We start from the raw sequence: 72,089 nt of genomic DNA on the forward strand, positions 1-72,089 counted from the left end.
TCACTAAGATCAGCCTAGATTCAAGGGGAGGAAACATAGACCCACCCCTTGGTGAGAGGAATATCAAATGATTTTCAGATGTTTTAAAGCCACCATTCCCTCAGTCCTAAAAATGCTCAGTCCTTTCCAGCTACCTGTTTCTAATGCCCTCAGTATATTAAAAGTACATGAGATGTATATGAAATAAAGATGTTCTAGGCAAATGTATAACTCTTAATAGCAGTTTGGAGATTAAGCCCAAGTTTCTGTCTGGTCTCTTTCACTAGTCAACTGAGTCCCAAGTTCTCCTTGTGCCCCTTCAGTGCCAGTGCAGATTCCTACAACACCCTTTGTCCTAGATCCCCACCCTACATTGGCTATATCAAGAGTATCAGTCTATCAGCAAGAAGAAAAAAAGTCTCTCTCCAGAAGGTTTAGAGCATAAGACACCCTCAATTCCATTTGGTCTTCTTCCCCTTGAACGTCACCAGGGGCAGGATGCACTCTCATCCCCACCTACGGTGGCAGAGGGAAACCTAAACAATCTACAATTCTCATGCTTTTTCCTGTTCTCTCTCTTAGTTTATTTGTGTTGCTTTAACAAAATGCCATAGGCTAGGTACTTTATAAACAATAGAAATTTATTTCTCACAGTTCTGGAGGCTGGGAAGTCCAAGATCAAGGCATCAGCAGTTTTAGTATTTGGTGAGGGCCTGGTCTCTTTGCTTCCAAGATAGCACCTTGTTACTGCATTCTCCAGAGGGGATGAACGCAGTGTCCTCACATGGTAGAAAAGAAGGGAGGGCAAAAAGGGCCAAACTCAGTGTAAAACCCCTTTCATAAAGGCTTTAATCCCAGCCTTCATGACCTGATCATCTGCTAAAGGCCCCACATCTGATGCTATTGCCTTGGGGATTAAATTAAATTTCAGAGGACACATTCAAACCATAACAATATCTAACATCTAGAACATTACACAGCAGTACCTCGTGAAAAGACATAGTCTTTTTCTTCATTGGGTTTATGTTTAATTAGGGGACAAGAAATAAACAACCTCAACCCCACGTGGCTATTGCAAAAATGAGGTAACCCATGAGGAAATAAAGAGGAAGAAAACCTATATGTGATCAGAAGAGTCAGGGTAGACCTCAAAAAGCAGACAATGCAGAAACTACGACCTGTGGAAATTAATCAGGCAGGTTAGAGAAAAAGGCTCTCCAGCCAAGGAAGCAGCATGGACAAAGGCTCCAAGTCAAGCACAGACAAGGCATAATCAAAAAACCTCAAGCAATTAAATAATTCACTGTATCTGGGGCATAAAGACAGAAGGAAAAGGAGCAAGAACTGAGGCAAACAAGCAGGCAGGGGCATAAATACAAAGGACCTTGTAAGATTGACTTGAGATTTTATTGTATTCCATGAAATATTTATTCCAATATACTGAGTGGTAATTCAGAATTTTCCATAATCCATGGTAAAATAGGAAAAACAGGAAGCATTTTATATAACTAAATTAATTTTTTGAGAGTATATCTTCATATTTTCATGTTAATATTAGTCACTGCATTCTTGTCATTAATTCTCATGAGGCTTTGCCATTTTAAAAAAAATATTCTTACTTGATAGAATAAAAGTCCTGTGAGCCAAGAGCAACCCAAGAAATGTGTTTTGAGGTTTGCTCTGTGAAATCTAAATATTTGGACACATCAGCAAGAGGTCATGGGAAGACATTAAAGAATTTTGAGCAGCAAGTGTGATTAATGTTAAACTGGGAGAGGGTTGAAGAGGGAAAGTAAAGTTAGAGAAATGAGTAAGTTACCTCCACTGGATTCATTCAATAGATATTGAGCTGGTGTTAGGGATACAATGATGGACCAGCTAGGTAAGGTCTCTGCCTCATGGAGTTATCACTCAAGTCATGGAGACACAAAATGAACAAAGAAGGAGAGACAAACAGGTTGGGAGTCATGTAGAGGGCAGAATGTGGGAGAGAAAGATAGTGAAAGAAAGAACATCTGTAGATTAGCATAAGTTCTGTGAGGGAAATAAAAGTCTAATGATATAAGAAGTCACTGGGAAATGCCTCTTTGGATAGCATGGTCAAAAGGCCTCTCTAAGGAGAGAGCATTTGAATAGAGAACTATCAGATGAGAATGAGTCAGCACACAAAGACCAGAGGGAAGATCACTCCAGGCACAGGGTACAGCATTTATAAGGGCCCAGAGGTGAGAAAAGTTCTCAATGATCAGTTTTAATAGTTTGGAGAAGAGAGGATGAGGCAGTTTGAGCACTCCAAACTGCTTAAAGGTGAAAGGAGGAAAGGAACATGAAAAGGATGCAGGGAGGCTTTAATGTTACAGAAGACTGGTGTTGTTAATTTTATTAAATACCGCCCAAGGTATTGGGGTTGACAAAATATTGTCCTAGTTCTTCAGGAGATCATTGTCCAGTGCAAACCACTGCATAGAAATTAACCCTAGAGGGATAACCCACAGGAGGTTGGGGATTTACTTCCATCTATAGGCTAGAGATAAGGTCAGCTCCCATTTGACATCAATGGAAAGGAAAACCTCTGGATTGCACACCCAGGCTACCAATAGCAGAGAGTTATTTCTGGAGAAATAAGTCTACATTGATTTAAAGGAACAGATGTAAAGCAAGAACAGGATTTACCTCAGCAGATTCTATCCTCCCCCATAGGACCCACTCTCCCCATCACTTCTGTTTTCTTGATGATTCTTCAGGCTTGGCCTGCATCTGTAGTTACCTTCAGCAGCTATAGTTAACTTCAGCATCTATAGTTACCTTCAGCATCTATAGTTACCTTCAGCAGCTATAGTTACCTTGAGCTAAATAATTTCATATGTGTCATTTGGTTATATGTTATCTTGTTTATTCCTTGCAATAAATTTAGAAGACATCACTAGCCCCATTGTCTTTGTGTACTCCTTCTGATGGGCAGTATTTTTCTGATGTGTGCAGTTTGTCCCAGGAAGGGAAAACTTCTTCCTAGGTCACAGGGTTCATCTGTGCGGAGCAATGGGCCTTGGCTCCTGTGGAGACAAAGTAAACTGCTATAACACGGGTGGGCCAGGCCACAGGACACTTCAGGGCAGGCACCAGGATAAAAATGTCTTCTTCACAGGGTTGAGGTTAGGCAGTATGCTGAGTTTTTAAACCACATTTACATATAGATATTTTTAAATTGTTAAATGAATTCTTACTATATATTCTTAGGCAAGCAGCCTTTTTATGTCTATATTAATCTACATCACAATTTATAATAGCTAGAAAATATCCCAATATATGGATATAACAAGAAAAATGCCTAACTTAATCCCCTACTGTTGAGCATTTGTTTCTAATTTTTTACTGTTGTGCACAATGCTTCCATGAGCATGGTTTATATTAGGTACTCCTGATTAGACCCTAGTCTAATTTGGCCAAACCTAAAGAATCATCAAGAAAACAGAAGTGGGGCCAGGCACAGTGGCTCACACCTGTAATCTCAGCACTTTGGGAGGCTGAGGCGGGCAGATCACTTGAGGTCAGGAGTTCCAGACTAGCCTGGGCAACATGGAGAAACCCCATCTCTACAAAAAATAAAAAAATTAGCCAGGCATGGTGACGCATGCCTGTAATCCTACCTATTTGGGAGGCTGAGGCTGGAGAATCACTTGAACCCAGGAGGCAGAGGTTGCAGTGAGCCGAGATCACACCATTTCACTTCAGCCTGGGTGACAGAGAGACCCTGTGAAAGAAGGGCCAGGAAAGGAAGGGAAGGCAAGAGAAGGGAAGGGAAGGAAGGGGAAAAGAGAGGAAGGGAGGGGAAGGGAGGGGAGGGGAGGGAGAAGGAGGGGCAGGGAGGGGATGAAGGGGGAGGGAGGGGAGGGGAGGGGAGGGGGAAGGAAGGGGAGGGAGGGGGAGGGAGGGGAGGGAGGGGGGAGGGGAGGGGGAGGGGAGGAGAGTGGAGGAGAGGGGAGGAGAGGGGAGGGGAGGGGAGGGGGAGGGAGGGTGATGGAGGGAGGGTGGAGGGGAGGAGAGGGGGAGGGGAGGGGGAGGAGGAGGGAGGGGAGGGGGAGGGGAGGGAAGGGTGGGGAGGGAAGGGGAGCGGGAGGAAAGGGGAGGGGAGGGGGAGGGGGGAGGGGAGGGGAGGGGGAGGGGAAGGGAAGGGAAGGGGAGCGGGAGGGAAGGGGAGGGGGAGGGGGGAGGGGAGGGGAGGGGGAGGGGAAGGGAAGGGAAGGGAAGGGAAGGGAAGGGAAAGGAAGGGAAGGGAAGGGAAAGGAAGGGAAGGGAGAGAGATGGTGAGAGTGGGTCCTATTGGGGAGGATAGGATCCACTGAGGAAAATCCTATTCTTGCTTTACATCTGTTCCTTTAAATCAATGTAGACTTATTTCTCCAGAAACAACTCTCTGCTGTTGGTAGCCTGGGAGCACAGTCCATAGGCCTGCCTTTCCGTTGATGTCAATGGGAGCTGACCTTTTCTCTAGCCTACAGATGGAAGTAAATTCCCAACCAAGGGGCTCCTGTGGGTTAACCCTCTGGGGTTTCCAGCAGAATTGCCCTTAAAGTGAATCACCGGTGATCAAAGCAGACCAAAGTAACACATTATTTCTCTATAGAAGAGAAGGTGAAGTCCTGTCATTCTGAGGCTATTCTTGGTGGAGGGAAGAAATCATAAGAAACCAACCCAAATTGAGGGACATTCTATAAAATCTCACTAGCCCTCCGCAAAACTGTAGTATCATTATAAACAAGGAAAGACTGAGAAACTGCTGGAGACCAGAGGATACCAAGAAGACATGAAAAGTAAATGCAATGTGATCCCCTAGACTGGATCCCAGAACAGAAGAAAAGACATTCGTGGGAAAACTGGTTAAATCCAAATACAGTCTGGAGCCTGCTTAATAGTAATATACCAATGTTGGCTTCTTAATTATGACAAATGTTCCAATGCAATGTATTCTGTTTACATTATGGGAAACTGGATGAAAAGTATATGGGTACTCTCTGTACTCTCTTCCCAACTTTTCCATAAATCTAAAATTGTCACAAATTAAAACTTTGTTCTTAAAAAAGACAACTTTTCTGTTTGTTACCTTAGGGTAAAATTAGAATAGTTGAGTCAAAGGCTGTGCATAATTTGCAGGTTTTTGTTTCATTCTGTAAAATCACTAGGATGGTAATTTAACTTAATCCATTATTTTTGCTTAACTTCTGAAGTAAAAGCCCTACTGTATCTGCTTGTCATATGTAAGTCAACCATCTCCTTGGCAAATTACACAGGAATACACTCGCCAGTTAACTCCTGGCAGAACTCAGAGAGAATATTGATGAGAACTGCCAGAGAAACAGTACTCTGCCTACCCTTCTCAGACTAGCAGGTTCTCTACAGGCAAGAGAATTAAGAAGTGACTCGGCTGGGAGCGGTGGCTCACGCCTGTAATCCCAGCACTTTGGGAGGCCGAGACGGGCGGATCATGAGATCAGGAGATCGAGACCATCCTGGCTAACACGGGGAAACCCTGTCTCTACTAAAAATACAAAAAATTAGCCGGGCGTGGTGGCGGGCGCCTGTAGTCCCAGCTACTCAGGAGGCTGAGGCAAGAGAATGGCGGGAACCTGGGAGGCGGAGCTTGCAGTGAGCCGAGATGGCGCCACTGCACTCCAGCCTGGGCGACAGAACGAGACTCTGTCTCAAAAAAAAAAAAAAAAAAAGAATTAAGAAGTGACTCAAAAAACTCCCAGGAATCAAGGACAGAGCCAGAGGAAGCCATTTTTACATAGTCGTTTTTCTTATTGCAACTCTGCTTTCTGCGTTTTTCCAGCAGCCCTGCCTTTAAAGTGAATCACCAGTGATCAAAGGCAGACCAAAATAACGCATTGTTCCTCTAGAGAAGATAAGGTGAAGTCCTATCATTCTGAGGGTATTCTTAGGGAAGGAGAAAGAGAAAGAAGAGCAAGAGAGAAACCACATTGCCTACATTTTCTAAAAGCAAGGCCTGTAATTTTCCTCTTTTGAAAATCTTTTTAAAAAACACTTGCCTATTGAAACAAGCGTAAGTAATGCTGAGGCATGTATTAATAACTTTATCTGTTCTGTTTCTATCACCTCTTCCTACTGCAATGTGCAATGGATGATCTACAGTGTTTCTGGTCATGCTGTTAGTATATATAGAAAGGGACAAATTAACAGGTATGGAGCATCTGTGAGTGAGGCACTGTTCTAGGAACCTTCAAGATGGTGTCATCAAACTCTCACAGTAATGCAGGGTAAGAGTTTGGAAGGCTTCAAAAATTGTCATTATTTTTCCCCCACTCCACATATCCATGCCTTTTGTAGTGTGCCTTTGTGGCTCTTACCATCAAGTAGAATAGTCTATTTCTACACCCACTTGAATCTGGGCTAGCCTTGTGACGTGTTTTTAATAGAATGCAGCAGAAGTGACATTCTGCCAGTTCTGAGCCTAAACCTGTAGGAGGTCTAGCATACTTCCATGTAGCCACCATGAGAACAAGCCCAGGCCCTCTTTTTGGAGGATGAATGAGAGATGGGCTATAGATGAGCCATTGTGACTGAAGCCCAAACCTGTAAGACAGCCCAGGCAAGATTAGGAAACCAACCCCCAGTCAACCCTCGGTTGGCCATAAACACTTGAGTAAGCCATGCCCAAAACAGCTGAGCCAGAGCAGAACTATGAACTAACAAGTGTTTGTTATTTTAAGCCACTGACTTTGGGAGGTGGTTTGCTGTACAGCAATAGTTAATTGATACAAGATGATAGTCTTATTTCCTTTTAAGATAGGATGAAATTAAGGCATAGAGAGATGAAATAATTTATCCAAGGAGGCACAGCTAGTAAGTGGGGAAACTCAAGATTCAATCCAAGCACTAAATAAATCTAAGGTTTCTTCTTCCACTACAACCTCTGCCAGTAGAATGGAAACAAGAAGAAAAACTAACAAAACCAAATGTCATAGCTATTTAAATATGACAAAACTGAAATCACTTCCCCAGCTGTCTTCTGGATAGTATGTAATGTGTGTGCATCTGTATATGTTTGCAGAGAACAATCTATTCAATGGAGAGAATGAGGTAGGTTAGAGAGAGCTATTTTTTAACTTCAAAAACATAGTCTAAATCAAATGCATTCATCTTGGTGTAAATCTGTAATTGGTTCATGATGACAACTGGACTGTTTTTGACAAACTAATTTTCCTCTCTCTTAAAAGCAAGGCACTTGGGACAACCACTCAGCACTCCTTTTCTTTCTCCCTGTGAGGCTCTGTCTTGATCTTCCATCTTTTGTTTGGAGTCTCTCTTCAATCCTTTTCCCTTTGTCTCCTTTGCTTATTCTCTGACTCTCTCCATCTATCAAAACTTGTTTAATAACAGCTTAGTTAATCCCTGATGGCCTTATTTCCCCTGACTTCTGCATTTTTGGTAACTTATTTTCTGGTCTTGAATTTGTCTGTCCCTAGTTTATAACTTTCAAATTGCCTTCCTTTGAATGAGCAATAAAGTGAATTAGATCATGCCATTTCTCTGCCTAATACCCTTCAATATTTTCCCATTGTTCCTAGGGTCATCTGAACTCCTTAGCCTGGCCTGCAAGGTCCTGCATGATCCAGTCCTTTCTATTTTTCCTGCTTGGTCTCATTCTATGACCCTCTCTAGTTCCCCAACGTCTGTGCTCTAGCCAGACAAATTTCTTTCTTCATTTATTTTTTCTTTCCTTCTTTTTTTTTTTAATTTGAGTCACTGTTTCCCTCTGTCACCAGGCTGGAGTACAGTAGTACCATCATGACTCCCTGCAGCCTCGAGCTCCAGGGCTCAAGAAACCCTCCTGCCTCAGCCTCCATAGGTGCTGGGACTACGGGCATGAATCCACCCTACCCAGCTCTCGCGTTTGTTTCAGATATTTCAACCTCTGTTTCCAAGCCTTCCCACATGCTGTTTCCTCTCTGAGAATGCCTTTTATGTGCATGTGCATGCACGCACACACACACACACACACACAACAATTTTTGGCTGATTTTTTAAGTATTTAAAGAAATTTCCCTTCTGCTGAAAGCTTCCCTTGAATCTCCTAAATGATAATATGTTTATTATTATTATACTTTAAGTTTTAGGGTACAGGTGCACAACGTGTGCAGGTTTGTTACATATGTATACATGTGCCATGTTGGTGTGCTGCACCCATTAACTCATCATTTACATTAGGTATATCTCCTAATGCTATCCCTCCCCCATCCCCACTACCCCACGACAGGCCCCAGTGTGTGATGTTCCCCTTCCTGTGTCCAAGTGTTCTCACTGTTCAATTCCCACCTATGAGTGAGAACATGCGGTGTTTGGTTTTTTGTCCTTGTGATAGTTTGCTGAGAATGATGGTTTCCAGTTTCATCCATGTCCCTACAAAGGACAGGAACTCATCCTTTTTTATGGCTGCATAGTATTCCATGGTGTATATGTGCCACATTTTCTTAATCCAGTCTATCATTGTTGGACATTTGGGTTGGTTCCAAGTCTTTGCTATTGTGAATAGTGCTGCAATAAACATACGTGTGCATCTGTCTTTATAGCAGCATGATTTATAATCCTTTGGGTATATACCCAGTAATGGGATGGCTGGGTCAAATGGTATTTCTAGTTCTAGATCCCTGAGGAATTGCCACACTGACTTCCACAATGGTTGAACTAGCTTACAGTCCCACCAACAGTGTAAAAGTGTTCCTATTTCTCCACATCCTCTCCAGCACCTGTTGTTTCCTGACTTTTTAATGATCACCTTTCTAACTGGTGTGAGATGGTACCTCACTGTGGATTTGATTTGCATTTCTCTGATGGCCAGTGATGATGAGCATTTTTTCATGTGTCTGTTGGCTGCATAAATGTCTTCTTTTGAGAAGTATCTGTTCATATCCTTCACCCACTTGTTGATGGGGTTGTTTTCTTCCTGTAAATTTGTTTGGGTTCTTTGTAGATTCTGGATATTAGCCCTTTGTCAGATGGGTAGATTGCAAAAATTTTCTCCCATTCTGTAGGTTGCCTGTTCACTCCGATGGTAGCTTCTTTTGCTGTGCAGAAGCTCTTTAGTTTATTTAGATCCCATTTGTCAATTTTGGCTTTTGTTGCCATTGCTTTTGGTGTTTTAGACATGAAGTCCTTGCCCATGCCTATGTCCTGAATGGTATTGCCTAGGTTTTCTTCTAGGGTTTTTATGGTTTTAGGTCTGACATTTAAGTCTTTAATCCATCTTGAATTAATTTTTGTATAAGATGTAAGGAAGGGATCCAGTTTCAGCTTTCTACATATGGCTAGCCAGTTTTCCCAGCACCATTTATTAAATAGGGAATCCTTTCCCCATTTCTTCTTTTTGTCAGGTTTGTCAAAGATCAGATAGTTGTAGATGTCTGGCATTATTTCTGAGGGCTCTGTTCTGTTCCATTGGTCTATATCTCTGTTTTGGTACCAGTACCATGCTGTTTTGGTTACTGTAGCCTTGTAGTATAGTTTGAAGTCAGGTAGCATGATGCCTCCAGCTTTGTTCTTTTGGCTTAGGATTGACTTGGCAATGCGGGCTCTTTTTTGGTTCCATATGAACCTTAAAGTAGTTTTTTCCAATTCTGTGAAGAAAGTCATTGGTAGCTTGATGGGGATGGCATTGAATCCATAAATTACCTCGGGCAGTATGGCCATTTTCACGATATTGATTCTTCCTATCCATGAGCATGGAATGTTCTTCCATTTGTTTGTGTCCTGTTTTATTTCGTTGAGCAATGGATTGTAGTTCTCCTTGAAGAGGTCCTTCACATCCCTTGTAAGTTGTATTCCTAGGTATTTTATTCTCTTTGAAGCAATTGTGAATGGGAGTTCACTCATGATTTGGCTCTCTGTTTGTCTGTTATTGGTGTATAAGAATGCTTGTGATTTTTGCACATTGATTTTGTATCTTGAGACTTTGCTGAAGTTGCTTATCAGCTTAAGGAGATTTTGGGCTGAGACGATGGGGTTTTCTAGATATACAATCATGTCATCTGCAAACAGGGACAATTTGACTTCCTCTTTTCCTAATTGAATACCCTTTATTTCCTTCTCCTGCCTGATTGTCCTGGCTAGAACTTCCAACACTGTGTTGAATAGGAGTGGTGAGACAGGGCATCCCTGTCTTGTGCCAGTTTTCAAAGGGAATGCTTCCAGTTTTTGCCCATTCAGTATGATATTGGTTATGGGTTTGTCATAAATAGCTCTTATTATTTTGAGATACGTCCCATCAATACCTAATTTATTGAGAGTTTTTAGCCTGAAGGGCTGTTGAATTTTGTCAAAGGCCTTTTCTGCATCTCTTGAGATAATCATGTGGTTTTTGTCATTGGTTCTGTTTATATGCTGGATTACATTGATTGATTTGTGTATGTTGAACCAGCGTTGCATCCCAGGGATGAAGACCACTTGATCATGGTGGATAAACTTTTTGATGTGTTGCTGGATTTGGTTTGCCAGTATTTTATTGAGGATTTTTGCAACGATGTTCATCAGGGATATTGGTCTAAAATTCTCTTTTTTTGTTGTGTCTCTGCCTGGCTTTGGAATCAGGATGATGCTGGCCTCATAAAATGAGTTAGGGAGGATTCCCTCTTTTTCTATTGATTAGAATAGTTTCAGAAGGAATGGTACCAGATCCTCCGTGTACCTCTGGTAGAATTCGGCTGTGAATCCATCTGGTCCTGGACTTTTTTTGGTTGGTAAGCTATTAATTATTGCCTCAATTTCAGAGCCTCTTATTGGTCTATTCAGAGATTCAACTTCTTCCTGGTTTAGTCTTGGGAGGGTGTATGTATCGAGGAATTTATCCATTTCTTCTAGATTTTCTAGTTTATTTGCATAGAGGTGTTTATAGTATTCTCTGATGGTAGTTTGTATTTCTGTGGGATTGGTGGTGATATCCCCTTTATCATTTTTTATTGCATCTATTTGATTCTTGTCTTTTCTTCTTTATTAGTCTTGCTAGCGGTCTATCAATTTTGTTGATCTTTTCAAAAAACCAGCTCCTGGATTCATTGATTTTTTGAAGGGTTTTTTTGACTCTATCTCCTTCAGTTCTGCTCTGATCTTAGTTATTTCTTGCCTTCTGCTAGCTTTTGAATGTGTTTGCTTTTGCTTTTCTAGTTCTTTTAATTGTGAAGTTAGGGTGTCAATTTTAGATCTTTCCTGCTTTCCCTTGTGGGCATTTAGTGCTATAAATTTCGCTCTACACACTGCTTTAAATGTGTCCCAGAGATTCTGGTATGTTGTATCTTTGTTCTCGTTGGTTTCAAAGAACATCTTTATTTCTCCCTTCATTTCCTTATGTACCCAGTAGTCATTCAGGAGCAGGTTGTTCAGTTTCCATGTAGTTGAGCGGTTTGGAGTGAGTTTCTTAATCCTGAATTCTAGTTTGATTGCACTGTGGTCTGAGAGACAGTTTGTTATAATTTCTGTTCTTTTACATTTGCTGAGGAGTGCTTTACTTCCAACTATGTGGTCAATTTTGGAATAAGTGTGGTGTGGTGCTGAGAAGAATATATATTCTGTTGATTTGGGGTGGAGAGTTCTGTAGATGTCTATTAGGTCCGCTTGGTGCAGAGCTGAGTTCAATTCCTGGATATCCTTGTTAACTTTCTGTCTCATTGATCTGTCTAATATTGACAGTGGGGTGTTAAAGTCTCCCATTATTATTGTGTGGGAGTCTAAGTCTCTTTGTAGGTCTCTAAGGACTTGCTTTATGAATCTGGGTGCTCCTGTATTGGGGGCATATATATTTAGGATAGTTAGCTCTTCTTGTTGAATTGATCCCTTTACCATTATGTAATGCCCTTGTCTTTTTTTATCTTTGTCTGTTTAAAGTCTGTTTTATCAGAGACTAGCATTGCAAACCCTGACATTTTTTGTTTTCCATTTGCTTGGTAGATCTTCCTCCATCCCTTTATTTTGAGCCTATGTGTGTCTCTGCACATGAGATGGATTTCCTGAGTACAGAACACTGATGGGTCTTGACTCTTTATCCAGTTTGCCACTGGGTCTTTTAATTGGAGCATTTAGCCCATTTACATTTAAGGTTAATATTGTTATGTGTGAATTCGATCCTGTCATTATGATGCTAGCTGGTTATTTTGCTCATTAGTTGATGCAGTTTCTTCCTAGCCTCGATGGTCTTTACAATTTGGCATGTTTTTGCAGTGGCTGGTACCGGTTGTTCCTTTCCATGTTTAGTGCTTCCTTCAGGAGCTGTTGTAGGGCAGGCCTGGTGATGACAAAATCTCTCAGCATTTGCTTGTCTGTAAAGTATTTTATTTCTCCTTCACTTATGAAGCTTAGTTTGGCTGGATATGAAATTCTAGGTTGAAAATTCTTTTCTTTAAGAATGTTGAATATTGGCCCCCACTGTCTTCTGGCTTGTAGAGTTTCTGCTGAGAGATCAGCTGTTAGTCTGATGGACTTCCCTTTGTGGGTAACCCGACCTTTCTCTCTGGCTGCCCTTAACATTTTTTCCTTCATTTCAACTTTGGTGAATCTGACAATTATGTGTCTTGGAGTTGCTCTTCTCGAGGAGTATCTTTGTGGCATTCTCTGTATTTCCTGAATCTGAATGTTGGCCTGCCTTGCTAGGTTGGGGAAGTTTTCCTGCAGCATGTTTTCCAACTTGGTTCCATTCTCCCCAACACTTTCAGGTACACCAATCAGACGTAGATTTGGTCTTTTCACATAGTCCCATATTTCTTGGAGTCTTTGTTCATTTCTTTTTGTTCTTTTTTCTCTAAACTTCTCTTCTCACTTCGTTTCATTCATTTGATCTTCCATCACTGATACCCTTTCTTCCAGTTGACTGAATTGGCTACTGAAGCTTATGCATTCGTCACGTAGTTCTTGTGCCATGGTTTTCAGCTCCAGCAGGTCCTTTAAGGACTTCCCTGCATTGGTTATTCTAGTTAGTCATTCGTCTAATCTTTTTTCAAGGTTTTTAAATTCTTTGCCATGGGTTCGAACTTCCTCCTTTAGCTTGGAAAAGTTTGATTGTCTGAAGCCTTCTTCCCTCAACTCATCGAAGTCATTCTCCGTCCAGCTTTGTTCCATTGCTGGTGAGGAGCTGCGTTCCTTTGAAGGAGGAAAGGCGCTCTGATTTTTAGAATTTTCATTTTTTCTGCTCTGTTTTTTCCCCATCTTTGTGGTTTTATCTACCTTTGGTCTTTGATGATGGTGACGTACAAATGGGGTTTTGGTGTGGATGTCCTTTCTGTTTGTTAGTTTTCCTTCTATCAGTCAGGACCCTCAACTGCAGGTCTGTTGGAGTTTGCCGGAGGTCCACTCCAGACCCTGTTTTCCTGGGTGTCAGCAGCGGAGGCTGCAGAACAGCGAATATTGGTGAACAGCAAATGTTGCTGCCTGACCGTTCCTCTGGAAGTTTTGTCTCAGAGGGGTACCCGGCCATGTGAGGTGTCAGTTTGCCCCTACTGGGGGGTGCCTCCCAGTTAGGCTACTCGGGGGTCAGGGACCCACTTAATAATATGCTCTTGTTATATGCCTACCAGTAGTCTATACTTATGCTACTATAGCATTTACCACCTTGTATTGTATTTGCTGGCTTAATTGTCTGTATTCCTTAACTTACTACCTATTTCATCTGCCATTCTATACCCGAGGCTAGAATGGAGCTTTGTACACAGTAGACTCTCAATAAATATTTGTTGAATTAATAAATAATATGTTGTTATTCTTCTTGCATGCTTTAACCCCAAAACAAATTTTCATAATTCTTAGTACTAGTATACAAGAAAGCAAGTTGGAATATTTTTGGTTATAAGGAACAATGAATGCAGACTAGCTTAAACAATCAAGGATTGGTTGGCTTATGTAGCTAGAAGAATCCAGAGACAAGATAATTATCAAAGATGGTTTTATCCAGTAACTCTGGTTCTGTTTTCTCTGGCATACTGTGATATAGCTGCAACTGCTCAGGCTACACATCCACAGGTCCAAGGGGTGAGAGAAAACACTCCCATCCAAAAACCCTAAGCAAAAGTTCCAAGGTTTGTTCTGATTAGATCACTTAGGCCACATGGCCAGTAAAGAGCCAGTACAGGGACCAGGGTAATATAATATGCTGATGGCTTAAGCTTCCCACTCCCCAAATAATTGGGTTGTGCAGGGAAGTATGGCTTATTGAATACAATTTGGAATATCATTAAAAAGAGAGAGATGGGTGCTGGCTACAGCTAATAATGAGTCTGCATTTGTCACTACATATTTTTCCATGACTACATTCATAGTGATTTACAGGGCATATGTTGTATATCCATATATGCTGAGATGGTATGGGACATACCATCTTATTGGGCAAGATACTACCTCTGCCCAATAAGAACGTAAGTTCCAGATGGCATAACTCTTCTTCTACCCATCATTTCAGATGCAAACAGAAGTTTATTTGGGATTCTGGACGAGTGGAGAGGAGGAATTACTTGTATGGCTTTGCCCATTTGAGGATTCAACATCTTGGTAACACTCAGTTTTTATGTATATTTTTTAAATGCTGGAATTTTATGAAAATAACAGAAGACTTATTTGAGTATAACTGAACCCCCATTAGAAGATGAGATCTCTATATGTTTTACTATATCACTAACTGCAGTATAAAGAATATATACTCATAGTATCATGTTTGAGTTCCATTGCCTCTGCTATGATTTGACTGTCCTCTCCAAAACCCATGTTGAAATTTAATTACCAATGTAACAGTATTGGGAGATGGGGCCTTTAAGAGGTGATTAGGTCATGAGGGTGGAGCCTTCATAAAGGTGTTAATTTTTATGGAAGTGGATTAGTTATCCCAGGACTGAGTTTCTTTTATCAGGAACCCTCTCCTGGGATAACTAACCCACTTTGACCCCATTTCTCTCTCTGTCTCACATACTTCTTTGCCTTTCCACCATGTTATAATGCAGTAAAAAAGCCCTCACCAAATGCAGCCTCTGGATCTTGGACTTTCCAGCCTCCAGAACTGTCGGCCAAAGAAATTGCTGTTCTTTAAAAATAACTCAGTTTGTGGTCTTCTGTAATAGCAGAGGAAAATTGTCTAAGACAGCCTCCTTCCCAGAAACTGCAAAAATCCTAAGCAAAAGTTCCAGGCATGGAAGTAGGCATAACCAAGTGAATTTCCTTCAGTGTGGTCTGGCCTGGATATGCTATCTTCTTACATTATATGGGTTCTAATGAGCTTCTTCTCAGCATCATTCTGTGATGTAACAGTCCTCATAGCATGGCTGCCTTACCATGACTGGCAGAAAATTTTTATTCTCTTGATTAGTAACCACTCGAAGTTACATTTCTTAATGCAGAGGCTTTATTGACTATTTTTTAGAGCAGTTATTCAAACATGCTCTGCTAAATCCAAATGCTGTTGCTCATTGCCTTGGGAATGGCTTCTCTCTGTTTGACCTAGTTTTCCATTCCTATATTTCTCTAACTGGAAGTCACTTTATTTCATCTATTCTGCATCAGTGAAATAACATTTAACATTCCACTCTTTCAGGATAGAAAGGGTAGCTCTCAGATTTGTCCCGAATTTAAAAAGTTATCTGCCTTAGGCAGAAACATGACTCTTTCTAAACTGACCACAGAAACATCCTCTCTGCCTTTATTATCTCAGAGATTTTACTATTCAACCCCAGACTACCAATTTTTTTTTATTATTATACTTTAAGTTCTAGGGTACATGTGCACAAAATGCAGGTTTGTTACATATGTATACATGGGCCATGTTGGTGTGCTGCACCCATTAACTCCTCATTTACATTAGGTATATCTCCTAATGCTATCCCTCCCCCCTCCCCTCACCCAACGACAGGCCCTGGTGTGTGACGTTCTCCTTCCTGTGTCCAAGTGTTCTCATTGTTCAAGTCCCACCTATGAGTGAGAACATGTGGTGTTTGGTGTTTTGTCCCTGCAATAGTTTGCTGAGAATAATGGTTTCCAGCTTCATCCATGTCCCTACAAAGGACAGGAACTCATCCTCTTTTATGGCTGCATAGTATTCCATGGTGTATATGTGCCACATTTTCTTAATCCAGTCTATCATTGACGGACATTTGGGTTGGTTCCAAGTCTTTGATATTGTGAATAGTGCCACAATAAACATACGTTTGCATGTGTCTTTATAGCAGCATGATTTATAATCCTTTGGGTATATACCCAGTAATGGGATGGCTGGGTCAAATGGTATTTCTAGTTCTAGATCCTTGAGGAATCGCCACACTGTCTTCCACAATGGTTGAACCAGCTTACAGTCCCACCAACGGTGTAAAAGTGTTCCTATTTCTCCACATCCTCTCCAGCACCTGGAGTGACTTCATTTCCACCTTAGAAAACAGCACCTGTTGTTTCCTACCAATATTAGCAAGGTTTACAATTAAAGTCACCACAAGTAGGATAAAAAGGATATTGGTCAGGTCATTTAAGAGTGTGGTTCAGATTACAGGTTTGTAGGAAGAGATTCAATACATAATACCTTTGCTTCTTACAGATATCAAATCAACTAGACATCAAACCCCATTTGTGTTTGCTAAGTACTCTCTCATCCATAAAAAACATGGAACAGTAGTACACAGACACTACAATTCACAGCCTCTAATTAAAATTGCCACAAGTAGCAAGTTTATTTATTTGAGGTTCATTTATTCTTCCTGAATGCCTCCTTCGGGGAATCATAGAAGCACTGAATCAAAAATAAATGTTGAACATTGTCCTTCACTCAACAAATAGACACTGAGCACCTGTTATGTGTCAAGTACTCTGTTAGTCACTGAAGATATAAAGCCAAAAACAGATAGACTGATATTTTCATGGGTGGCAGACATGAAACAGCTCTAATAAAATATAGTGAAATTGTATAGAGAATTTGTAAGCTGCTATGGCAGTGGAAGTCTGGGGGAGTTAACAGGGTCTAGGGAAAAGGAAAAATTTCCTGTAGAGATCATATTTAGGCTCAGACATGAAGAGTCAGTAAGAGGCAGTCAGAAAAATGGGAGTAAGGGAGAAGGAAAGGGCAAAGGAAGGATTGTGTGCATAAAAATCCAGAAGTAGAGATGGTTGGGAGAGAGATGGAAGAGAGAGGCCTGAGGAAGATCGAGGTGAGTCTGGAGATGGAAACAGAGATTGGTTGTTGACTCAGTGGCATAAGTCCAGTGGGAATCATGAGAGGGAAGAGACAGGAGGGAGGCAGGTCATGGAAGAGTAGACTTCAAGGAGTCATTGGAGATTTTTAAAAGAGGACTGGCGTGACTTCATTTCCACCTTAGAAAACTCCCTCTAGCAGCTGGGTGGAGAATTGACTGATGATGAGCAAGACTGGAGGCAGGGATGGATAGTGATCTGGGTGAAAAATGATGGTGGCCTAAACCCATGTGGTGACAGTGAGGATGGATGAACTGGGTGATTTCAGATATTCACAAGGCAAAAATCCATGTGACTTGGGGATCACTTAGTGTTAATTCAAAAATACCTGGACAGTTCAAATGTATAGCATTATTTGACTATGGGTTTTACTTAACTGTAGCAAATGCTGTTGGTATCCTCCCTTCCCACCCCTCACCAAGCTTCCTCTGCCCAAGTCTGAGACCACCTGTGGACAGTTGGCATACAGAGATAACTGCCTACATTTGTGTCAGACAGCATCCTCTGGCCACCAGCATGGAGCAGGCCAAAATATAAGCAAGTCAATGCCACCAAGAGTGACTCTCAACCAAGGGTAAATGGAAATTGTGTATAAATATTCCAACTTCCTTGTCCTTTCATGGGACAATGCTAAGGTGTGTTCTAGATAGTCTCTCCGAGGCTCCTCATTGAGACTGAGCCCTTTGTGCACATAGTGATCACCCACTCATTAAAAAATCTCTATTGGATTTCTGACCCCTGGGTCTACTGCCCTGTCCCCAACTTCTGCTTCCTGGGATCAACTTCCAGATAAATCACTTAACAAAAATCCTTGACTTAGGGTCGACTTTAAGGGGAACCCAAATTGAGCTTTATATTGTTTTTACATTTATGAGCTGAAAGAGAATGTTTTAAAGACACATTTTAAAGCCTTTAAATTTCATACTCACTTAACTGATGAAATTTTACTCTCCCACTTCTTCAACAGTATAATTTAGTCTTCCACCTTATTAGTGTTGGATGATCAGTTTTTAGTTTTAAAAGTGAAAAGGTCTTAAAGTAGGGTTTTAAAGTGTGTCTAAAAATTTTATTCTTTAAAACCTCATTGTTCTGATGTTCTCTGCTATTATTACCAAACATAAGATCCCTAGAAAGCTGCCTGATTTCCTGATAAAAGTAATATAAATATTATCAAGTGGTCATTTGCAGGAAGTTGATATTTAAAGCAATACATTTTATTAAAACTGAAATTATCCCTCACTTCAATTACAAGTAACCAGAAACTTCATGTATTAGAATTTCCTCTCATCTTTCAATTTCACTCCCATTGATGTTCATACCTAACCATGGGAAGAAAGGGGCACAGTTTAGAATGAATACTAGAGAGACAGATGAGGTGAAAGAAGGGAAAAAGGAAACAAGGCCAGAGAAGTCAGTATTAGAGGAAAAACTGGAAAGTGCATGTATTAGCTTGCCAGGGATGCTGTAACAGAGTGCCGCAGGCTCGGGGGGCTTAAACAACGGAAAGATATTGCCTCAGTGTTCTGGAGGCTACAAGTCTGAAATCAGGGTGTCAGCAGAGTTGGTTCCCACTTGAGGACTGTGAGGGAAGAATCTGTTTCAGAACTCTTTCCCTGGTTTGTAGATGGCCATCTTCTCCCTGTGTCTTCACATCATCTTCACTCTGCATGCATGTGTCTGTGGCCAACTTTCCTCTTCTTAGAAGAAAGAACAGCAATCTTATTGGATTACAGCCCAGCATAAATACCTCATTTTAACTCAATTACCTATAACTAAATATAGTCACATTCTCACTAGGGGTTAGCACTTCAACATATGAGTTGTGGGAGGACACAATTGAGCCCACAACTTAAGAAGGACGAAATATTTCTAAGGGTGTGTTCTGAGCCCAGTAGGGTTTCCTTTAAAGCTTGGTGCTTTTAACAATCTCAATGCTGATAGTGTTTCTTCAGAGTGAATTAAGAACAAAATCCTCATTGCAAATGTTATTATGTACAGAGTAATATAATTATGGAAGCAATGAAACATATAATTAGGTCAGGTTTTTTTGGCTTTGCAATCTTTTCTGGCAAAGTTTTCTTTTTTTTTTTTTTAAATTAAATTTTAGGTTCAGGGTACATGTGAACCCTGTTCGGGTTTGTTACATAGGTGAACTCATGTCACAAGGGTTTGTTGTACAGATAATTTCATCACGTAGGTATGAAGCCCAGTACCCAATAGTTATCTTTCTGCTCCTCTCCCTCCTCCCACCCTCCACTCTCAAGTAGACCCCAGTATCTGCTGTTTCCTTCTTTGCGTTCATGAGTTCTCATCATTTAGCTCCCGCTTACAAGTGAGAACATGAGATATTTTGTTTTCTGTTCTTGTGTGTTATTTTGCTAAGTGTAATAACCTCAAGCTCCATTAATGTTCCCACAAAAGACATGATTTCATTCTTTTTATGGCTGCATAGTATTCCATGGTGTATATGTATCACATTTTCTTTATCTGTCATTGATGGGCATTTAGGTTGATTCCATGTCTTTGCTATTGTGAATAGTGCTGGAATGAACATTTGCATGCATGTGTCTTTATGATAGAATGATTTATATTCTTCTGGGCATATGCCCAGTAATGGGATTGCTGGGTCAAACAGTCGTTCTGCTTTTAGCTCTTTGAGGAATCACCATACTGCTTTCCACAATGGTTGAACTAATTTACACTCCCACCAACAGTATATAAGTGTTTCCTTTTTTCCACAACCTCAGCAGCATCTGTTATTTTTTGACTTTTTAATAGCAGCCATTCTGACTGGTGTGAGATGGTATCTCATTGTGGTTTTGATTTGCATTTCTCTAATAATTAGCCATATTCAGCTTTTTAATATACACTTGTTGGCCATATGTATGTCTTCTTTTGAACAGTGTCTGTTCATGTCCTCTGCCCACTTTTTAATGGGGTTGTTTGTTTCTTCTTGTAAATTTGAGTTGCTTATAGATGCTGGATATTAGACCTTTGTCAGATGCATAGTTTTCAAATATTTTCTCCCATTCTGTAGGTTGCCTGTTTACTCCATTGATAGCTTATTTTGCTGTACAGAAGCTTTTAAGTTAAATTAGACCCAACTTGTCAATTTTTGCTTTTTTGAAATTGCTTTTGGTGTCTTTGTCATGAAATCTTTGCTCGTTCCTATGACCAAGATGGTATTGCTTAGATTGTCTTCCAGGGTTTTTATAGTTTGGTGTTTTACCTGTAAGTCTTTAATCTATCTTGAGTTGATTTTTCTATATGGTGTAAGAAAGGGGTCCTTTCTGCATATGGCTAGCCAGTTATCCCAGCACCATTTGTTCAATAGGGAAGTCTTTCCTTGTCGCTTGTTTTTTGTCAGCTTTGTTGAAGATCAGATAGTGTAAGTGTGTGGCCTTATTTTTTGGCTCTTTATTCTGTTCCATTGGTCTATGTACCTGTTTTTGTACTAGTACCATGCTGTTTTGGTTACTGTAGCCCTGTAGTATAGTTTGAAGTTGGGTAACATGATGCCTCCAGCTTTTTTATTTTTGCTTAGGATTGCCTTGGGTATTCGGGCTCTTTTTTGTTCCATATGAATTTTAAAATAGTTTTTTCTGGTTCTGTAAAGAATGTCTTTGGTAGTTTGATAGGAATAGCACTGAATCTGTAAATTGCTTTGGTCAGTATGGCCATTTTAATAATATTGATTCTTCCCGTCCATGAGCATATCATGTTTTTCTATTTATTTGTATCTTTTCTGATTTATTTGAGCAGTGTTTTATAATTCTCATCATAGAAATCTTTCACCTCCCTGGTTAGCTGTATTCCTAGGTATTTTATTATTTTTGTGGCAATTGTGAATGGGATTGCATTTCTCTTTTGGCTCTCGGCTTGGCTGTTGTTTGTGTACAGGAATGCTATCAATTTTTGTACATTGATTTTGCATCCTGAAACTTGAAGTTGTTTATCAGCTGAAGGATCTTTTGGGCTGAGGCTAACTTTTCAGAACCAGCCAGATCTAACCATCCCCAACAATAATAGGGATTTAACAGAGCATGACAAAAAAAAAAAAAAAAAAAACCCCAAACGTGCCTTTAGGGTGTGGAAGAAGGTACATTTAGAACAGAGGAAGACTCACTTCTCTCCTCAGAACTATGAATGGGAATGAAATCTTCAGATACTGTTTTATTTTTATTTTAGAAAACAAAGGGTTTTCTAGATATAGAATCATGTTGTCTACAAACAGAGATAGTTTGACTTCCTCTCTTCCTATTTGGATTACCTTTATTTCTTTCTCTTGCCTGATGGCTCTGGCTAGGACTTCCAATTACATTGAATAGGAGTGGTGAGAGAGGGCATCCTTGTCTTGTGCTGGTTTTCAAGGGGAATGTGTCCAGCTTTTGCCCATTCAGTATAATGTTGTCTGTGAGTTGGTCATAGATGGCTCTTATTACTTTGAGGTATGTTCCTTCATTACCTAGTTTATTTAGTAGAAAACAGATAATTTGTATAGAATCAAGTTTTGAAAGCAAATGGGGTTATCTGGTGATCCACTGGCTAATCAGAAGTCTAATTAGGTATGGCTCATCTTTCATTACACATTGTATTAATGAAAGTGTCAATTTGCTGTGGCTTGTTATTACCTATGAACAGTGGGTTCTTCCCAAGATTTCCAGATCGTTCCTGCAGGAAAGGCAACAACGGCTACACAGAGTGAGAGCACTTTCTACACATTTGGCTCAATTTCATAATCCCACAAAGGGAGTGGCAGTTGCGTTTCTGCTGTAACTTGTCTCTAATTGTCTCTGCAGCCACAAGCTGCATGCCATGCCAGCTCATCCATCCCTCTTTGGGCTTTTCAAGCTATCTCTCTCACTCAGTGGAGGTAACCATGGCCATAACACAATGTGGGGCACTTCTCAAGCTGGCATTCAAGTCAAGTATTGAGTTCTAATTCAGACACACCCCTGTCGTCCCCTACAGTGCCTCTGTCAGTCCAGTTCTCTGCGTGACTCTTCCTTTTCCTCATGCATGGCTGGGGGCAAACAAAAAAATTATGCCTACTGCAATCATCTAAAATGAAATGTTTCAGCCTTCTGTACCTACATTTTATTAATAAGTATTCATTCTTACTGGGCCTTGTCAAGAGCTCTTGCTGGGAGAACAATTAGTTTAGTATATAATCACTTTTGATGACTTCCTGGATTTCACACGAATTCAATTTTAATGGAAAGCATAACCTTTTATATTGGGATGTATCAGAAAGCAAATAGTTTACCACCTGCCAACCATCTGATCTCACTTCATAATCTTTATGTTAAAGGAGATCATTTTATAAGGTGGGAAAAGCATCCATGAAACATAAGATGTCTATCAGGTTCCCAGACTCATTTCCTCATTGAGCAAAGTGGTCTCTACCCTATTAGCTCAGATTAGGTGGCCATATCTGCAGATCACAAAGGACAATGGGGGTAGGGTAGGCAGTTGGGGAGAAACAAAGAAAGAAACTACCATTTCCCAGCACCCAAGTAGTGTTAGATGCTAGATTGGATTCTTTGAATGCACATGTCGTCTCATTTAATCCTCCACATAAGTCTGTATAATAAGGGATACCATTCCCTTTTACAGATAAGAAATCTGAATCCTAAAGAGGTTTAAGAACTTGGCCAAAATCACATATGTGTGTGGAATTGAGGCTGAGCCTATTTAGGGGGAAGAAAGTCTTGCGGTTTTTCTACTACACCCTTTTGATTTTAAGCCATTTTTACTGTTCCATGTGGATATTCCCCAAAGGTAGAAAAGTTTTCCTGGATGAACTTTCAGTCAGAATATTTCCTAGCATCTGGGAAGAACCCCAGAGGACTATATCTAGAACACTAGTGTTAAACAACCTTACCTTCCCTCAATCCAATTTTTGTAACATATCATTAAACTGTCACTGTTGCTACAAACACCCATCTAGAAGCACCTCTAAAATGAATAAAAACAATGATTTGTAACAAGAGAAGTGTTCTGGCAAGTAAAAGGGCAGGTCATAGGTTTTCCTCTTCCCAAGACATAACCATAATAACAACAGTAAAAATACCTTATTAAAAAGTTAAAAGAACTACCTACAACCAACATTATTATATAAACTTTAAAAATGGCAGCTGAGCCAAGGAATGAAGAAGATAATTCCAGTGCAGCTTAGCAGAATAAGTGCTGAGTGAAAGAAAGAAATCAACAGACGTGAGTACTATCACTAACAGTCCCCAAGTGAGCCCCCAACGAGTCAGCAATGTGGGGGACGGCATAGAAATGCTCTCAACACATGTGCCTATCACCACGGCAACTCCAAGGAATGGGAGGAATTCCTAGCACTTCACACTCTCCACTTGGGCATCCCCAGGCTGAGAGAAGAAAGAAGGAAGTCAAAGTGGCCAGAACCACCCAGATCTAACCATCCCCAATAATAATAGGGATTTAACAGAGCATGAAAAAAAACCCCAAAATCATGTTTCAGGGTGTGGAAGTGGGTACACTGAGAACAGAGGAAAACTCACTTCTCCCCTCAGAACTGTGAATGAGAAATGAAGTCTTCTGATACTGTTTTATTTTTATTCTTCTACTGGTAGGATTAGAAATGGCTATGAGGGAAAGACAGGTGAGTAGAAATGGCAATGTGAAACAACCAGGATGATGTAAGTAAGGGCCACACTGACTTGGAGGACTTATCTAAAGTAAGATGATATCTCTGCCCTGTCTCCCCACCACAAGAATAGAAAACAGCTCCAGCCAAGGGCAACGAGTCCTGATTTGTTGTTAAATACCAAGTTTGTTTGTCAAATGTCTTGTTTTGACAAGACATTTGACAAAGTCTCAGAAGAAAGAGAAGTTCCAGGTCCTTCTAAGGTCACATATTGCCCCAGAAGAACTCCCCAAAATCTCTCCCACTGCTATTTTTTTAAATAATTAGAACTCAATATGCACACCTCGAAGCAGCTCAGAAAATGTAGACAAAGAAGTCACTGATAGAGTAAGAAAAGAGTCAAGGAGAATCAGTCCACATTATTAGAACAAATGGAAACTCTGCGTAGAGTTGCATGGAAGATGAAGAGTAAGAGTGTGGCATTAAGAGAATATACTACAGCCAAATGAGAAAGCAAGACAGAAGATAGAGGGAAATGCCAAAAATTGTTTAAAAAACAAAACTAACTTGGAAGAAAATTCTCCAACAGTACTGCATGCAATCATCTTTCTATAGGTTTCTACAGAAAATGAAATCAGTAAAATAAGACCACAAACAAAAGATTTTTTTAAATTGGATGAGAGGAAAATTGAGATTGCAAAGATAAGGAAACAAGCTAAGGACCAAAACAACCCATCATGGAACAAGGAGTATAATAGACACAGCTGAAAACAATTACAAATATAAGGAAGACTTAATCACAGTGAACACAGAGTGAAAAAAAGATAAACAGCCCAGAATAATAAGAAAAAAAGATAATAGGTGCAAAGAACAGAAGAAAAAACTGGCCCAACATAAGGCATATTATTATTCCAGAAATAGAAAATGCAATAAATAGGACAGAAAAAGTATTAAAAGTTATAGTAGAAGAGATTCTCCTTGAAATAAAAAAAATTACATACTGAAAGGACACAAAATGTTCCAGGAGAAATTAATAATTGTGAGAGAATTATTGAAATAATAAGTTATTGAACTCTGAGGCTAAAAAAAATTTATTCAGGTATTTAGTAGAGAAAAAAGCAAGTCATGAGAATGAAAAATAGACGCTGACTTCACAATCTTCACAGCAAAATTTAATGACAGAAGTCAATGACCAATGTCTACAAAGTTATGAGTCCAAGAAACCCTGACCCAAGACTACCTTGAAACAAGGTGTTCTACAAGTGTAGAGGAAAAAAGAAGTTATTTTGACCATGAAACAGTTAAAGAATTATAACATCTGAGGGCCTTTATTGAAATAAACTGCCTCGATTTTTTGGAATCTCTTAGAATGAGCCTATGAAATATTTTTATGAAATAGTAACATCATTGATAACACCAATAATAAACTGTTAAGTTCAGAAACACAATTTATCAACCTAGATTTTAGTTTCTCAGAATGACTTCCAAGAAATGTGTTTTGAAGGTCGTCATAGTCTTCCATTATGTCAGCATCTGAATTAGTGATTTAGCTCAAACGCCCTTCGGTTCCCCTAATAATTTGAAGGAAGACTTTGCCAGTGAATGCATCTATTTCCTTGCAGAGAAATAGTATTTCAGCTCTACTACCTCTTGTTACAAATCTCATATGTTTACTCCCTGCTGCATGAAATCGTGCCTTTTTTTTAGTGATCCTGGAATTGGCTCTTCCGACTTCTTAGGAAATTTTGGTGAACGAATTCATATTAAGATTTTCCATATCGTTTGAGATTTTACAACCTCCACTCTTATCCTGTCTCAGACTTACAAAGGATGCTTCATGAGTTTTCTCACTCCTTGTCCTGAGACCCCAGTTCCCCCTTATTCATTTTAATTTTCCTTCTCTGAGTATGTTTTTTGCAATACCTTATATCGTTGAACACATTTAGCTGTTAAATAAAGGAAAACCTCCCACAGGGCCCATTAGTATTTCATTGGTGGCTCCAGAGTGGGAAATGAGAAAAAACAAAAATAAAACATTACCAACCATGAGCTGTCAAATGATATCTCAACTTCATAATCACCTTCCATTAGTGAAGAAAATACGGACAATGTGACCACCACTGAAATGGGAGTAAAGAAAAGCACCAACAGCAGCAAGTCACTGTACCCCGAATCCGGTGGGTAGAAGCTTGCAATAGAGTCTGATAACTGGGTTGGAACTCCTTGGGTATGGGGGGATGAGTGGAGAGAAATGAATAAGTGAATGGATGAAGCACTGGGGTTATTAAAGGATTAGCAAAGCCAATGCCCAATCAGAGCAACCTTAAAAAGTAAAAAAGGAGGATTTATAATCTGATCATGAGATGGTTCCAAATTTGACCGCTCAGTGAAACAGGATAAGGTATGACGCCATCATCAATATATATGACTCTAACTCTTAATATGCTGTGGATCCTCCCAACTCCGATATTTTCTTCTGAGTCTTTGATTCTGTAACCCTCCCTGTTCCTCGAAAACGGGGTGTCTGAGAAAATGTTCTGCCAGGAGCTTCAGCTGTCTCCCTTAGCCATGTTCATCATTCAGCCAGTTGCTAGCAGTCATCATCATTTAAAAGACCTCAAGCTGCTCTCTGCTGGGCATTGGTTCCCACCAAGAAGCAGGAGGATGAGAGCTGTATCTGAGAGAGTGGACTATTTTTGTTGTCAGTCTTTCTGAAGTCTGACACAATGTTCCTTACAGTCACTCTTCTTCTGGACCTGAACTTTCTGAACTTCATAAGGCAGTCAATCTTCCAAAATTATCGTTACCTGTTTCCTATGCTGCTCTGAGCAAGAAGAGTTGACTTTGTTCTTTGCATGTACCTCTAGCATCTCAGCTTCGCCTGTTGACCCTGTCTCCTATTATTATTTGATTCTAGAAGCTTCATTATGACTTTTCCTAATTGATATAACCAGGCAGGTTACAAATGGAGGCCTGTAGCCCTCTACTGTCTTCTTTGGCATCTTATGAATGTCACCATTTTCACAGACTTTTTCTTCCTAAGTTCATTTCCTACTGAGTCTGCCAACACTGATGAACCAAAGGAGGTATAAAAAGTGTTCTCATATGATGTTTACTAAGTTTTCTAAGTAACAGCAGCAAGTTGCATACTGCATTTGGAACCAAAAGACCTAGATCCTAGTACTGTTTGCCACTGCTAAGTAGTTGTATCACCTTAGGTATACAGGTAGAGCCTGAGTATAACCAAATAGTCTTCAGCTTTCATATCTGTTGAATGCAGACAAGAGTACTGAAGCCATGCTCTCATGGGACAGTGAAGAAGTAAAGCAAGACAATGAATGCAGAGTGCTTCAGTATCCGAAAATTCCTCAGGAAATAAAACATTTATGTTGTGGTAGCAGACTGAAGAACAACTTGTTAGTAACTCTATTCTCCCCCTTTCTGCCTTTAGACTCTTTTATATTAAAGAAAGGAAGTTGGGAGGGAAATAGGTAGAGGGCAAGGCCTTGTGACTTTACTTTGAGTAACAAGAATTTTATTCATTTAACGTTAATTGAGCACCTATTGTGTCTTAATCTGTTTGGGCTGCTATAACAAACTACCACAGACTGGGTGGCTTATAAACAGCAGAAATTTATTTCTCATAGTTATGGAGGCTGGAATGCCATAAATCAAAGCATCAGCAGATTTGGTGTCTGGAGACAGAACCCATTTCCTAGTTCATAGATGGCTGTCTTCTTGCTATGTCCTTACATGGTAGAAGAGGTGAGGAAGATCTCTGGGGTCTCTCCTATAAGGGCACTAATTTCATTCATAAGGGCCCTTCCTTCATGACCTCATCATCTCTCAAAGGCCCCACCACCAAATATCATCAAATTAGGGGTTAGGGTTTCAACAAATAAATTTTGGTGGGACATAAACATTTAGTCTATAGTATATTGTGTATGTATTTCTATGTGCAGTAGATTCATATCTGATTTTTACTTTGATCCTCTCAAAAAATGGAATATTTAATGAGAGATGCAGATGAGAAAACAGTTAAGTATAACAGAGTATGATAAGCATCATGATCAAAATATGAATAGGATATTACTGGAAGCACAGACCTAACCTGAAAGGTAGACTGAAAGAAGGCTTCTTAGAGGGGTTAACCCTGAGGCAAGTCTTCTTTACCAGCAACAACCCCAGTGTACATCTACTTTCCCAGTGTAATTATTAATACAGCCCCCTATGACTATCAAGAATGTCATGGTTTGAATGGTAATATGGTCTTGGGTATATACTTTTCCTTGTCCTCTACAGAGAGAAGATGGGGTAGTGTGATAATTCTAGAACTCTTTTGATAGTTATGGATTTTATTTATGAAATGAAATAAAGTTCTATTGACTACCTATTCTGTTGATCCTATAAAAAGTACCTACAATAGGACCAGATAATACATGCATCCTCCACTCTTTCATTCCCACAGCAGGCATCATTAATTGATTGTGGCAGTCCCTTACTGAGCCAACTCGAACACAACCTCACCATTTTTCTCAACATACTGCTCTAGGCAGCCACTACCAATTGTATCAAGGTGAAATCTCTTTGTCCTCCCAACCTTACAGTGTAAATAAAGCATGGCTCCTTCTCACCTAGCTGGGAAGATCAAGTTGCAATATATATAATTCTAAAGTAAATCTGCCTGTGATAAGTAGTGCAAACAATAGATATGATAGGAGTTCTTATTAGAAAATTTTCATTTTCCAAGCCTCCCATAGAATAATAGCTTTATTTCCCTTAAGAAAAACACAAGAACTTGCCAATTGGATACATCGTCTAGTGTTTCATAGTATCTTTTTTTAGAATTTGAGATTGAAAAATGTCACCTTAGTGATGACAGAATAATTGAGTTTAAAGATTTGACTAGTCAATAAGAATATTCGGAAGACATGTGCAAAGAGCACTGAAGATTTGCAAAAAGACACAAAAGAAGTAAAATAAAAAGAAAAATGACAATAAGCTCATGCATTTTTACCTTCAACCTTCTGGTCCCCCATTAGCTGACAGACACGCAACATCTGAGCTGACTGAAGGCTGATGTCAGCCTCTCATTCCTGGCTTTGACCAGGTGTCGTCTTGCAGTACACAAAAAAGCGTGAGTCTACACAGCAGCCCTGCAAAGGAATCTATAGCACAGTTGCAGAATGAAAAGAAGAATGTAATTGACCCTCTTTTATAAAAGGATTATAAGTTTATCTACAAAATTATTTTACCCCTGACCTGTCATATCTGCGTTGCTCATTTAGATTGCATCTAATGTAGCAACATGGGATAGTTTACTGTGTTGGGGCTCAGAATATGATACACAAAAATATGGCACCTTGACATACTGAGAAAGTCTCTCTGACCTTCTCCTGCCCTCCTGTCTCCCACCCCTCTTTCTTCCCCAAAATGAGCCATAGAAACCAGAATTCCTCTTCCACAAGATGGGTAATAGAAATTAGAAGACCTCTTCCCCAAAGCAACCCATACATAAAACCTAGAAGGGTCATTCTCTACCTTCTGCCTTGAAGAACCTTATTCCAGAGAGATCCTGCCTCATGGCGGGGAGGCTGGGGGAGGGGGTAAAATGCTACAGAGAAAGGCCAAGAAGAATCTGAAGAGACAGGTCTTGCTGTGTTTCCCTCTTCAGTCTGTTACCATTAGATCATGTCCCTTTGTCCAATCACATGTTTCCATGGCTCCCCATTCTTCACTGAACCTGAGCATAAACATAGACAGTCTTCCCTGGGTCTTTGAGTGTTCATTGCTGAAGGGTCCCATGTCATATAAAACTTAGAGTAAATAAATTTGTTATGCTCTTCTTTTGTCAACATGCCTTTTGTTATAGGAGTGTTGGCTGTGATGGATGAGGGAAAGTATCACACCTTTCTCCCCCTACAGCGGTCAAGAAGCACACATCAAGGCTTTGAGACTCTCTTTCAGACTTGTGGCTTATACAAAATAGCTCTCTCAAGTGTGAAGTGATAAGTATGGAAAAGGTGTCAGCATTTGTTAATTGCCTTACCCAAGTATTCTACCCTACACACACACACACACACACACACACACACACACAGCAGCTGCCTCTGGGGGACCTTCTGGGAATTATGTGTCCACAAATTTTCAAACAGAACTGCCAGAGCCTCTATCCTTTCCTTGGAAAGTTCAGCACCCACACTGCTCCTCTCCTCAGTGTCCCTTGCAAATGTTTCTGAGGGTTGTTACAGAGTTTAACCTGTCCCATGGTAATCTCATTTTATGATCAAGTTTCCAGCTTCTACTGAGTCCTCAATCTCCACTTTGCCGCTTCCCCTGTAACTGGAGTTCTTCCTGCACATCATTAGCCCTTTGGGAATTCACTCTTATTCTTCCCACAAAGCACAGTGTCTGTGTAACCAAACATTACTTGGGGTTCAAAGCAACAGGATGGGGACCACAATAATTTAAGAAACCCTCTTAATGTTGGAAAGTAAGATGTTTTTGCTCTGAAGTGCATTCTTCTCTCTCACAGTCTCTTGTTGGCTGTGTTCCCTGGTTAGGCACTGGCTCCCTGCCAGCTTAGGGGCCTCTAGTTAGTTCTCTGTAGCATCCTCTCACCTGTCTCTCTTCTTCTAGCTCCCTTGCCTCTCACATACCCAATCACTTCCTAGGCAGTCCTTAGAAATTCAGAATGTCCTTCAATGTATCAGGTTTATTATGCAGAAGAACCCTGCTGTTTCCTATCTACCATCCTCACTTTTGAGATGGTGCCCTGGGAGAAAGGGAGCTCAATTTTTACCCTCAAAGAGAGCATCAAGATAGAGTCCTAATTCTCCACCTCCTTTGATGTAAAATAAAATCCTCCTTAGCCTGCAAAAGTGGCTACATTCAATTTTCTGCATTTTAAAATGGTAATTTTTCTTCCTGTTGTGCTAAAAGAAAAACAGAGAGAAATTTGTTTCACTATTCATATAACATACTTCCATTCTCTACACATTGTGATTCAGGGAATTATCAGAAAGAGAAGCATTAAAAAAATTCTACAGTTTAATGGAGCAGTACTACACATACCTGAAAATAGCTGCATGTTTCTTATGCTGCAAATATGCATTTCTGAGTAGGAATTTTTTTAACCTCTTTATCAATGTTACTGTTTTTCTCTGTTCTCTTGCAATTTAAAAAAAAACTGAGTCTCAATTATACCAGTATCTAAAGAAAACAGAGTATGAAAAATTGGCACACAGAGCTGTAATTTGGAACCGGGTGTTGTCCTTAGATTGCTGTAGGTGTGTTGGGGGAGGTGTGTTTGGCTTTGCATCATGATCTGAAGCTAGAGCAAGAAAAGGATAAAATTAGGACATGTTTCTTCCTCTGTAAAATGGAGGATTTCCAGATTCCACCACCTAATCTGTATCCCACCCCTTTCCTGTTTCACCATCAGCCCCGTCTTCATCCTTACTCCCCAAGCCCAGCAAAACAGAATAAGCCCTGTGTAGAATTTCCAGAAACATTGCAGCCTACTTCTGGGGAATAGTCTTAACAAATCTAACTGAGAGAGGCCTAACAATACAGGTGAAAACAGACAGGGTTCTAGTTGACTTGAACTGTAGTGTCAGGTCACTGGGAATAGGGACAATATTTTGAAGACTTTTTGAAACTCAGGATTTCTGACTTGTGGTGTGTCACTATGGGAACAATGAAGAATAGAATCGACTCGGGGCTCAAGGACTGTTTTTTTCCTGTCTTCTCTACTCATTAGACAAGTAATAGATCTTAGCTAGCCTGTACCCACTTGCTACTTGCCAAGTTCTGTGCTGTTTTGCTTGTATTATATCATCCATCCTTTATAATGAACCCATGAGATAGCTACTGTTAGGTACTATTATTATCTCTATTAGCTTGAAGACAATTGCATACATATCCAAGTGACTTTGAAACACTCTAAACCTAAATAGTAGTTTTGGATGGAGGGAGTTGTCCAGGGAAAATTCACCAAGGGAAGCCTGAAGTGGGAAGGAAGACATGGAGAAGAATTATCATTTAGTGAGTACCTACTTCATCTCAGGCAACTGTTAAATGTTTTCTCCCTTTATTCTACAAGATCCCAAATGGTTATTATTATCAACATTTTATAGGTGGAGAAACTGCCGAGGTCTTAACCATGTTGGCTGTGAAAACTAGTTTGTATGTCCAACTCAAATGTCCATCAGTGATAGACTGGATTAAGAAAATGAGGCACATATACACCATGGAACACTATGAAGCCATAAAAAAGGATGAGTTCATGTCCTTTGTAGGGACATGGATGAAACTAGAAACCATCATTCTCAGCAAACTATCGCAGGAACAAAAAACCAAACACCACATGTTCTCACTTATAGGTGGGAATTGAACAATGAGAACACTTGGAAACAGAAGGGGAACATCAGACACTGGGGCCTGTCATGGGGTGGGTGGAGGGGGGAAGGATAGCATTAGGAGATATACCTAATGTAAATGATGAGTTAATGGGTGCAGCACACCAACATGGCCCATGTATACACATGTAACAAACCTGCACATTATGCACATGTACCCTAGAACTTAAAGTATAATAAAAAAAAAAAAGAAAGAAAACTAGTTTGTGGGTTTGAATCAAAGTCTGTCTGATTCCATTGTACCAAACGTCTGGAAATTGAGCTGAAGAGCAGCCATAATTCAACATCTAGTGTTCCCAGGTCCTATTTTAGACAAGACCCAATATTTGCCTGCTGAAAAGTCTAATTTTAGAACTACTTCTAGATATACATACTTGGTTTAAACTATACAGATCTAAACTGATAAATATCCCAGTCAGGGCCTTATACACATAATACCTTGATTCCAATTTCCTGGACCACCAGCGAGCTGGCTGAGTCTATTCTGCTTCTCTGACTCCTGCCTCTATTGGAATAAATGGAACATCATAAAAACTCAGTGATGGGACCTCACTCTTCTCAACCATCCTCATAAGATAATAGCATAAAGTTACAGAGGTGGGATCAGAGCTAAGGGATCAGAAAGTCTGCACAAAGATGACAGCAGAGCCTTGCCATCTGAAGTCCTATCCCTGATTTCTACTCCCAGATGACCCTTTCTGTGGGGTTGTCCTGGTTCTCCTCTCCCTTTGGACTTACCAGTCATCATTAACTCCTAAGTCAACATTTAGACACCAGCTTGTAAGGTACCAAAACTGCTTTCCCAGGTGGTGTTATAAATAGCTGTGGGAGAAACAACCAGCTTTTTTTCTTTTTCACTACATGGTTGAAAAAAAAGCATAGCTCTGAGATTTGGGGGAAGGGATGTCTGTGTATATGTGCATATATGTATACAATTGTATGCATATCTATGTGTATGCATGCCTGTGGATATGTATCTTGGTCCCTTGAATTTCTGCTCTGTTTTGAACAGATCTCAGGATTCACTTAGCAGATGGTCTGCCAAGAGCCTGATAGAGCCTAACTTCCCACATTAAATGTTTATGGAGCTGCTGATCAGGGGTGGGGGCAGGGGTAAGATGGACAACTCACAAACCCCAGAAAATAATCAAGCCCTTTTTACTTGAAATATCAAATATTTTTTTGTAGTGCTTTATAGTTTACAAAATGTTTTCACATTCACCAACACATTTTCTCAATAACCTTTTGATGTATGCATTTATTTCAATTTTATACATAAGACAAATGAGGCTCAGGGTGGAGAAAAGATGGCTCAAGCTCATATAGTTCCTATGTATAAAAGAGAGGGCCTCTCACCTAACAAACTGTCTCACTTAAAGTTTTACCATCCCACCACATTGCTTACTACTGTCTTTCCAAGGGGCACAATGAGACTAATGAAAGGGACGTACAGTTATCCTCAGTAGGACTCTTCCCCTTCCAAAGCTTTCAATACATACTTCTAAAAAATAGGAATAAGATGGCATTCTTCACATGCAGAAACATTTTTTCCTTTGCTCTCAAACCAATTTTTTAATACAAAGGACACCTATAATAGAATAAATTTATAGAAGCAGAACAGTACAAAATATAACAGGCCCATTTGCCAAAGGTTTTAGGAATGCATTTCTCCCCAGTCAGGATACAGCAGGAAGTTAAATGTTTGTGGATGAAAAACTCTTAAGACAACACTTCTACCAATGCATGAAACTTTACACTGATGCTTACATGCATGTGAGTGGTGAGGATTAGATAACAAACTGTGGATGTGTAGTGTGTTTTATTAGTCTCAATGAATGCTAATGAAGCCTAATGAAGTAATAAACTGAGACAGAGCATCTGGTGAGAAAGACCTGGTGGATATGGTCCTCGGAGGGTAGTGGAGAAGGAGTCAAGTGTAGAGAAAGGGCTGAGAAAAGAATTGGACTTCACTCCTTCCGTCAGTTCTTTCTCTGTATCATTAGATGTAGGGAGGCAGGTGTTCCCACTGTGTCATTAAGCCATGTCCAGGATACAGCTGTATTAGTGCCCATGAAAACATGTGCTCTCTCCAAGGAATAATGAGCAAGTAATTGCCGTTTTGAGGACTTCAACACATTTTTAAGGAAGGTATATGAGATAACACAGAGGATCACGTGGTAAAATCAGACTAACATGAATCAGAGGTCTTACTCAGTATCAGTCAAGCTTAACTAATGATATCAAAGATGTACATAATCATGAAGCACAGGCAAAGCAAGGAAAGGCCTGGTACCTTCAATGCTGCCCTCAAAGTCTTTTCTTGCCACATCAGGCTAACACTCAAGGCTCAGATTTACCTATGAGTCTCTAAGCAATGTGCACAATTTACATCACTTATAGAACAAGTCATCTATGCTTAGATAGTGACAAGCTTACCTACCACTTTCCAGGGAGCCAAGATCCATAAATCTGTGGATCCAGGTTTATGATGAGAATTCTAGAATCCTGCTAAAAGCTTTCTATTGACAAGGACTGAGCTTATTTTCCAAGAAGTCCACACTTAGCATATTAACCAGGATATTTGACTGGGTCTCTTGTCTTCTTTCTTTTCTGGAGCATTGCACCAATAAAGAGAAAGATTGGGTGCAAGCCTCCTCCTGCTAATTCTTCCCTTCCTGGCATATGACTGCATGTAAGATGTCTGTGAATGGCACTTTTAGTTGACTTTGACTTAGTTCTGGTGATTTGGAACCCTAAAGCATTTCCCAGTTTCTCTCCAGATTTTAGCCAGTGTTAGAGTTGGAGGTGGAAGATTAGCTTGGAGAACGGATGATTCATTATTTCGATGGTTCTTTTCACTCAGTAACCATTTTTATTTGTGTAATACTTTCTCTCTACAAAGAGTTTCCAATAGAATTATACAAACTAATGCAAAACAATCCCAGAATCAGGTAAGGTAGATATGATATGAATGGGGAAACAGGATCAGTTTCAGCTAACAAGCAGTGAAACTAGAATTCAAGCCCAGGTCTGTTTGGTCCCCAAGGTCCATGATCTGTTCACTGCATGATATTACATGTGCTTTAAAGAGTAGACAGGTTTTGACCAGGGTAGAGTGAAAAGTATGTTTCCATGTTTCTTAAACTGAATTTCTTAAACTCAGAGTTGTTTTCCCCAAGCTCTGCTTGCACAAAACTTTTCTAACTTGTTATGAACATAGTAAATGCTAAGTGTGCTATGACGGAAGACTGCTCTGGCATCATAAATCACTTTTTTAAGAACACCCACGTGGACAAAAGATGGATGGGCTCTCCCCACAGCCCTCATCTGCTTCCTTCCTGACAGGTATGATGTTAGTAAGGGGAGTTTGATGCACTTTCCTTCTCAGGCCTCTCATTTCTTCCTCCTCAATAGGAGGTTGATGATTGGCTTCTGAAAAATAGATGAGAAAAGGGAAAGTAAAAGGGATGAATGAAAAATTGTCATAATTTAGTCTATACATTCAAAATATAGGATGCTGTGCTGATACCAAACAGGGACAAAACCATAAATTGCATTATCTGTGCTGTCTTCCTGGTCTAGTGTCAGGCCTGCCTTGTCCCAATCCAAGTACAACTGCTTCACCCCACAGCAGGGCCCTTTTGGTTCCCCAGTTGCCAGCTTGTCCTAGGGCCAAACCAGTTCTGAACTGGGAGATTATCTAGAGCTCTCACCCATTATCTATGAGAGCTCTTACCCATCATTCCATTACCCAACTTTGTTACCTGGGTTTTAAAGCAGCTCTGGCCATGAACTCTGTTATAGAACTCATCTTTTCCTTTTTTAATATATATGTAATTTCAACTTTTATTTTAGATTCAGGAAGTACATGTGCAGGTTCGTTACATGGGTATACTGTGGGATGCTGAGGTTTGAGGTACGATTGTTCACATCACCCAGGTAGTGAACATACTACCCAACAGTTTTTCAACCCTTGCCCCCCTCTTTCCCTTCCTGCTTTAGTGGTCCCCAGTATCTATTGTTGCCATCTTTATGTCTATGAGTACCCAGTGTTTACCTCCCACTTGTAAGTCAGAACCTGAAGTATTTGGTTTTCCATTTCTGCACTAATTTGCTTAGAATGATGGCCTCCAGTTATATCCATGTTGCTGCAAAGAACATGATCTCATTCTTTTTTATGGCTGTGTAGTACTTCATGATGTATATGTACCATATTTTCTTTATTCAATCCACCATAAATGGGCACCTAGGTTGATTCCCTGATGTTTTTATTATGATAGTACTGCAATGAACATATAAATGCATGTGTCTTTTTGGTAGAACAATCTATTTTCCTTTGGGTATACACCCAGTAATAGGACTTCTGGGTTGAATGGCAGTTCTATTTTTAGTTTTTTGAGAAATCTCCAGTGGCTTTCCACAAGGGCTAAGCAAATTTGCATTCCCACCAATAGTGTATGAGCATCCCCTTTTCTCTATAACCTCATCAATTATTTTTTGACCTTTAATAATAGCCATTCTGACTGTTGTGAGGTGGTGTCTCATTTGATTTGCATCTCTCTGATGCAAATGTTGAGCACGTTTTCATATGTTTGTTGGCCGCTTACACATCTTATTTTCAGAACTCATCTTTTCTAAATGAAGTGGCAACCTCATGCCCTGATCTGTGTAACTGGCCTTCTCCTCCTTAGCCTGCCTAGGATTCCAATCTCTGTAAATTTTTCAACTACCTTATTATTTCCATGTAGAAAGGAACTAGAGCTGTGGTCCTATATTCACAATGTCTAGACACATAAAATCTTATGAAAGACTTCCCTAAAATTACAATCACCTTGGTAAGATCACAACAGTCATCTGTTTTCACACTGTGTTATGCCTACCTGTTAGGATATCTCCATTATTTCTGGGTGAAACCCACCACTCAGACCACCCAGTATTATTATATTTGTGTTTGTTGCCATATTATTTGGACACAACATTATATATTCAAGCTGCACCTTTTCTAGCTTCCAGAATTAGTTCTGTTCCCCAAACTTCTAGAGTATCTCAGTAAACAGATAATCACAGCTGTGGTCCCATTTCAGTCAAACTTACTTCACTGTCCTCAGCCTGACAGTGTAAAATCACCCAGCATAGAAAAGCATCCTTTGCCATTAAAGAAGTCTTTGCCAATCTTCAGGGAGCTGAGAAATCTTACTTCATGAATTTCATATTCTCTTCTCCTCTTAAAAGATTTATTTGAATTAATTTTCAAATTAAATTATATGTAACTGCCTCTGAAAAAAATCTCATGACACCCCTGAATATAACTGAAGTCATCTGTAGGTATCACCAAACTGAAGTTGGGACTGTCTTCATGAGGTCAATTTTAAGTCAGGGTCAAAATGCTGTGTAGATAAGAAAGTCTGAGTAACCTTTCCCTTCCCAGATCCCAATCAGCAGATCCAAGTCATATCATATCCCCAAGTACATTCTGACTTCTTTATAAACCAGAAGGAGAAGAGAAAAATCAGCATGTCATCAAGTCAAGAGTTTTGAGGGGGTGAGAGCGAAGAACAGGAATCATTGATAATGTCTCTTGGCAGCAATTCAAAGTCACATCAGAGAACACAGAAAGTAATGATGGCTTTCTGGACACCTGATTCACTCTCTTCAAACTTCTCAGGCTAATAATTCAGAAAGGGGTAATAAACGTTCAAATTTAGCAAGAAGCTCTTCTTAATCTTCAATAGATAATTCAGTAACTATTTCAATAATAGAAAATTTGTTAAATAATATACAATATTGGAGAGTGTACAGTTTGCCAGTTACTTGCATACATCACTGATGGGGTGCATTTTGGTACTTTCGGCCTGAAAAACAAAAACTTTTGTAGTAGGAACCAAAAGCTTTAAAAAGTTAAAAGCCCTAAACCCAGTATTTTAACTAAAAAGTCTATCTAAAAGAACAATCAGAGGTGCAAAGATTATTCATGAGACAATACTTATAATAAAGAAAAAATTGAAATCAATAAAAATGGTTAAATAAAGGCACACCCAAATAATGGAATGTATTTAGCCACTAAAATTATATTCTAAACTTATTTAATGATGTGGAAAAGTTTTCAAGATATAATGTTAGTGGGAAAAGCCTGACAGAAATGCTGTATATATGTGTTTATAAAGTCTCATTTTGTATACAAGATTATATCTGTAAAGTTAGATTACAAACCATGTGAAATTCTGTTTTAGACTTTTCTGTAGTTTCTGAATATAGAGAATGACTCAGACACTGGCCAAGCCAAGGGATATACTCCCTGCTCTGTGACTGTCTTATCTTTTCAGCAGAGAACTCTTTCCACATGAACTGTCCTCTAAAGTGCTTATGCTACCTCCACAAGAGCTCAGATTGCACCGTGCAACTAGCTGTTAAGAAATGAAGGCAAATCTAATTATCCTGGTAATTTCTCAGCCACTAGCACAGTGTGAAAATGGGGCCTTCCTGTTCATACCCTTGGCCTCACATCTGGCCACAGTATACAATGCTTAGTTTTGAAAAAAGAAAGGCTGAAGAATTTCATGGATGCAAAAGAGATTTGTTGTTAATCTGGGTTCCAGGCACATGGTAGGTATTTAATAAATGTGTGATAAACAAAAGAATTAATGACTGAACCAAGCAATCAATCAGTTTATCAGAATGATGGCATTCCTGCCATTCACCTAAGTTATTTGGGGCATCAAGATAAACCTCTTATTTGCCAGTCTTATCTTCTGTATCCTGTTGAGGTCTCCAGTGACCGGGGGGAATTCACTAGCTATCAAGAACCCCAGGATTCTTACTTCATTTAAATTCTGTCCTCTCACTTCTATCTCAGTGCATTCAAGAAAGGGACTCAATGTACAGGCTGCCCTATTCAGTAGCTACTTGCCCCACCACTACTTGCAGATGTTAAAAATATACCTCAAGAGGATATGTGAGTTCTCCCTTCCTCTTGTAAGGAACTATGAATGGTCCAGATGCTGCCAAGGGGACTTCAGGCAGCATGATGAACCACAGGGGTGTTAGGAAAATTCTGAAGACAAAATTTTAACACTAGAGAGTCCAGCTACAAAGTTCTTGCTCTGAAGACCAGGAGTGAGGTCAAGTTCATTGTTACAGAACCGAGATATCAGAGTATGAAGATCCAGAACTAAAGAAAATTAAGAACAAGCAAATGGTAAGGGGTAAGGGTGGGGAGAAATTCCACAGTGATGGCTACAACCACTGGGAATTGTTTTGTTGTTAAAATATTTTGTTGAACTGGCCTGGCATTAAGGGAAAGGAGCAGAGTAGACAATTAACATGTAGGGGCTTGGAGAGGGTTGATCAGGTATTAATAACCCTCTGCTTTGGGCCCTGTAATGGTTAATATTGAGTGTCAACTTAATTGGATTGAAGGATGCCAAGTATTGTTCCTGGGTGTGTCTGTGAGAGTTTGCCCAAGGAGATTAACATTTGAGTCAGTGGAGTGGGAGAGGCAGACCCACCCTCAATCTGGGTGGGCACCATCTAATCAGCTGCCAACATGGCTAGAATAAAGCAGGCAGAAAGAGTTGGAAAGAGCAGACTTGCTAAGTCTTCCCGCCTTCATCTTTCTCCCATGCTGGATGCTTTCTGCCCTCCAACATCAGACTCCAAGTTCTTCAGCTTTTGGACTCTGGGACTTAAACACCAGTGGTTTGCCAGGGGTCCTCAGGCCTTTGACCACAGACGGAAGGCTGCAGTGTCAGCTTCCCTACTTTTGAGATTTTGGGACTTGGACTGACCCACAACTGGCTTCCTTCCTCCTTAACTTGCAGATGGCCTACTGTGGGACTTTACCTTGTGACCATGTGAGTCAATTCTCCTTAATAAACTCCCTTTCATATATACATCTATCCTATTAGTTCTGTCCGTCTAGAGAACCCTGACTAATACAGGCCTGAATACAGTGTGTAGCTTCACAGAATTAGGAACCCCACCATCACTCATTCTCACTGGCCTGGCAAAGCCTGGAATTTAGGAGCAAGCTGTGGGAAAGTATGCAGATAGAAGCCCCAGGACAAATCTTTTTTTTTGAGATGGAGTCTCGCTCTGTCTCCACGCTGGAGTGCAGTGGCGCAATCTCGGCTCACTGCAAGCTCCGCCTCCCGAGTTCACGCCATTCTCCTGCCTCAGCCTCCTGAGTAGCTGGGACTACAGGTGCCCGCCACCATGCCTGGCTAATTTTTTGTATTTTTAGTAGAGACGGGGTTTCACCGTGTTAGCCAGGATGGTCTCGATCTCCTGAACTCGTGATCTGCCTGCCTAGGCCTCCCAAAGTGCTGGGATTTCAGGCGTGAGCCACCGCGCCCGGCCGACAAATCTTAAGTTTATCCTTTATATCCATGTAGTCTATAAGCACAGTGTCTTGCTGTCAGTCAACAATCAGGAGAGGCTTGCTGGGGATTGTGTATTTGTTTGTTTGTAATATTATAATGTTAACTACAACCCCAGAGTACAACAACCCAACAATCTAAATGTTTCTTTTTTTTTTTTGACACAGAGTCTCACTCTGTTGCCTAAGCTGGAGTGCAGTGGTGCAATTTTGTGGTGAAGAGTTGCCCACTACAACCTCTGCCTCCCAGGTTCAAACCATGGTCCTGCCTCAGCCTCCCAAGTAATTGGGATTACAGGCATAGGCCACCATGCCCTGTTAATTTTTGTATTTTTAGTAGAGATGGGGTTCCACCATGTTGGCCAGGCTGGTCTCCAACTCCTGAGCTCAAGTGATCCGCCTGCCTCAGCCTCCCAAAGTGCTGGGATTACAGATGTAAGCCACCGTGCCTGGCCTTTTTATTTTTATTTTTTTTAGAAACTGGATCTTGCGTTGTCACCTAGGCTATATGCAGTGGCATCATCATAGTTCACTGTAGCCTGTCTCAGCCTCCCAATATCTCATCTTTGAATCAGCACATGTCTGGTAGGGATACACTTAACTCAGAAATGCAGAATTAATAGGACCTCAGTCAGCCATGGAGACACAATACTCTCTCTCCCCAAGCGTCTCATGAGCCACATAGCCTCTCTCTGTCTCTTTCTCTCTTTCTCTCCCCTCTCCCAACCCCCAACTACCTCTATATCTCCCTTCTCTCTCCCTCCCTTCCTCCCAAGTTTCTCTCTAGGATTTACTGTCTTCCTCTTGCTTGACTAACCAATTTTCCTGCATCAAGAGTGTCCACATCCTTGTAACTCTGAAGTGCCATCACGTCCTCTTCAGGAACTCTCCAATTCTGCTCCTTTTGCTAAGTTGGTTTTCTCTCTTTCTCTCTCTCTTTCTCTCCCTGCCTCTCTCTCCCTCTCCCTTCCTCTCTCTCTCTCCCTCTCTCTTCTGACATCCACAGCAAGGATCTGTTGTGTCCAGCTCATCTTTGGGGCCTAGGGGCCTAGGCCATGGCATAACTCTCTGGCAAGTCTATGGATTAACTGAAAACGGAGCAAACTAATACCTACCTTGTAGGATGATTGTAAGGATGAAACAAGGTGAAAATGTGTAAATGTAACCTACCATATGTTGGGCATATAGATACTTGAAAAGTTGCTTTCTCTTCCTTTTTTCTCTTTTTATAGTCGGCCAAACTAAATTTTAAGTCTTCAGATCTTCCTCAGGAAATGATTTCTAGTCCCTAGCTATTTAGTGATGTTTATAATTGCTGATCTCATCCACATTCCTTTCTAGGTGAAATTGCCCATCTAAAATCCCATGAAATCCCCCTCCCCATTTTCATAGCTGTTCAGACCATGACAAGTACCTGTTCCTTTTACGGATGAGGAAATTTAGGCACAGTGAGGTTAAGGGAATTTTCCCACACAATCAGTAAGTGGCAGAGTTCAGATCCAACTAAGCCAAAATCTTTGCTATTTTAATTGTACCATGAATAACTGTCTTGAACAATGATCAAATATAATATTACAGAGAAAGAGAAGTTTTATTTATCCTGGCACAAAAGAAACAAACTAAAATAATCAAAATCTCTCGTTAATAGATGTTTAAAATTTGTACCCAGGGATTGCTTCTAACAGGATGCTGCAGATCAAGGGAAATCCTCCAGGAGAGAGTTGTTGCCTGAGGCCCATGAAGAAAAAGCACAAAATCTTGTGATAACAGAAATAGGTCCAAACTGATGGTTTGAGTTGTTAAGTCGTATCTAGTTTACCTTCTGGAATTCCAACATTTAACAAGCGTGTTTTGGGGGGCAGAGTGGTTTAGAGAAGGGATGAAACAACTTACAAGAAAATTGTTTGACTTAAAAGGTTCAAATGTACTATTCTACTTATATTTTGAAGGCAAATAAAGCTTGATTGAGCAACTAAGTTAATCATTGACTCGCACTTGTTCCATTAAATTGATATGCCATAGGTAAGTATAAACTTAGTTTCTTCCTTTTTCAAGGTTGTTTCCTAACTGGGCAGAACAATGACACATTAGTTTTGGATTATCTGTAATCTAGTCTAATTTTTGTAATTATTATTATTTGAGATTATCTTAATCTAGTAATCTGATCATTGTGGCTGGAGAAAGCCAGTCACTCTAGCACAACAGATCTTTAGATATGTCCAGAAAAAGAATGCTCAATGTGCCGGTGGCCCTTGAATTGCACCCATTGGTCCAAGTTCCTGGAGCTTAAGCAAAGACGATGCAAATAATATCCACTGACCATTTGCCACTGCTGCCTGAGGGACCAGACTGTGATGAAATAGTTGAATTTACAAGACAAACGCTTCATGAAGACAAGAAATGACTCATCATTGAGAAGAAAAGGAGGCGGATGTAGCATATGCCTAACATATCTAAGTGACTCTCTGGAGAAGGGCTCATTGCCAGCAAATAGGACATTACCCTCACCAAGCGATTTAAGAGAAAATCCTAGGCATTCCATTATTTTCACCAGTTAAAGTTTATCCAATATTTGACTGAATGAATAAGAAGCTATGCATTGTTATCACATTGAAGCAGTGATGTAAATGACAAGAAAGCTGTAAACAGATATAAGAAAAGAATGAAGTTTGTGGCTGGGTAGGGGATGAACATTCATTGAGATCTGGGCATTACATACCACATGAAATGCTTTACAATATAAGGTTTTTCAACCTCAGCACTATTGACATTTGAGGCCAGATAATTTTTTGCTGTGGGGAGCTGTGCTGTACACTGCAGGATGCATTGCAAGATCCTTGGCCTGAATTCAATAGCTGTCAGTAGCACTGTTCCCCAATTGAAACAACCAAAAATATCTCAAGACGTTGCTAAATGTTCCTTGAGTAGGAAAATCTCCATTGGTTGAAACTGTGACTTTACAATAATAGTAATAGCTAATATTACTAATTAACCATTAACTATTAAACCATTAACCTTTATTAAAGGTTTACTAGATATCAAGTGTTGATTTAAACCCTTTCTTTTATGTTTACCTTTTTTATGATCAACTCTATCACTCATAAAAAATAGTGCAGAAAACAAAATGTATAGCTGAATGATTTATCAAGCAGGGAACATCTATGTAACCACCAACCAGGTTAGGGGGATAAAAGGACATTGCCATCTTTAGAAGATGCCATCTTTAGAAGCTTCCATTGTACCCCCCACCAAATCTCAAAAAACTATCTGCCCCACAAGGTAACCACTGTCCTAAACTTCCTTGTCTTACTTTATAGTTTAACTACTTAAACATGTATCTCTAAAGCTATAGTTTACCTGTCATGCAACCATTCTCAGGCATTTACAGGTGGATGTGTTCCATTAAAACAAAAAGTAAACCAAAAAGAAAACGACTTGCAGTTTAGGAAACAGAGGAGACAACACAAGAATCCTCAAGGTGATGAGGAGGATCATTTCAGAATAGCAGCTGGCACCTAACACAAAAGGACCTGGCACCCACCAGCCCACAATGGAGCAAGTAAGACAGACTCAGGATAGATTTCTTCAAGGAAATGTCATCAGTATAAGTGCCTGATGCATCTGAATGTACCAAGAGGTGATTTGGACAGCTGGTGGAACTTTTTGGCTTCACTTAGAGAAAGGTGCATAGGAAATTAAACAAATAAAGGATAATTTCACTATGAAAAACAAAAAACAGTGCAAAAAAGTTATCCTAGTACACTATGTGACTCAATCATAAATTATTTACATTGTCATAGTGTAAACACTGAGTATTGCTCTAACTGATATAACTATATTCATGTACAGGATAAGGGAAAGTGTGGTGATAAGATGGAGAGGTATATGAAAATTGAGGGAATTAAATCCTCCCAAGTTATGAAGCCAATAGATAATGCCTAACAGAAGCATGTTTTTTAGAGATATGATGGTAAATATCTAAAGTATTCACTTAGAAAGATGAAAATGGTTGCCTCTTAGGAGGAAGAAATGGGAGTAAAATGAAGCCTACTGTTTTTCATATCAAACTTTGTAACACTACTTGACTCTTAAGTCATGTGCATGCAAATTTTTAACGAAAATGAATACTTTAAAATTCACTTTACAAGAGGTAATTATGATACAGGTAAATCCATAAGTAGTGCTTGAAGCAAAATAAATAGAAAATAGATAGTGTATGCATAAACCCAGGTTTAACATACTTTTCCTGAATGATCATTTGCAAATAGGTAGTGCAGTTGTTTGGGGTTCTCCAGAAATAAAAATGAAATGGCAGTAAACTCACCTCATCCCATTCAAGCAAAAATGTTAAGGGATGTGTCTGTAAGATACAAGGCACCACAGTGCAACTGGCCCTTTGTATCCACAAGGCCAACCAACCACAGATCAGAAATTCTCAATAAATAAAAAAAAACAACAATAAAAATAATACACAATTTTAAAAATACAGTATGATAATCATTTACATAGCATTTACCTTGCATCAGGTATTGTAAGTAATCAAGATACTGAAAGCATATGGGAGGATGTGCATAGGCCATATGCAAATACAGCATCATTTTATACAAGGGACTTGAACATCTGTAGATTTTGGTACCCTGGAGGTCCTGGAACCAATCTCCTATGCATACCGAGGGATGACTTTACAGGGAAATTTAAATGCTCAGGAAGAAAGCTCTTCTTCCCAGTGAAATAAGTATTCACTCACCTTCTATATTTTAACATAATTCTTGCTTTCTAGATCACGCATTATAAGAAGAGTTATCAAGAATATCCTACTATTTCAATTATTTCAGCCTGGAGAATACCTGGCACCTCAAACTTCCAAATCCTTTGTCTTCCCAAGGAGGTATCTGAGGTGCTCAGTGACCACTGAAAGTTTCCTAGGGAGGACACAGATGCTGTGGAGTGAGCACAGACATGTGTGTCATGTCTATTTTGGTTCAAATCCCAGTTCTATTCTTAATAGGTGTCTCATCTTGGTGAAATTATTTAATCTCTCTTAATCACAGCTTTGACATCTAAAAATACAAGGATAATAATGCCTACATTGCTCGATGTTTCTCAAAATCAAATAGATAGTTTTTATAAAGTTCTTGGCACATAGATGGTTCTCTAGCAAATTTAGCTAATGTTATAATTATTGTCATCATTATAATTATAATTATTATTATTACTACCGCTGTTGCCAATGGTATTACATCCAACCCACTGCACAGTGCCTTTATAAAACAGCTCCTGCTTCATTTTTCTCCGCTTCTATGGATTCCAATCTTGCTGAGGCCACTGGGTCTTGGCTGATTTTTGGTTTTGGTTTTTGATTTTTTTGAGACAGGGTCTTACTCTGTCACCCATGCCAGGGTGCAGTGGCACAATCAAGACTCATTGCAGCCTTGACTGCCTGGGCTAAAGCAATCCTCCCACCTCAGCCTCCTAAGTAGACACATGAGCACACACCACCATCCTCAGCTAAGTTTTTTATTTTTTATTTTTGGTAGAGGCAGGGGTCTCACTATGTTGCCCCTCTCACTTTGAGAGACTGAGGCTGGAGGATCGCTTGAGGCTGGTCTCAAACTCCTTGAAAGAAGATGATTTCAGGGAGAATTAAGGGACTTTATATATAGGCCAAGAATTTTGGAGCCCCAAATGTAAGGAGTGGGATTTTCTACAAGTTGGGCAGAGAATCACAATCCTTATATTAAAAAACAACAGCAACAACAACAACAAAACACAATCAGCTGTGTGACAGGGAGAGACATGAGGAAAGGCAGAGGGGTAATATTGGGAACTAGAAGATATTCTGCCAGAGGACCTTCAAAGGGGCTAATTCTTTTTGTTTCTTCCTTGGTCATTGCAAAAAGTCAAGTTTAGCCTACAGCTTAACATTTTCCCTTCAACTCTTCAGTAAAGTGTAACACCTACACACAACCATGAATGGTGTATGTTAAGGATAGTGTCATTTGGGGTGGGCATCAAAGGGTTTCTTACTTGTTCCACATCCACTCTTCTGATGGACCCATAGTGAGGGAGCCTTGTCCCATCAAACAGACTGTGCCATGGAATTCTACAAGTGACCAACAGCAAAGCAAGAGAGGAGCCACACCAATTTGTCATGATGCAGTGTTGAATGGGCAGTGAGTATGTGGTGGAATCCACACTTGAAAACAGTGCACATTCAACAGTGCACATAACCACAAGCAGCTCTGTGGGTTGCTGGCAAATGGGATGCTGCTGTTATGGCACCATCTCTATTATAAATGTGTTCTTAGCTAACCTTTAAAAAACAATTTCCCTTAGAAATATAAGTAATTCCTATTTGAACCTCTAAAATGCATTTCGTTCTAGCTAGAGCTATGTATCAACCTTCAGCCAGCTTGAAATATTGTGAGCAACTTTAGACCTCTTAATCAAGGAAACAATTTGAATACACTAAGGGAGCAGTTAAGGGAGAGGCCAAGAGAATGAAAATAAGGGTCACAGTGATGTGCTGGGAAAGATTAAAAACAACCAACCTTAAACTGTTGGAAATAACCCTCAGAATTTTTAGAAAATATATAAAGCTGTTTAGAATGGAATACCTAGCCATTCCCTTTCCTATGAAGTTTTCAGTTTTCCACTTGTAATTACAGCAATCTATAAATTATATTATATATTTCTCTGTCTTAGGTCCCATGAATAAAGACAATCCCCAATCCATATTACATTTTCCAAGCATCTATGAGATGTTGAGAGTCCTTGAAAAAAATATTGAATGATAATCTTTTAGCTTATTCAAATGATGAGCTGCCTAGGCTAGGACATATCCTGAAAACACTATATTATTAAAAAAAAATGTTTTAAATCTAGTTCTGAGAAATAACCTAAATCAAATTTGTAGTCAATAGGCTCATGAGAACAGTCTCCTTGAATGATGAAATTTGAGAACTTGTGTGTGGGAGTAAGGCAAACTCAGTTTCACTACTGGATTTTGGATTTCTATCCTCCTGCAGAAAACTTTCAGTGGCACTATGATTGCCCATTTTGAACCATCCTTCGTCACCTGCCAGAAACAGCCTTGGAGACTGTGGATGGGCTTGATGCCTGGCTTATTCATTCATGATGGTGACTTAGTACCAGGATGTCTCTCCCACAGAGTTTTAATAAGAAAAAATGTTGTCCCTCCACTTACAGATAACAAAAATAGATAAGCAAATTGAGCACAGTGTTTGGTGTGTTGTAGACATGCAAGGGCGAACAGAATGGAAGGAAGGAAGGAAGGAAGGAAGGAAGGAAGGAAGGAAGGAAGGAAGGAAGGAAGGAAGGAAGGGGAAGGGAAGGGAAGGGAAGGGAAGGGAAGCGGGAGGGAAGGGAAGGGGGAGGGAGGGAGGGGGGGTTGATCACTATACTTTTCTAGTCCATTTATTTCATTTTCCCATTCTTTCAAAAGACTTTCTTACACCTTCTCTCCTCAAACCTCCAAAATCCCTCCCACATTCTTACTCTCATGTTTTTTGTGGAGAAATTTTAAATAATACAAAAGAAGTTTGGTGGACTCTACTGTCTCTTCCACCCACCTACTATCTTCAAGGCCACATATTCCATTTTTGCACCTGCTAACACATGAATTAACCATACTCCTATCTAAAGACAGTCTTTTTGTACTTGATCATCTCCTCTGGTCCACTGAAGGATATCTTTCTAGCAATTGTTTCTTCTCTCACCCTCTACTAAATCATCCCCATCAGCTTACAAACATGTTGTTTCTCCCATCTAAGAAAAAAACAAAAAAACAAAAAACAAAAACCTCTCTAGAAGTTTTCACTTTTCCTCTAGTTGCCATTCCATTTCTTTCATTTCTTTGCAGCAAACCCCTTTTAAGGTATTACATATATACACACAATCTACAATTTTTTCTCCCATTCTCACAGAAATACAACCCAACTTAGCTTTCTCCACCACTGTTCCAATACTGCTCTTAAGAAGATCTACTGTGTATAGCTAAATCAAATTTTTCAGTTTCCAGTCCACACCTTCCTTGGTCAATCAGCAGATCTTAACACAGTTCCTCACTCCCTCCTTAATTGCACTGTCTTCACTTGGGTTTCAGGACACCACATTCTGCTGGCTTTTCTCCTACCTCTGTGAGAGTGTCTTCTTAGTGTACCTTCTTCTGGTTTCTCCTTTTTTTGACCTCATAATGTTGAGGTGCCCAGAGCTGAGTCCTTGGTCATGTCTTCTTTATTTACAGACATTATTCAGACAAAATTTTTAGTCTTACAGATTTAAATATCATATATACAATGGCTACTTTCAAATGTATATCTTCAGCCCAAATTTTCTCCTAAATTTCAGACTTCAACAACCAGCCACCTATTTATCCCCACCTGAGTATCCAACAGGCATCTTAAATTCAGCATGTCCAAAGTTAAACTGATTTTCCTTCTTAAACCTTCTGCATCCAAGACTTAACCATCTCAGTTGATCTCTCCATCTTTTCTATCATTCAAGCCAAACACTCAGGAGTTCTCCATGATTTTTCTCTTTCTCTCCTATCACAAAATCTATAAGCAAACAATGCTGGCTTTACCTGAAAAACATACCTGGAATGTTTTTCCATTTCTTTGTCTGAGCTCTGAACAAAGAACCATAACTGGGCTCCCTGCTTCCTCCCTTGCCCTCTTACAGTGTATGCTCAAATGGCACACAGGATTTTTCTTTGTAAATGTAAATCAAATCTTACTATCCCTAGCTCAAAATCCTCCAATGATTTTCTACCTTAATCAGAATAAAAGCCCAAATTCCTTTACAATTATTTAGAAAGTAATTACCAACTTGCTACTTCTCTTATCTCATTTCCTACTTTCCACTCTTCATTTGCTCCACTCCATTCTCTCTAACCTGTTTGTCATTCCTCAAGCACACTAGACATACTCCCACCTCAGGACCTTTGCACCAGCTGTTCTCTCTACCTAGACTATTCTTCCTCCAGACACCCACACAGCAGACTCTCATTGCCTTCAAGCCTTTGCTCAAATATCACCTTTTCAATAAATCCTGCCCTGACCACCATATTTAAAACTGCATTTTCCCCTTCCTTCACCCACAGGGATCCCACTCTGAATTCTTTTCCATAGTACTTATCACATTCTATCACATTGTGTAACTTATCTGTCATGTATGTTGGTTAGTGTCTGTCTCCTAATAGGATCCATGAAGACAGGAATCTTTCACTATTTGATTCACTGACATGTCTTAATTGCCTAGAAGAATACTGGAACATAGTAGATATTTAATAAATATATGCAGAAGGAAGGGAAGGAAAGACAGGAGGAAGAGAGAGGAGGAAGGAAAGACAGGAGGAAGAGAGAGGAGGGAGGAAACTGGAGAGTGGGGCATTTTGGCTATTCTCAGACCATTCAGTTGCCCTCCTTTGGCCTCAGTGTTCATCTTGAAATGAAAGTGTTGAAGCAGATAAACTCAAAGATCCCTTCCACTTCTACATGCAATGATTCTATAAACTCCAAAGGGGTTCATAGAAGATGTAAAGAGCATTTGGACCTCATTATGATGCAAAAACTCAGGACAAGTAGGAGGCCTGGTAGACTACTGCCAGCCTCTTTCCCTTTTATTCCCAGCCTGCCATGAGGCTTTCCTGGATGAGTCACTTCAGCCCTCCTCCAGATGACACTGATACTGGAAAAGCTGGAGCGTCTATCCCACGCCACCCCCTGAAGTACAGGCTACACAACCAAAGGCTTCTCCATGAGATCCCACAACATATGTCTCTGCCAAATTTAACTAGAACCTGTCACTTCATATCCTCTGGTTAGATTATGAAAGCCACCCTTCTGCCTTTGATCCTATTCTACTGTTCCCCTTTGGTTTGTGATATCATGACAAAGCCCTTGCTCTGCTCCATGGAATTGTCAAGACTGGCAGACCATAAGCTGCTCTGATAGCCTGCATTGGCAAAGGGCCCTACAAATCTCTCTGTTCTTGGGTACAGAGTCCCTGGTATAGAAGCTTATGCACCTGCTTTTCCCCATCAGGACAAATGCTATTTCCCAAGAGAAGGATAAATGCTGAACTGTAGGAAACATGGGATCTTAGCCCTGTGGGACACTTGCAGATGCAGAAAGATAATATCAACATCCGCTGACTGATTCCATTGCTGCTGCAGAGGCAAATGGAGAATTGGCAGGGAGGGCCCAAACCATAGAGAAGTCAGGAAAATATCGTATCATGGTGTGATGTGCAGATATGTCAGGGAGGTTTCTTAGCTGCCACCCAGGGAACAAAATCTTTCTGTAACAGTATGGCCAAAGCCTAGGTCTTGCTTCCTTTCTCAGACCTGAACCTCCACTGCTCTATCACAGACCAAGTTACAGAAGTCATTTGGTTTAGTGAGTCAAGACAAAGCATCAAAAACTAGGGGATATATATTCTTTAACCAAGAAAAAGGAAGCATTTTTTTCCTGAGAATAAGTGACTTATTTGCAAAAGACCCACCAAACAGACCCAGAAAATGACCTCGAAACATTCTTAAAGGCTTGTCAAGGTCAAAATTGATATGGACAATGAAGATGCAGCTAGTGCTTTTTATAACATCCTACCACTGACTCTTGTAAGAGAAGAACAAATCCTTTTTCATGAAATGTCTTCCACCTGCTTTTCTACCTAGAAAACTCCTACTCATCCTTGAGGACCGAAATAAAATTTCCTCTATGAACATTTTTCCAATCCTTCCCCACCTTAAATATATACACACGCATCAATATCAATGAATCGTTATCTTCTCTATAATGCCTCAATAGTTTGTTCATAATTTGGTTAGTCAGTCCACAAACATCTTGAAGAAATATACTAAAAATGTTTAGTTGTGATACTTTCTTATCTCATTAACTGGATATATATTACAAATTTTAATTTTATATCCTGATTATCTACAGTTATAGTAATAAGAGTGATAAAAACATATTTCCAGAGCCAGCAATAGCTAATACATATACACAGAGCTGTTTCTCTTGTTTCCTCAAAATTATAAAATTTCACTTTCTTTTATATGAGGACTTTTATTCTCTCTCACAAGAAATGACTGAAAAAAAAGCCAGACAGTGTAATGTAAGGTGACACAGATTTACAAATTTTTCCCCTTATTTTACCTGATGAAAATTGCTTTTCTGCTTAACAATGTTCAACTTTACCTTAAACAGAAGCTGCCCGCACTTAGGAATATAGATATCAGAGCTAGAGGTGACAGCCACATCAATGTTGAATTCTTACTCAAAGTCAGTTTTCAAGCTTGAAATCTTATCTTATGTCACTCCATTTTGAAGACGGGAGAGAAAAAAAATGCTGGAATGTTCAGTCCAGTGGGTTGGGGAATAATGAGATAGCTAGTCTCTGCAGCAAACTGAAGTGTATCCCTTTCAAGACAACAGACATTTGGTGGAGATCTGTCAATAGACCTTCATTAGACTCTGTGGATTCAGCCTATGCTTAAGTAGGTTTTCTCTAGTCTGGTCTTCACAGAAGGTAGAATAGTTGCTTCTCATGAAAGAGACTTCAAGGAGAGGGAAATTTGTATCATGAATGAGAACCAGAGGGCAGTAACGGAAATGGACAAAACCCAACTGGGGAGTGTTCCTCTAACCCAGGGATTGACAAACTTTTCTGTAAAGAGCCATATACTAAATATTTTTCAGTTTTGTAAGACATATATTCACTGTAGAAACTACTTAACCTGCCTTTATAGCACAAAAACAGCCAAAACAATATAAAAATAAATGGACCTGGCTGTGTTCCAATAAAACTTTGTTTATACAAACAGGCAGCCAGCCAAAATTTGCTGCCCCCTGTTCTGAGACAATATTTCCCAAAATGCTATATACATAACACCATGAGTACACGGGTATACTGATTGATTTTAGGTGGCTCACAAAGAGATATTTTAAATTTTAAGTTAAGTTTATGATTTAATATTTGCTGGAAATAAACACATAACTGTTTTATCAAACATGATTTCATGAATATTATTACTTAGTATAAGGATAAATTTATTTTTAAGTGAAAAAAGACATAATTTAAAGAAAATAAGTAAATAACAAGAGCATACTGACATTGCAAAAATCATTTAGGTAGTAAATGAATGGTCAAAGCTGGAAATACAGCTCTAGATGTACTTCCATCCTACCCACTGGCACATATGACCTCACTTCATCTACCACTGTTGTTATTATTATACTGGGCCAGTGGAGAGGTCACTAAGAGGTCACTTAAGATCTCTGGGCTTGATTTTCTGTCTGAAAATGGTCAATTCTCACAAATTGGTACACAAGCGTGAGATAGTTTGCTATCTTAGCCTTTCAACTATTATATGACCACACTCATAATTTTATTCAGAATAAATTTTTGATCCTTTTAAAGCTAAAGAAAAATAAGCCTCCTTTCTTGCAATTTTAAAAAATAATTCACTTTATTAAATCACAGAACATTCACTCAATGGAAAATTAGAAATAATTATGTTAATAGCTATTGAGGGGTCTGATGGGAATAGCTTTTTGTTTATATTTTTGGCCCCAAGTATGCCATTTATAAAAATCATGTTTCAGAACATGTTATGTCTTAAACCATGGAGAGTAATAAAAGGTCAAAATATGTAAAAGTTTTTTTTCTCTCACTTCTTTTTCTGGATATTTGAGCCTTTTGACAATTTATTCTCAAACTCTCTGTGGGTTTCTGGGTAGAATCTTAATTCTTAGGTGATATAAGTGCCTTCGTTCTAGAAAAGATGGAAGTTCAGCACAGGTATCAATTCCACTGTGTATTCTCAATGGCTTTTGTTACATAGATTTCTATAGTCAGTGTGGGACAAGGAATATGCAGAAATGTCTAGACTTAGGAACAAGACACAGCTGGATTCAAATTCCTACTTCATTGTTTGTCTTTTGTAGTCTTTCATAAATATTTCAGATAAACTGTGTAAAGTACCTACCTGGTTTCTTTTTCTTTTTTTTAATTATTATTTTTTGAGATGGAGTCTTGTTCTGTCATCCATGCTGGAGTGCAGTGGCACTATCTCAGCTCACTGCAACCTCCGCCTCCCAGGTTCAAGCTATTCTCCTGCCTCAGCCTCCTGAATAGCTGGGATTACAGGTGCCCACCATCATGACCAGCTAGTTTTTATTTTTATTTATTGATTTATTGATTTGAGATGGAGTCTCACTCTGTCACCCAGGCTGGAGTGCAGTGGCGCAATCTCGGCTCACTGCAACCTCCGCCTCCCAGGTTCAAGCAATTCTCCTGCCTCAGCCTCCTGAGTAGCTGGGACTACAGGCATGTGCCACCACACCCAGCTAATTTTTGTATTTTTAATAGAGATGGGGTTTCACCATATTGGCCAGGCTGGTCTTGAACTGCTGACCTCGTTATCTGCCTGCCTCAGCCTCTCAAAGTGCTGGGATTACAGGCGTGAGCCACCACACCATGCCTAGTTTTTATATTTTTAATAGAGATGGGGTTTCACCATGTTGGCCAGGCTGATCTTGAACTCCTGACCCCAAGTGACCTGTCTACCTGGTTTTTGACTAGGGTTTGCTACATATACAGAAAAAAAAAAAAAATCAGGCAATCTGTATTTTATCTGGCAGCCCTATCCTGACACAGTATACACTTGATATATATTTCAGAAGTTGTTATCTTTATTGGAAACACATGACATTTCTGTCTTTTCATAGGAAGGGGGAAAGGAGAGGTGATGGTAGTTTTGGGACAAATAAGAACATGTTTTGCAGTGAGCACTGTTCTAGTTCACTTTGTGCTGCTATAACAGAATACAACAGAACAGGTAATTTTAAATGAACAGAAATGTATTTGGCCATGGTTCTATAGACTGGGAAGTCCAAGACAGAGAGACCGCATCTGCTGAGGGCCTTTTTGCTGCATCATCCCATGGTGGAAGGCAGAAAGGCAAGAGAGCATAGGTGAGTGGACCAAATGTATGTTTTTACAGGGAACACACTCCTTCCACAACTAACCCACTCCTGTCATGACAGCATTAATCTATTGATGAAGGCAGACCCCTCATGACCTAATCACCTCTTAGAGGTCCCACCTCTCAACATTGTTGCATTGGGAATTAAGTTTCCGACACATGAACGTTTGGGGACATGTTCAAACCATAGCAAGAATTCAATTAACTTATGTTTTTCCTTAGAAACAGAAGCTCTGTTTTAGATTTAGAAAGAAAGAAAAGAAAGTCCAGTTCTGTGTTAAACAAAATGAATACCGAAAAAGAACAAATGAAATGAGAACAAAAATTATGCTTATTAGAAAAGAGGTCACTGGGCAGGTAATATATCTACCTTCCCTGATAGCAATTTTCTTAAAACTTTACATTGGGTCCACACTTGAATCCAGTTCTTTATAGCCCTCTGGGCTTATTTAAAATACAACAGATCTATTTTATTAAAAAAGAGATTAAAGTTGGAAGACATATGAAATATTCCACCCATATTTCCATAATGGAGAACAGTTCCCATGCCTTCCAGCTGACACACGTTTGCCCCTTGTAGAAACTGTGACCACAGGTTTCATGATTGCTTCTGTGAGACAGCATGTGCCACTGAGGTTCGTAAATCTACAGTTTTTCTTTTCCCCAATATGACTGAGTAAAAAGAAGTTAATGTTCTCTATCCCAAAGGACAAGGATTGAGAATCAATTGTGCTCTGCAATTGGCTTTCTAGGATGTGTTCTAGATTTTCTAGAATGTTTCTTCTCATAGACCTTCTGAAGATGAATGACTAACAGTGTCTACACTCAGTATGTCAATAAAAAATGAAAAGTGAGGGTAAAAGGCTACTCTAGAACCTACTTGGACTGTGAACCTGAAAAAAAAATGAGTTTTTGTCTTAATTCTTTTTTTTTTATTTTTTATAAAGACAGGGTCTTATTCCATCTCCCAGGTTGGAGTGCAGTGGTGTGATCTCAGCTCACTGTAACCTCTGCCTCCTGGGTTCAAGTGATTCTCCTGCCTCAACCTCCTGAGTAGCTGGAATTATAGGCACCTGCCACCACGCCTGGGTAACTTTTGCATTTTTAGTAGAGACGGTGTTGTTGGTCAGGCTAGTCTCAAACTCCTGACCTCAAGTGATCCACCTGCCTCAGCCTCCTAAAGTGTGGGGATTACAGACATGAGCCACAGCGCTGGGCCTTTTTTATTCAGATATGACATATATGACATGTGACCATTTCTAGGTACAGCATTTAAAAAGAAAAATAAAACATCTCTGCTTCCTGCAGTATAGCTAATAAATGTTCTAAAAAGCCCTTATAAAAGCCATAAAAAAGCACTCAAAATATAACTAGATCCTCAATGAATTACACAATCAATCTTTTCAAAGCATTGCTGAGCTTATAAGAAAGTAAGACATGTCACCACATAGGTCACGTAAGGTGGAGGTGGAGGGAGGGTGGGAAAGAGACAATGAGCTGTAGCCAGAATGATGAACAATAAGGAAGAGCAAAAGATAGCATTTTTATTCTAGGACAAATGTTGAAACCAGTATTAGAAAGGGGAGACTAAACCTAGAACAAGATGAGAAACTAAACCTAAGTCCTCTGCATTGGGCTTAGATTCTCAAACAAAGTAAAAGTGGTGCCAGACTAGTAGAACCACTGGCTCCTGGTAGAAACATACAAATCTTTTATGGTGACAGCAATTCCAATTTAGACTCTCAGTGTCTCACAGAATAAGATCAATTAAATACGAGCTCACAATATGAAATCACCAATATACAGGGAAACAAGCAACCATGAATAAAAGTAGCAGACAATAATACAACCACTATAGAGAAAAATTTGGAGTTTCCTCAAGAAAACTAAAAATAGAGCTACCATATCAACCAGCAATCCTACTGCTGGGTATATACCCAAAAGAAAGGAAATAAATATATCAAAGAGATACCTGCATTCCCATGTTTGTTGCAGCACTGTTCACAACAGCCAAGATTTGGAAGCAACCTAAGTGTCCATCAACAGATGAATGGATAGAGAAAATGTGGCACTTATATACAATGGAGTATTCTTCAGCCATAAAAAAGGAATGAGATCCTATCATCTGCAGCAACATGGATAAAACTAGAGATCATTATGTTAAGTGAAATAAGCCAGACAAAGAAAGACAACATCACATGTTCTCCCTTATTTGTGGGATCTAAAAATCAAAACAATTGGACATAGAGAGTAGAATGATGATTACCAGAGGCTGGGAAGGGTAGTGAGGGGTTGGGCGAGAAGATGGGCATGGTTAATGGGTACAAAAAAAATAGAAAGAATGAATAAGACCTACTATTTGATAGCACAACAGAGTGACTAAAGTCGACAATAACTTAATTGTATATATTAAAATAAAGAGTATAAGTGGATTGTTTGTAACACAAAGGATAAACGCTTGAAGGAATGGATACCTCATTCTTCATGATGTAATTATTACACATTGAATGCCATATCAAAGCATCTTATGTACCCCATAAATATATGTACATACTATCTAACCACAAAAATTAAAAATAAAAAATGTTAATGTAGATATATTTGTTTTACAGCTAAAATTTAAGGAAACCTTTAAACAACAACAAATAAAGATGATACACCTTTAAAAATGCATACTGTGTTATTGGATACACAATATAAAACAATATGAATGAAATGTTTAAAAAAATAAAAAATTACTAATGAGCAAATAAAAAGAACATATCAAAAAGACCTTGTAAAATAAAAAAAACAAATTGAAGTTTTAGAAATGAAAAATATAATAGCTAAAAAGAACTCACTAGAAATTTTAAAGATAAAATTATTTAACATAACTGAAGAAGTATTAGTGAACTAAATAATAAATGATGTTGGGAAAATTGGACGTCCATATGAAAAAAAAAACCTTGACCCATACCTTACATATCATACAAAAATTAACTCAAAATGGCTAATACACCTAAAGGTAAAACCTAAAATTATAAAACTTCTCAAAGAAAACATAAAAGAAAATTTTATGACATTGGGTTAGGCAAACATTTTCTAACTACAGCACCAAAAGCACAACTGATAACAGGAAAAGAATGGTTAATGAGACTTAATCAAAACGTGTAATTTCTGTTCTATGAAATACACTGTTAAGAGAATGAAAAGATAAGCCATACACTTAGAAAAGATATTTGCAACTTACACTTTTGACATAGAACTTGTAGCCCAAATAAAGAACTTTCACAACTCAATAATAATAACATAATCAACCCCCAAAAAGGGGACAAAAGAACAGGCACTTCACCAAAAAAGACACAGATATCAAATGAGTTATTAGTCATTAGAAATCATTACACAATACTACTCATCATTAGGAAAGTGAAAATTAAAATCACAATGAGATACCACTTCACACAAATAAAATGGATAAAATACAAAATAATGACATTACCAAGTGTGAGTGACAATGCAGGGCAATTGCAAATCTCATACATTGCTGAGAGAAATTCAATATGGTACAACCACTTTGGAAAACTGTTTAGTAGTCTCTTTCAAAAATAAGCATATGCCTATTATATGACCCAATAATCCCACTTCCAGGTATTTCCAAAGAAAAATGAAAACTTATGTTCGCAAAAAAACCCTAAACATTACTGTTTATACCGCTTCATTTATAATCACCAGAAACAACCCAAATGTCCTTCACTTGAAAAATAGATAAATAAAATATAGTACATCCACTGAATATAATTATAGCAAAAAAGGAAGAACTACTGACACAAAAACATGTATGAATTCCAAATGCATTATGCACCATTTATTTTAAAAATATGCTTTTTCCATTGAATTTGTTTTGCACGTTTATCAGAAATCAGTTGGCTGGACTTCTGTGCATGTTTCTGAACTCTCTATTGTTGTATTAGTCTATGTGACAATCCCTCCATGAAGTCCACACTGTTTTTTATTACTGTAGTTATATAGTAAATCTTAAAATCAGATTGAATTACTCTTCTGTTGTTATTCTTTTTCAAAATTGTTTTAGTTATTCTAGTTCCTTTGCCTTTTCACAACAATTTTAGAATAAGCTTGTTGATATCCACCAAAAATCCATTTTAATAGAAATGGAGTTAAATGAGATCTTAACAGAAATGGAATTAAATGAATAAATCATTGTGGGGAGAATTGACATCTTTTTAAGTTGAGTTCTCCAATTCATGAATATTGTATATCTCTCCATTTGTTTAGGTCTTTAACTGTTTTTTATTGAAGTTTTACTGCTTTCAATAGAAAGATCTCATAGATAAGCTATTAGATTTATACCTACATATTTTATTTTTGAGGGCTATTGTAAATGGTATGTTTTAAATTTTGATTTTTGGGGGAGGAGCCAAGCTGGCCGAATAGGAACAGCTCCAGTCTACAGCTCCCAGCGTAAGCGACGCAGAAGACGGGTGATTTTTGCTAAAGGAGGAAGTTCGAACCCATGGCAAAGAAGTTAAAAACCTTGAAAAAAAATTAGACGAATGGCTAACTAGAATAACCAAGGCAGAGAAGTCCTTAAAGGACCTGATGGAGCTGAAAACCATGGCACGAGAACTACGTGATGAATGCACAAGCCTCAGTAGCCAATTTGATCAACTGGAAGAAAGGGTATCAGTGATGGAAGATCAGATGAATGAAATGAAGCAAGAAGAGAAGTTTAGAGAAAAAAGAATATAAAGAAATGAACAAAGACTCCAAGAAATATGGGACTATGTGAAAAGACCAAATCTACGTCTGATTGGTGTACCTGAAAGTGACGGGGAGAATGGAACCAAGCTGGAAAACACTCTGCAGGATATTATCCAGGAGAACTTCCCCAATCTAGCAAGGCAGGCCAACATTCAGATTCAGGAAATACAGAGAATGCCACAAAGATACTCCTCGAGAAGAGCAACTCCAAGACACATAATTGTCAGATTCACCAAAGTTGAAATGAAGGAAAAAATGTTAAGGGCAGCCAGAGAGAAAGGTTGGGTTACCCACAAAAGGAAGCCCATCAGACTAACAGCTGATCTCTCAGCAGAAACTCTACAAGCCAGAAGACAGTGGGGGCCAATATTCAACATTCTTAAAGAAAAGAATTTTCAACCTAGAATTTCATATCCAGCCAAACTAAGCTTCATAAGTGAAGGAGAAATAAAATACTTTACAGACAAGCAAATGCTGAGAGATTTTGTCATCACCAGGCCTGCCCTACAACAGCTCCTGAAGGAAGCACTAAACATGGAAAGGAACAACCGGTACCAGCCACTGCAAAAACATGCCAAATTGTAAAGACCATCGAGGCTAGGAAGAAACTGCATCAACTAATGAGCAAAATAACCAGCTAGCATCATAATGACAGGATCAAATTCACACATAACAATATTAACCTTAACTATAAATGGGCTAAATGCTCCAATTAAAAGACCCAGTGGCAAACTGGATAAAGAGTCAAGACCCATCAGTGTGCTGTACTCAGGAAATCCATCTCATGTGCAGAGACACACATAGGCTCAAAATAAAGGGATGGAGGAAGATCTACCAAGCAAATGGAAAACAAAAAATGTCAGGGTTTGCAATGCTAGTCTCTGATGAAACAGACTTTAAACAGACAAAGATAAAAAAAGACAAGGGCATTACATAATGGTAAAGGGATCAATTCAACAAGAAGAGCTAACTATCCTAAATATATATGCACCCAATACAGGAGCACCCAGATTCATAAAGCAAGTCCTTAGAGACCTACAAAGAGACTTAGACTCCCACACAATAATAATGGGAGATTTTAACACCCCACTGTCAACATTAGACAGAACAACGAGACAGAAAGTTAACAAGGATATCCAGGAATGGAACTCAGCTCTGCACCAAGCGGACCTAAGAGATATCTACAGAACTCTCCACCCCAAATCAACAGAATATACATTATTTTCAGCACCACATCTCACCTATTCCAAAATTGACCACATAGTTGGAAGTAAAGCACTCCTAAGCAAATGTAAAAGAACAGAAATTATAACAAACTGTCTCTCAGACCGCAGTGCAATCAAACTAGACCTCAGGATTAAGAAACTCACTCCAAACCACTCAACTACATGGAAACTGAACAATCTGCTCCTGAATGACTACTGGGTACATAACGAAATGAAGGCAGAAATAAAGATGTTCCTTGAAACCAATGAGAACAAAGATACAACATACCAGAATCTCTGGGACACATTCAAAGCAGTGTGTAGAGGGAAGTTTATAGCACTAAATGCCCACAAGGGAAAGCAGGAAAGATCCAAAATTGAAACCCTAACATCACAATTAAAAGAACTAGAGAAGCAAGAGCAAACACATTCAAAAGCTAGCAGAAGGCAAGACATAACTAAAATCAGAGCAGAACTGAAGGAAACAGAGACACAAAAAACCCTTCAAAAAATCAATGAATACAGGAGCTGGTTTGTTGAAAAGATCAACAAAATTGATTGACCGCTAGCAAGACTAATAAAGAAGAAAAGAGAGAAGAATCAAATAGAAGCAATAAAAAATGATAAAGGGGATATCACCACCGATCCCACAGAAATACAAACTACCATCAGAGAATACTATAAACACCTCTATGCAAATAAACTAGAAAATCTAGAAGAAATGGATAAATTCCTAGACACATACACCCTCCCAAGACTAAACCAGGAAGAAGTTGAATCTCTGAATAGACCAATAACAGGCTCTGAAACTGAGGCAATAATTAATAGCTTACCAACCAAAAAAAGTCCAGGACCAGATGGATTCACAGCTGAATTCTACCAGAGGTACAAGGAGGAGCTGGTACCATTCCTTCTGAAACTATTCCAATCAACAGAAAAAGAGGGAATCCTCCCTAACTCATTTTATGAGGCCAGCATCATCCTGATACCAAAGCCTGGCAGAGAAACAACAAAAAAAAAGAGAATTTCAGACCAATATCCCTGATGAACATCGATGCAAAAATCCTCAATAAAATACTGGCAAACCAAATCCAGCAGCACATCAAAAAGCTTATCCACCATGATCAAGTGGTCTTCATCCCTGGGATGCAAGGCTGATTCAACATACACAAATCAATCAACGTAATCCAGCATAGAAACAGAGCCAACGACAAAAACCACATGATTATCTCAAGAGATGCAGAAAAGGCCTTTGACAAAATTCAACAACACTTCATGCTAAAAACTCTCAATAAACTAGGTATTGATGAGACATATCTCAAAATAATAAGAGCTATCTATGACAAACCCACAGCCAACATCATACTGAATGGGCAAAAACAGGAAGCATTCCCTTTGAAAACAGGCACGAGACAGGGATGCCCTCTCTCACCACTCCTATTCAACATAGTGTTGGAAGTTCTGGCCAGGGCAATCAGGCAGGAGAAGGAAATAAAGGGTATTCAATTAAGAAAAGAGGAAGTCAAATTGTCCCTGTTTGCAGATGACTGATTGTATATCTAGAAAACTGCATCGTCTCAGCCCAAAATCTCCTTAAGCTGATAAGCAACTTCAGCAAAGTCTCAGGATACAAAATCAATGTGCAAAAATCACAGGCATTCTTGTACACCAATAACAGACAGAGTGCCAAATCATGAGTGAACTCCCATTCACAACTGCTTCAAAGAGAATAAAATACCTAGGAATCTAACTTACAAGGGATGTGAAGGGCCTCTTCAAGGAGAACTACAAACCACTGCTCAATGAAATAAAAGAGGATACAAACAAATGGAAGAACACTCCATGCTCATGGGTAGGAAGAATCAATATCGTGAAAATGGCCACACTGCCCGAGGTAATTTATGGATTCAATGCCATCCCCATCAATCTACCAATGACTTTCTTCACAGAATTGGAAAAAACTACTTTAAAGTTCAAGTGGAACCAAAAAAGAGCCTGCATCGCCAAGTCAATCCTAAGCCAAAAGAACAAAGCTGGAGGCATCACGCTACCTGATTTCAAACTATACTACAAGGCTACAGTAACCAAAACAGCATGGTACTGGTACCAAAACAGAGATATAGACCAATGGAACAGAACAGATCCCTCAGAAATAATGCCACATATCTACAACTATCTGATCATTGACAAACCTGACAAAAAGAAGAAATGGGGAAAGGATTCCCTATTTAATAAATGGTGCTGGGAAAACTGGCTAGCCATATGTAGAAAGCTGAAACTGGATCCCTTCCTTACACCTTATACAAAAATTAATTCAAGATGGATTAAAGACTTAACTGTTAGACCTAAAACCATAAAAACCCTAGAAGTAAACCTAGGCAATACCATTCAGGACATAGGCATGGGCAAGGACTTCATGTCTAAAACACCAAAAGCAATGGCAACAAAAGCCAAAATTGACAAATGGGATCTAATTAAACTAAAGAGCTTCTGCACAGCAAAAGAAACTACCATCAGAGTGAACAGGCAACCTACAGAATGGGAGAAAATTTTTGCAATCTACTCATCTGACAAAGGGCAAATATCCAGAATCTACAATGAACTCAAACAAATTTACAAGAAAAAAGCAAAGGACCCCATCAAAAAGTGGGCGAAGGATATGAACAGACACTTCTCAAAAGAAGACATTTATGCAGCCAAAAGACACATGAAAAAATGCTCATCATCACTGGCCATCAGAGAAATGCAAATCAAAACCACAATGAGATACCATCTCACACCAGTTAGAATGGTGATCATTGAAAAGTTAAGAAACAACAGGTGCTGGAGAGGATATGGAGAAATAGGAACACTTTTACACTGTTGGTGGGACTGTAAACTAGTTCAACCATTGTGGAAGTCAGTGTGGTGATTCCTCAGGGATCTAGAACTAGAAATACCATTTGACCCAGCCATCCCATTACTGGGTATATACCCAAAGGAGTATAAATCATGCTGCTATAAAGACACATGCACACGTATGTTTATTGCGGCACTATTCACAATAGCAAAGACTTGGAACCCACCCAAATGTCCAACAGTGATAGACTGGATTAAGAAAATGTGGCACATATACACCATGGAATACTATGCAGCCATAAAAAATGATGAGTTCATGTCCTTTGTAGGGACATGGATGAAGCTGGAAACCATCATTCTCAGCAAACTATTGCAAGGACAAAAAACCAAACACCACATGTTCTCACTCATAGGTGGGAATTCAACAACGAGAACACATGGACACACGAAGGGGAACATCACACACCGGGGACTGTTGTGGAGTGGGGGGAGGGGGGAGGGATAGCATTAGGAGATATACCTAATGCTACATGACAAGTTAATGGGTGCAGCACAGCATCATGGCACATGTACACCTATGTAACAAACCCGCACGTTGTGCACATGTACCCTAAAATTAAAGTATAATAAAAAAAATTTTTCTATTTTCATTTGGGTTGTTTGTTGCTAGCATGTATAAATATGATTTATTTTTCTTTATAGTGACATTTTGCTAAACTCATTTGTAAGCTCTAGTAGTTTGTTAGTAGGCTCCTTGCCATCATCTATAACGACGATCTTGTCATCTGAAAATAAAAACAAACATCTTTTTTCTCCCTTCCTCTTATGCCGTTTCTTTTCTTTCCTTCTTGCACTGGGTTGGACTTTAAGCATTATGTTGACTATGAGAGTGACAGCTGACATCATTTCCTTTTTCCCCACATAAAGGGGAAAGCATTCAGTCTGTCAATATTAAGTATTATGTTAGGTTTTGTGAAGATGTTGTTTATCAGGTTGGGGAAGTTACTTTAAGTTTTAGTTTACTTAGATTTTTTATGAGTGGGTGTTGAATTTTGTCAAGTGCTATTTCTGCATCAGTTGATTTAATAATGTAGTTTTTATTCTTTATTGTGGTTTGTATTGATTGACTATGATTATTAAGTGTTAAACCAGCCTTACATTCCTGAAATAAATTCTACTTGGGCATATTATATTATTCTTTCCAAATATTGATAGATTCTATTTTTAGTATTTTGTTAAGGGTTTTTTTTTTCATCCACATTCAAAAAGAATATTGTTCTGTAGGTTTCCTTTCTTGTACTATCTTTGGTTTAGGTATCAGGATAGCTGCCTTCACCATATGAGTTGGGAAGTGTTGCTGTTTCTTCTATTTGATGAAAGAAAGTGCTCAGAATTGGTCTTATTTCTTCTTTTAATATTTGGTAAAAATCATCGCTGCAAGTGTCTGGGCCTGGAGATTTCTTTGTCAGGTTTTTATAAGACTATTAAAGATTATCTGTTTCATGTTTGCTTTGATAATTTGTAGATTTTGAGCAATTAGTCTATTTCATCTAAATGGTCAAATTTGTGTGCATAGAGTTGCTCATAGTATTCCCTTATTATTTATCCTCTGCAAGTTACATCCTGTGTTTCACTCTTGATATTGGTAATTTGTGCCTTCTCTCTCTTTTCTCTTTGTCAGTATTGCTAGAGGCAACTTTATTTATTCAATTTTATATCCATGTATAAAAATATAGTGTATATATAGAATATAGATACAGATATGTATAACAATAAACTGTACACTATAGTATATACTCTATTGTTAGCAATATAGAGTATCGTCTATTGTTTTTACTTTTTCAACTTCTGCTATTATCTTTATTATTTTTCTTTCCTACTTGCTTTGTCTTATTTTTGCTCTTTTGTTCTAGTTTGTTCAGGTGGAAACTTATTGATTTGAGATTTTTCTTCTTTTCTTTTTTTTTTATTTTTAAATTTGAGACAGGGTCTTACTCTGTCTGTCACCGAGGCTGGAGTGTAGTGACATGATCTTAGCTCACTACAGCCTCAACCTCCTGGGCTCAAGCAATCCTCCCACCTCAGCCTCCTGAGTAGCTGAGACTACAGGCAACACTGCCATGCCTGGTTAATTATTTTTTATTTTTTGTAGAGAGAGGGTTTTGCCATGTTCCTGAGGCTTTTCTCGAACTCCTGGGCTCAAGCCATGCTCCTTCCTCAGCCTCCCAAAGTGCTGGGATTACAGGTGTGAGCCACCACACCTGGCCTTCTGTTTCTACTATAGGCATTTATTTGTTGCTGTAAATTTTGCTGTAAGCACTAATTTAATTGTATCCCACAGATTTTGATATGTTGCATTTTCATCACTTTTAGTTCAATACATTTTTTTTATTTCCCTTGAAACTTTCTCATTAAACTTTAGATTATTTAAAAATGTGTTGCTTAGTTTCCAAATGTTTGGTGATTTTCCTGTTATCTCTTTGTTATTCACTTCTAGTATGATTTCATTAAGGTCATAAAACATATTTTATAAGATTTAAATTATTTTAAGTTTGTTATAGTTTGTTTTATGACCCAGTATGTACTCTATCTTGATGATTTTTCATGTGCCTTTGAAGAGAAGTATATTCTGCTACGGTTGTGGAATATACCATATATTCCACATGGATGGGTTGTGACTATGCTAATTAAATCTTGCTAATTATGGAATTGTTTATTTCATCGCTATCCTTACTAATTTTCAGTCTAGTCAGTTATAAATTACTGGGAGAGGGGTGTTAAAGTCCTCTAACTATAATTGTGTATTTCTCAATTTCTCTATTCATTCCTGTCAGCTTTTACATCAAGTATTTTGAAGTTTTGCTGTTTGATGTACACACATTGAAGATTGTTACATCTTATTGGTAAAGTGACCATTTTATCATTATATAATGATCATCGTTTTCCTAGTAATTTTCTTTATTATGATGTTTCCTAGGTGTTACATTAATATATCAATTCCAGCTTTATTTTAATTAGTATTTACATGTTATATCTTTTCCACCATTTTTCTTTTATTCTACCTATATCATTGTAAGTGAATTTCTTACAGACAATATATAGGTGGATGATGCTTTTATTCATTCTGATCATCTTTGTCTTTCAATTGCTATCTTTAGACTAAAGGTTGGACTTTTTTGTAAATGACTTCATAGTAAATATTTTCGGCTTTTCATGCCATATATAGTCTTTGTTTTATAGTCTTTGTTTTATAGTCTTTGTTTTGTTTAAACAACCCTGTACATGTAAAAACCAAAAAATGAGCAAACTAAGAATATAGGGAACTTCCTGAACTTCATAAGGAGCATCCATTAAAAACCTGTGGCTAACATGATTCTTACTGGTGAAAACCTTTCTCTTTAACTTCAAGATCAAAGCAAGGATGTTCATTCTCAACACTTTTATTCAATGTAGTAATGGAAGTTGTTGCCATTGGAATTTTAAAAACACACGTATTGGAAAGGAAGAAATAAAACTGTCCCTATTTGCAGATGATCTACATGTCTATGTAAAATTTCATGGAATCTCCAATGAAACAAATTATAGCAAGGACTCATATCTGAACGACTTCACATATTTGAGTTTTTCACGGTGAATTAAAGGAATTTCAAACACTTTCCTCTAATAATAATATCTACAATAGTAGTTTCCAACTCTCTTTACTATTTTTTCTGTATTTGCCTAATCCAAGAGCCCTTCCTCCTATCTCTTTCCTACTATGATTCGTATGACTGGGATAAGTGAACTTGTGTCATTAATCCAATAATAGATACCAAATATTCTTAGTCACCCATTCAGATATACCTTTCTAATTCCTACATATTAAAATATAATAAAAAATGACAATTATGTATTTCCTTAAGATTTTTATGCCTCATTTTTTATGACTAAACCATTCATTTATTTTTGGATTATCTAGGTTTTTCAATACTGCTTTCATAAATCGATTGTACAATTTATAGCTTCTTGTAGTAAAGTTTCTTTTATTACAGTACATGTTCAATTTTTTCTTCTTCTACTTTCATATTATATTCTAGGGGTACATTTGCAAGTGTGTTACATGGGTAAATTGCATGTCACTGAGGCTTGGTGTATGAATAACCCTATCAACCAGGTAGTGAGTATAGTACCCAAGAGGTAGCCTTCCAACCCACACTACCCTGCACCCTTACCACTCAAGTATTGCCCAGTGTCTTTTTTCCCCATATTTATGTCCATGTGTATTCAATATTTAGCTTCTGCTCATAAGTGACAACAGGTGGTATTTGGCTTTCTGTTCCTGCATTAGTTTGCTTAGGATAATGGCCTCTAGCTGCATCTATGTTGCTGCAAAGGCTACGATTTCATTACTTTAATGACTACATAGTATTCCGTGGTATATATAGTCCACATTTTCTTTATCCAATCAACTGTTGATGAACATCTTGGTTGATTCCATGTCTTTGCTATTGTACATAGTACTGCAATGAACATGCGAGTACATGTGTCTTTTTGGTAGAACAATTTTTTTTTCCTTGGATATATAACCAGTACTGGGATTGCTGGGTCAAATGGTAGTTCTATCTTATGTTATTTAAGAAATCTCCACACAGGTTTTCAAAATAGCTGAACTAATTTACATTCCCACCGGCAGTGTATAATTGTTCCCTTGCCTCCACAACCTCATCAGTATGTTGTTTTTTGACTTTTTAATAATAGTGATTCTGACTGTTATGAGATGGTATCTCATTGTGGTTTTAATTTGTATTTCTCAAAGAGTAGTGGTGATGAGCATATTTTTTCATATGTTTGTTGGCAGCATGTTCATTTTCTTTTGAAAAGTGTCTGTTCATGTGCTTTGCCCACTTTTTAAGGGAGTTATTTGTTTTTGGTTTGTTGAATTGTTCAAGTTTCTTATAGATTCTGGATATTGGACCTTTATTGGTGATATGGTTTGGCTGTGTCCCCACCCAAATCTCATCTTGAATTGTAGTTTCCATAATCCCCATATGTCATAGGAGGGACCCGGTGGGAGGTAATTGAATCATGGGGGCAGTTACCCCCATGCTGCTGTTCTCATGATAGTGAGTTCTCACGAGATCTGATTGTTTTATAAGGGGCTTTCCCCCCTTTGCTCAGCATAAGAAAGACGTGTTTACTTCCCCATCTGTCATGATTGTAAGTTTCTGAGGTCTCCCCAGCCCTGCAAAACTGTGAGTCAATTAAACCTCCTGACTTTATAAATTACCCAGTCTCAGGTATGTCCTTATAGCAGTGTGAGTATGGACAATACAGTTGGATACAGTTTCCGAATGTTTTCTCCCATTTTGTAGGCTGTCTGATTACTCTGGTGATAGTTCCATTTACTGTGTAGAAGCACTTTAGTTTAATTAAGTCCTACTTTTCAATTTTTGTTTCTTTTGCAATTACTTTTGGAGACTTAATCATAAATTATTTACCAAGGCTGATATACAGAATGGTACTTCCTAGGTTTTCTTCAAGGGTTTTATTTTTTATTTTTGTGGGCCCAAAGTAGGTGTATATATTTATGGGATATATGAGATATCTTGATACAGGCATACAATGTGTAATAATCACATTAGGATAAATGGGATGTACATCACCTCAAGTATTTGTCTTTTGTGTTACAAACAATCTAATTATACTCTTTTGGTTATTTTTAAATGTGCAATTAAATGATTATTGACTATAGTCATCCTGTTGTGCTATTGAATACTAGTTCTTATTCATTCTTTCTATTTTTTATACCCATTAAACATCCCCATTTCCATCACCCCAATCAACTACCTTTTCTAGCTTCTGGTAATCATCATTCTACTCTCTTTCTCTATGAGTTCAATTGTTTTAATTTTTTCCTCCCACAGATAAACGAGAATATGTGAAGATGAGTTTGCTGTATATGTATGGACTTGTTTCTAGGTTCTCTATTCTGTCCCATTGGTCTGTCCCTATGTGTCTGTTTTTATTCCAGTTCCATGCTATTTTGGTTACTGTAGCTCTGTAGTATAATTTGAAGACAGGTAATGTGATTCTTCCAGTTTTGTTCTTTTTGATCATGATAGCTTTGGCTATTCTGGGTCTTTTGTGGTTCCATATAGATTTTAGGATTTTTTTTTCTATTTCTGTGAAGAATGTCATTGGTATTTTCATAGGGACTGCATTTGATCTTTGGATTGTTTGGGGTCCTACTGACATTTTAACAATATTGGTTCTTCCAATTCATGAACATGGAATATTTTTCCATTGTTTTGTGTTTCTTTCAATTTCTTTCACCAATCTGTTACAGTTTTTATTGTAGAAATCTTTCACTTATTTGGTTAAGTTAATTTCTAGGTACTTGATTTTATTTGTAGGTATTGTAAGTAGGATTACTTTATATATGGTAATACTGGTTTTGTACAATGAGTTTGGAAATAGTTCCTCTTCCTCTATTTTTTGGAATAGTTTGAGTAGGATTAGTATTAGCTCTTCTTTAAATGTTTGGTAGAATTCAGCAGTGAAGACATCAGTTCCCAGGCTTTTCTTTGCTAAAAAGTCTTTTTATTATGGCTTCAATCTCATTACTTGTTACTGGTCTATTCAGGTTTTGAATTTCTTCATGACTTAATCTTGGTAGGTTGTATGTGTCTAGGAGTTTATCCATTTCTTGTATATTTTTCAATTTATTGGCATACAGTTGCTCATAGTTGCCACTAATTATCCTTTGAATTTCTGCAGTATCCATTGTAATGTCTCTTTTTTCATCTGATTTTATTTGAGTCTTCTCTTTTTTCTTAGTCTGGCTAAAGGTTTGTCAGTTTTATTTATCTTTTCAAAAAAACAACTTTTGTTTTGTTGATCTTTTGAATTGTTTTCTCCATTTCATGTATTTCTGCTCTCATCTTTATTTTCTCTACTAATCTTGTGTTTGGTTTGTTCTTGTTTTTCTCTTTAAGGTGCATTGTTAGGTTGTTTGTGTGAAGTTTTTCTTCTATTTTGATGTAGGCATTTAGAGTTATATACTTCTCTCTTAGTACTGCTTTCATTGTATCCCATAGGCTTTGGTATGTTGTGTTTCCATTAATATTGGTTTCATGCATTTTCTCAAATTCCTGCTTAACTTTTTCATTGACCCACTGGTCATTCAGGAGCATGCATATTGTTGAATATTCATGTTTTTGCATAATTTCCAAAATTCCTCGTTATTGAATTCTAGTTTTATTCCATTGTGGTTAGAGAAGATGCTTGATATTGTTTCAATCCTTTTGAATGTTTTAAGATTTGTTTTGTGACCTAACATATAATCTATCTTTGAGAATTATCCACTTGCTGAGGAAAAAAAATGTGTATTCTGCAGTTGTTGGATGAAATGTTCTGTAAATATCTATTAGGTCCATTTGGTCTATAGTGCAGATTAAGTCCAGAGTTTCTTTGTTGATTTTCTGTCTGGAAGATCTGTCCAATTCTGAAAGCAGGCGTTGAAGTCTCCAGCTATTATTGTATTGGGGCCTATTTCTCTCTTGAGCTCTAATAATATATGCTTTATATATCTGGGTGCTCCACTGTTGGGTGCATATGTATTTTCAGTTGTTTTATCCTCTTGCTGAATTGACCTTTTTATCATTATATAGTAATCTTTTTTGTCTCTTCTTATAGGTTTTGTCTTGCAGTCTATTTTGTCTGAAATAAGTAAAGCAATTTCTGTTCTTTTTTGATTTCCATTGTCATGGAATATCTTTTTCCATCCCTTTATTTTCACTCTATGTGTGTCATTGTAAGTGAAGTATGTTTCTTGTAGGCTACAGGACATTGGGTCTTATTTTTTATCCATTAAGCCACTCAACATCTTTTTATTGGAGAGTTTAGTCTATTTACATTCAATGTTATTATTGATAAGTGCGGACTTACTTCTGCCATTTCGTTACTTGTTTTCTGGCTGTTTTGTGGTGTTCTCTTCCTTTTTTCCTTCCTTCCTGTCTTCCTTTTAGTGAAGGCAATTTTCTCTGGTGATATAATTTAATTTCTTGCTTTCAACTTTTTATATATCTGCTGTATGTTTTTAAATTTGAGGTTATCATAAGGCTTGCATATACTATTTTATAACTCATTTCTTAAGCTGAACAACTTAACATTGTTGCAAAAAGAATCAAGCAAAAAAAAAAGTAATAAAAACTCTATGCTTTAACTTTGTCCCCATGCTTTTTAACTTTTTCTCGTTTCTATATTTATATCTTATTGTACTATCTATGTCTTGAAAAGTTGTTGGGTTTATCATTTTTATTGGTTCATTTAGTCCTTCTACTTAAGAGTAGTTTGTGCACCACAGTTACAGTGTTATAATATTCTGTGTTGTTCTGTGTTCTTACTATTACCAGTGAGTTTTGCACCTTCAGATGATTTCTTATTGCTCATTAACATTCTTTTATTTCTGATTGAAGTACTTTTTCCAGAATTTCCTGTAAGACAGGTCTGGTATTGATGAAATCCCTCAGCTTCTGTTTGTCTGAGAGAGTTGTTATTTCTCCTTCATGTTTAAAGGATATTTTGACTGGATATACTATTCTAGGATAAAAGATTTTCTTTCCTTCAGCATTTTAAAATTGTCATACCATAGTTAAAGTGATCAAGGGGGGAAAAAAGCATTTTACCTGTAAGG

General features: G+C 38.6%; 1 long non-coding RNA gene across 1 annotated transcript, besides 1 other annotated feature; it reads left to right on the forward strand.

The window, feature by feature from the left end:
* The first annotated feature begins 6,996 nt into the window (after nucleotides 1–6,996).
* Nucleotides 6,997–42,383, forward strand: LOC105374111 (uncharacterized). Its single transcript, XR_924489.3, has 3 exons — nucleotides 6,997–7,077; nucleotides 14,432–14,520; nucleotides 42,273–42,383. It is a non-coding gene; the product is annotated as an uncharacterized LOC105374111 (long non-coding RNA).
* Nucleotides 42,835–43,129: a silencer, noted in NCBI's record as "tiled region #15178; HepG2 Repressive non-DNase unmatched - State 24:Quies". NCBI's record gives its function as "represses a minimal TATA promoter and a strong SV40 promoter by Sharpr-MPRA in HepG2 cells {active_cell/tissue: HepG2}" and the evidence as "EXISTENCE:reporter gene assay evidence [ECO:0000049][PMID:27701403]".

This window comes from Homo sapiens, chromosome 3, assembly GCF_000001405.40.
Source record: "Homo sapiens chromosome 3, GRCh38.p14 Primary Assembly".
Lineage (NCBI taxonomy): Eukaryota > Metazoa > Chordata > Mammalia > Primates > Hominidae > Homo > Homo sapiens.